At 36.3% G+C, this 72,089-nt stretch overlaps 2 protein-coding genes and 1 non-coding gene across 3 annotated transcripts; 2 read left to right on the top strand and 1 right to left on the bottom strand.

The window, feature by feature from the left end:
- Positions 1 to 19,472: 19,472 nt before the first annotated feature.
- LOC108486956 (uncharacterized) lies at positions 19,473 to 21,533 on the top strand. The gene is made up of 3 exons (XM_017791124.2): positions 19,473 to 20,283; positions 20,835 to 21,073; positions 21,172 to 21,533. The coding sequence occupies exons 1-3, from the start codon at positions 19,609 to 19,611 to the stop codon at positions 21,416 to 21,418; spliced, it is 1,161 nt and encodes a 386-aa protein (XP_017646613.1). The 5' UTR covers positions 19,473 to 19,608; the 3' UTR covers positions 21,419 to 21,533.
- Positions 21,534 to 35,142: 13,609 nt separating this feature from the next.
- On the top strand, positions 35,143 to 39,323 carry LOC128282113 (uncharacterized). The gene is made up of 4 exons (XM_053020299.1): positions 35,143 to 35,292; positions 35,377 to 35,577; positions 38,555 to 38,651; positions 38,740 to 39,323. The coding sequence occupies exons 1-4, from the start codon at positions 35,143 to 35,145 to the stop codon at positions 39,321 to 39,323; spliced, it is 1,032 nt and encodes a 343-aa protein (XP_052876259.1).
- Positions 39,324 to 59,875: 20,552 nt separating this feature from the next.
- Positions 59,876 to 59,982, bottom strand: LOC128283104 (small nucleolar RNA R71). Its single transcript, XR_008273446.1, has one exon. It is a non-coding gene; the product is annotated as a small nucleolar RNA R71 (small nucleolar RNA).
- Between the last annotated feature and the right edge of the window lie 12,107 nt (positions 59,983 to 72,089).

The following is a 72,089-nucleotide window of genomic DNA, read 5'->3' as shown; positions in this document are numbered from 1 at the left end:
CATTTGTGGCTGACGGGATTTAGCTTTGACGAGCAATCCTATTGACCTCATTTCTAAAAGGATTTAGCCCGGACGGGTCATCTTGATATAAGTCCTCTCGAGCATATGTTATGGATTGGATTTAGACAGGATAGGTAATCCATATCAAGCTCCTCAGAGCATATGACATAAAAGGATTTAGCCTGGACTGGTAATCCTATTGTATACATGTGTAACTCGAGAGTGTACTCTCTGATATAGTACCTTATGGGTACCATTGGACATGAATTGACAAATCTTGATTCGTACACCTCGAATGTATTACCTGTGTATCCATTGATATTCCAAATAAATTCAAGGGGTGACAATTTCATGTATGAGAATATATGAATAATAAAATGAGTTATTACACATATCTGTCTGAAATACAAGAAAATGATGATACTTGATAAATGATATATGAAAACATGAGATTATGATATTTTTACATAGACTTTATGTGATGAATATATGTTCATTCTTGATTATAGACTTGTACACCTTGAGTGTACTAACCGTGACCTTGATATTTCGAGTAGTATGAGTAAAGTTCTAATATGAAATGATATGAACTCGAAATGAACTATTATGAAATTATACTTGTAATAATGAGATGAATTATGCATGTTGAATGAACACATGTTGTGGAAAGCATATGTGCTTGGAAACTTGACTGTTGTTGAGCCTATATATGTTTTGATGTTATTATGGAATATATGACTAATAAGGGAAATGAGGATGTGTCTAAGGCTTGAGGTCAAATTGATTGAATATGCCTTACATAGTTACCTCAAAATAGAATGAATGGTAAGTTAAGTACCATGTTATACGAACTTACTAAGCATTTTATGCTTACTTAGTTTTATTTCCTTGTTCTAGAGTAAATCGGAAGCTCATTGGATTGAAAGCTTGGTGGAGATCACACACACTATACATTGGCCCATGTCGGTACAATATGGTAAATCAATTAAGGTTGTAATGGCATGTATGGGATATGTTGGCCATATTGGCATGTAAATGTAAATGATGCTTGTAATCTGGCCATTGAAATGGCTAGTAACAGTTTGTTTAAATATACTTGTAATGTCAAACTATGGTAGCTACATATATGTTAAGTAGTTGATCAAATCATGTTTAATACATGGATTAAACTAAGGTAAGATTGTAGACATGTATGCATGAAATGATATGCTATGATGAATTATAGAAATTGCTTAATTTGAATGCTTGAATTGGTTGGAATGTGTTTGATATGTTTTAATGCAGGAAAATGGTAAATTTTGGGTGAGAAATGAAGCTAGGAATGGCTTTATTTTGTCCACACGGGCATGTGTCTAGATCGTGTGTGACACACAGCCGGGTACATGGGCGTGTAGTTAGGTTGTTTGTCCCCTGTGCCTTAATTTTTGAGAAACACAATGATCGGAATTAAGCACACGGGTAGAGACATGGGCGCGTGTCTCAACCGTGTGTGCTACACTGCCTAGAACACGGGCGTGTATCTTGGCTGTGGGAAACCTGCACCTAAATTCGAAATGAATTAATTAACCACACGACCTAGCACACGGGTGTGTGGTACAGCCGTGTGCACAAGTCAGAGAGTTATAGGGGGTCGAACACGGTCTCCAACTCAGGCGTGTCCCTTGGACCACATGGGCGTGTGAGCCCTACACCTTGAAAAAATTTTATAATTTCGCGAAAAATTATTAGAGGTCCTGATTAAGTCCTGACTCGATTCTAATGCTCGTATTGGACGTCGAGGGTCCATTAAAGGAACGTTATGAATAAATCTTGGTTAATGAATAGAAATTTTACACGAATTATTTGAAAATGTTCTAAAAGTTTCGATAATGCTCCAAAAACTTGTTCTGACGACAGATAAGGATTAGGGGCGTTACAGTGTCAGCATGTACCTACGATGTCTAAATGTTAATAATTTTGTAGATTGATTGTACATAAGGTTATATGTAATAGCCCGATTTTGGTTCTAGTCGGAACAGTGGTTTTGGGACCACAAATCTGACGCAGAAAAATTTATTTTTCTTATATTTTTATGGTCTACAATTTTATGGAATGATTCTGTGAAAATTTCATTCGAAAATTTTGACGTTTGAGCACTCAATTTAGCAAAAATGACTAAATTATAAAACGTGCAAAACTTGAGTTCTATAAGCTAGAGGTGTCTAATTGCTATGGAATTTTAAAATAGAGATGGTAATTAGACCATTACTTAAGTTGGTGGAAAAAAATGGACATGAAGTAAGAGAGTTTTTATGTTTTAAGTTAGGGGCATTTTTTGTCATTTGGTTAATAAATGAATTAATAAGCAAAATAAAAGCCAATTTTTGCTCATCTTCTACCTCTTGGCCAAAATATACAAGAGAAAGGCATAGCTAGGGGCGTTCAAGCTTCCAAGCTCGATTGTAAGTCCGTTCTAGCCCCGTTTTTAATGATTTTCATGTTTTTGAGATCCTTGCAACCTAATCTAGCTTATTCAATGACTAATTTGAAAGAAAGATGAAGTTTAAAATTTTACCCATGTTAGATATTTGTGTATTTTGATGTCTAATAGTAGAAAATGCATATTCAGTGTTAGATAAACAACTTTTTCTAGGTGATTTTTAATGGAAATGTCAAAAATGACCTATTTGTAAAAGTTATAAAATAAGTAGTAAAAGTGTGATTAAGTGGAAAATATGGGCTAGTATAAGTATGAAAATGATTCGGTTAGGCTTGGGTTTTGAAGAAATTGAATACATTTCAATTTACGAGCCTAGGGACTAAATTTTTAACACCCTAAACCTGGCCTAGACGTTATGACCGGATCCGACGTGCCACATCAAAACGTTAAAACATTTTTTCATTCTAAGTCTAGGAAATCGTACTTGATGTTCAAAGGATTAATTTATTGAGGATTAAAGTGAATGGAAACTGCGCACCAGGTAGGAAACCGGAAAAAGGAGGTGAGTCCATCGGACTGCTTAAGTACCAATTTCTTTCGGATCCAATCCTAGACATGCACACCACCATTGCCACACTCTAACATCGTATATATTTTTAGGTTACCATTGAAATTATGTCTATTTTAGAATAAAACGTATTTAAGTTTGTAAAACGTTATCATAGCAGAAGCCTTGTTTGTAATCATGTTACTTCGAAATCAGTTTATGTTTTTGGAAAACGAACCCTAAATCTAGCCCATTTTGACAGTTAATATAATTTAAGATCATCATGATAAGTTATAAATCAAAACCCAAAAAAAAATAATTATAAGCGGCCTTATAACATAACAAAACCCAAATCATCAAAGTAAAGAAAATTGAAGTCCAAATCACCAGAAGAAATCCATATTGCAGAACGAGTGGTCACTCCGAATCCCTCGCAGCTCCAAGCCCACTATGGTCGGGATTACCGGATGGATGAAAATAGGGATGAGTTTGGGGAAACTCGGTGTGTAAAATTAACCCAACCATAGCCCATATCGGCTCAAACCACGTAAATGTAATAAATTGGCCTTAGCCTGAGCGAATCTGAAATTAAGCCCATAGGCCCATAACAGATCGATCGATATTTCATGTATATGTAGAACCCAACCCATAACCAACCACATACACCCCTTACCAACCTTTCACCATGTGGGAGACTACTCGACCCACCCAACCGCTACACGCCATAAATTATGCAAAGATGGTCGCAGAATGAATAATGTGACAGAGTCACCAGATCTGAGATAATCGTGGCGTAACCACCGAATAGATATATATGGCGAGCCATCGATCGATAATTGTGGCATAGCCACCAGGACGCTTCCTCCAAAATATAACCCATGTCCCCATGCAACAAATATTCATTCATGGCATACATCATACAGATTTAAATCAACATGCTTTTCAGACAAAATTAACCCTAGGAGCATATTGGTCATTTACACCTAGGGGTATTATGGTAATTTTCCATACATACGGGTATTGTAGTAATTTAGCTACTTTTAGGGTTTTCATGCACATCCTATCCGTTTACGTACTATCAGAATACTTACCGCGCATACTTACCAAATTGAGCCCGTTGGCCCATGAACCCGATTTTTGGCCCATTAAGCCCACATTATCAAAATGTACGAAATTGCACGTACTGCAGTTTATTACCTTCAGAATACCAAACATGCAAACCCAACTATCTTACGAGCATTTGCACACTCGCAAATTCCCAAAATACCAACTTTCCGGCATTTCTGCTTTTCGGCTTTTGCCGATCTAGTCTATGAGAGGGTGTCAGTTACACACCTGTTTTATGACGATTGGCTGACGAGATCCACGTACGAACTGCCTACAATTATAGTACTACAACGTTAATCTTACTATTGAAACGAACAACATATTAACTTCTTACCATATTCGGCCAACAACACCTTAGGCCTTAGCGTTCCTACCTTTGCCGAAAATAGTGTCTCAATCCAGATCCGTTCGCTCCACTTGTCCAAGCCCTTGATCAACAGCCTCTTAATCACACTATTACCAAAATAATACTATTATCACAACCCCTTAGGGTTACAAGTCCAAAAAAATGACAACCTCCCTAACCTTTTAGGGATTCCGGCTTTTCTTAAAATATGCAAGATAGACTAAGTTGGAAAGACTTACCACCGATTCTTCCACCAACGTTCCCCTTAGTTCCTACTTGATTCGATGCGTTCTAAGCCCTCAAACGGTAACAAAAGTCGAGCCCTCAGTGATCTCAGTATTCGGCTATGTCCCTAGGATAGTGTAGGAGTTTCGGCTTTTTGCAAAAGTGTAGAGAAAAATAAAATATGAGGGTTTTTACTTGTGGTATTGTCGACAGAAACCTGGGGTTTAGAGGTTGAGAGAATCGGCTAAAGATGATGAGAAAAATAAGAGATTTGGCTAGGGAAAATCGGTACAAAATGAGTCAAGTTTTCGGGATTTCGGGATTTGAGGCAATCGGCTATAGTCTTAAAAATAATGGAAGGAAGGTGGTATAGAGTAGGGTGGCTGAAGGATTCGGCTATGGGGAAAAGAAGAAGAAAAGAATAAGTGGATAGAGAGAAGAGAAAAAGAAAAGAAGAAGAGAATGGTCAGGAAATGGCACCATTTACCACTAATGTCGAATTTATACTGGCACTAACCCTAGCCGAAATTCCCATGCTAAAGTCCCTTGGCCAGCCACCTCTTGTTCCTTGATCAGCTCCTAGATTTCCTCCCTTATCTGTTCCTAAATCCTATCCTTTATCAACTCCTAAATCCTATCCTGACAGACTTTCACTTCAGTTCCACTGCTTACCTTTTCTGAACATAAAAATAATAATTCCCTTAATATGTTGTCATTGTGACTTTGCCACTTTGCGACTTGCTTCCTTATGTCTTATTTTACCCAAATAATATTTAAGACCCCTGTTAACCAGAACCCCTTTTTCTTATGGAATTAAAATTAATTAAAACTACCGGGTTTTACCTTAAGCTTGGGCCTTCTAGAGGCCCACTAACGTACTTAATCCTACGACAAACAAACAGGACACAAAATTTTCAAATTTTTCCAACATTTTTAAAATTCCCGAAAATTGGGGTGTTACAACTCTACCCTCCTTAAAGAAATTTCATCCTCGAAATTTACCTGGTCCGAACAGATGAGGGTATTGTTGCTGCATCGCCTCCTCCGGCTCCCAAGTAGCTTCCTCTCTACCATGATTACGCCAAAGCACCGTTACTAATGGGACAGATTTCCTTCTGAGGACCTTAACATCCCGAGCCAGTATCTGCACAAGCTCCTCCTCGAAGGTCAAATCAGTTTGAACGTCGATTTCTACGACTGGCACGATATGAGCAGGATCAAAACGATAACGCCTTAACATGGAGACATGAAAAACATCGTGAATCTTGTCTAGTTCTGGAGGCAATTCCAACTGATAAGCCACTGGCCCTACTCACTTCAAAACCCGATAAGGCCCAATGAACCGCGGACTCAACTTGCCTTTCTTACAAAACCTCAATATCTTCTTCCAAGGAGAAACCTTTAAAAAGACCATATCCCCTACTGAGTACTCAATCTCCTTACGCTTCAAATCTGCATACGATTTTTGCCTATTAGATGCTTCTTTCAAACGGTCCCTAATTATTCTGACCTTAGCCTCAGTATCAGCCACCAATTCCAGTCCAAGAACTTGTCGCTCCCCTAGCTCCGTCCAACAACTAGGTGTACGACACCTTCGACCATATAGTGCTTCATACGGTGCCATTCGAATACTCGCCTGATAATTGTTATTGTACACAAATTCTACCAACGGTAAGTAGTCCTCCCAACTACCTCGAAAGTCAATCACGCATCCCCTTAACATGTCCTCCAGAATCTGAATAACCCTTTCCGACTGACCATCAGTTTGGGGATGGAAAGCCGTACTGAAGTTCAACTGCGTCCCCAATGCCTCATGCAAATTTTACCAAAACCGAGATGTGAATCTGGGATCCCGGTCAGAGATAATCGAAACTGGGACTCCATGAAGTCACACAATCTCCGCCACATACAGTTTGGCTAACTTTTGAAGCGAAAAGTCGGTACGTACTGGTATGAAATGGGCCGATTTGGTCAACCTATCCACAATCACCCATACCGAGTCTTTCTTCGATAGTGTCAATGGCAACCCACTCACAAAGTCCATGGTTACCCTCTCCCACTTCCAAAGTGGTATCTTTACCGGCTGCAACAGTCCAGAAGGTAATTGATGCTCAGCTTTCACTTGTTGGCATGTCAAACATTTTCCTACAAACTCCATTACTTCCCGCTTAAGTCTAGGCCACCAGTACAATTCTCGCAAGTCGTGATACAACTTATTCCCTCCAGGATGCATGGCACATAGTCCCCCATGAGCTTCCTTCAATATTGTCTGCCTCAAGTCAGAGTCCTTCAGAACACAAATTCTTCCTCGGAAACACAGAACTCCATCACCATTTAAACTGAACTCCGAAGTTTCCCCTTCCTTAACTTGTTGAAAACGAGTGACCAAAGACTCATCTTCCAACTGCTTTTCCTTAATCTGGTCCACCCAAGTTGGCCTTACTTGTAATTCAGCCAATAAACTGCCATCATCATACAGACTCAAACGAGCAAACATTGCTCTCAGATCAGATAAGGTTCTACGACTCAAAGCATTAGCTACCACATTAGCCTTTCCTGGGTGATACTTGATTGAACAGTCATAATCCTCAGGCAACTCAATCCATCTCCTTTGCCTAAGGTTCAGCTCCTTCTGAGTCAACAAATACTTAAGACTCTTATGGTCGTGTATATAATACACCTTTCTCTGCATAAGTAATGTCTCCAAATCTTAAGTGTAAAACCATCTGCTAATTCCAAATCATGAGTAGGATAGTTCCCTCGTGAGGCTTAAGTCGCCGTGACATATGCAACCACCTTACCCTCCCGCATTAACACGCAGCCCAAACCTACATGTGATGCGTCATTGTACACAAGAAAATCCTTTCCGGACTCTACCGAATTAACACAGTGCTTGATCAAAACTTTCTTCAACTTTTCAAAAGCTACCTTGGGTCTCACCCATACAAATGGTACCCCTTTCCTTATGAGTTTAGTCAGAGGTGCAGCCAACACCGAAAAATCTTCCACAAACCTTCTGTAGTATCCTGCCAATCCCAGGAAACTCCGTATCTCCGATACTGACCTAGGCGGCTTCTACTCTAAAACTGCTTTAATTTTTCGAGGATCCACCTTAATCCCCTCAGCAGAGACCACATGTCCTAAGAAAGTTACCTCCCTCAACCAGAATTCACACTTGCTGAACTTTGCATAAAGTTCCTTCTCCCTTAACACTTGTAGCACTATACGGAGATGCTCATCATGCTTTGCTTCCATTTTAGAATATACCAGAATATCGTCAATAAAGACGACTACGAATTGACCCAGAAATGGTTGAAACACCCGATTCATCAGATCCATAAATACCACAGGAGCGTTCGTCAACCCAAATGGCATAACCAGAAATTCGTAATGACCATACCGAGTCCTGAATGCCGTCTTATGGATATCTGTCTCCTTGACCCTTAACTGATGATATCCAGATCTAAGGTCGATCTTAGAAAATACAGAAGCCCCCCTAAGCTGGTCAAAAAGATCGTCAATCCTTGGCAGTGGATACTTATTCTTAATTGTCAGTTTGTTCAACTGGCGATAATCAATGCACATCTGCATTATACCATCCTTCTTCTTCACGAATAACACCGGTGCTCCCCATGGAGACACGCTTGGCCTAATAAAGCCCCTATCCAACAACTCTTGAATTTGTGCCTTTAGCTCCACCAACTCCTTCGGTGCCATCCTATACGGTACGATAGACACTGGTGTCGTTCCAGGCAACAAGTCGATTCCAAACTCCACTTCTCGGTTTGGAGGTAATCCCGGAAACTCCTACAAAAAAAAATCTTGAAACTCCTTTACGGTCCTGACCTTATCCACTGTCAATCCCTTCTCTTCCAACTGGCTTACGAATGCCAAATAGGCCTCACAACCTTTTCGAATCCACTTTTCGGCCCTCAATGCCGACACCACATTAGACAAATAATCCCTTCGCTCACCTATCATCATAACCTCCTCACCCTCTGTGGTCCTTAACACCATTTGTTTTGCAGCACAATCCAAAGTCGCCCTATGCTTAACAAGCCAGTCCATTCCCAGAATGAGGTCAAACTCTCCGAACGGCAACTCCATCAGATCTCCAAGAAAAACCTTGCCTTGAGTTTCTAAGGGTACATTCCTATATAGTTTGTCTACCCTAACCGAGTGACCTAAAGGACTTAACACAGATACCCCACTCACAATCTTCTCAGAGTGCACACCCAACAACCCAGATATGGCACATGCAACATAGGAATGAGTAGATCCAATATCCACTAAAGCAGTGTATGGCATGCCAGAAACCAAAAACATACCAATTATGACGTCAGGTGCGTCGCCCTCCTCTCGACGACGAGCTGCATACACCAACGCTGGCTGTCGAGCCTCAGCATTTTCGGTACCCCTGCCAGGCGCCCCTCGACCTCGACCATTTCTATTTCCATTTTCGCCCCTACCTTGTCTACGTCCTCTCGGTGGTTGTGGTCCACCTCTCGCGGGTTGAACAACCCTCTGTACAGTAACCTGAGCCTGATCAGCTCTCTGTGGGCAGTCCTTAACTCTATGCTCCATAGATCCGCATCGGAAACAAGCACCGAAATGTTTCCTACACTCGCCCAAATGTACCTTACCACAGTCTCCACAGATTGGTGGTCTAACCACATTCATCGACACTGCTCGCACTGGTTCCTCTACTCTTGCTCTCTTAATATTCTTATTGGCACCACCCGAGGGTCCTGAATCCCTTCGAAAACGGTTTCGATCCTTCCCCTGATTCTGCTTTTCAGCCCGCTTAACCTCCTCTGCTATCTTTGCCTTCTCCATCAAGACAGCAAAATCTCGCTCCCTATGTGGAGCAATCAACACCCTCAGGTCATCCCTAAGACCATCCTCGAAGCGCACACTTCGCTCATATTCCGTAGTAACTATGCCCACGGCATACCGGCTCAACCTCAGAAACTCAGCCTCATACTCAGCAATAGTTTTACATCCTTGGACCAGATTCAGGAATTCCTTCCTGCGGGCATCCACATAACTTGCCCCGACGTACTTTCCTTTAAAGGCTGTCTTAAACAACTCCCAAGTAACCCTATCAGCTGAGGTTCCATCCCTCACGGTGAGCCACCACTGATAAGCCTCATCTCGCAGCAGCGATACGGCCTCCTTCAGCTTCTGCTCCACCGAGCAATCCAAGTCATCCATAATTCGTTCTGTGGCCTCCAACCAATATTCCGCCACATTCGGGGCTACACCAGATACGCCCCTAAAGATCTCCGCTCCGTTAGCTCGGAGTCGTTTAGAAATCGATCCTCAAATTCCGTTGCCCGAACTTGCCCTGGCAACCCTTTCCAGAACTCAAAGCATAGCCTGCGACAGGGCGTCATCCCTGGCACCACGATCATGAGACTCCACTTCTGTTGCCGATGGTACCGGTGTATCTACCGCTGGCATATGTCCTGAAGATAAAGATACCGCTCGAGCCCTTCCTCGGCCACGTCCACGGCCTCTTCCACGAGTGGCTTTTGTACTCATATCGTATTATCTGACTATGAATTTTATGCATTAATATCATTCCAATGTTTATTACAGATGTTTTATGATTCAAACAGTAATTCAGAGTTGGTTTTCGCAAAATCGATGTCTAGCTACAGTTTTAGTCTTTTAGCAAGCTTTTCTAGGATTTCAGTAGCATCCTATCTAGAGTATTCTAGTAAAGTTTTAGTACAGACAGATAATTCAGAATATATTCAGAATACTTACAGGCTTGGGCTGGAGATTTGGAATGCCACCTTCAGAAGTCCAGGTTTTAAAAATAGAATTTTTTTTTGAAATCTTCGTTTTTGTAAACCCACTCCACAGCCAAGTTGTTGCAACGTGGCTCTAATACCACAAAATGTAACACCCCAAACCCGGCCTAGACGTTATGACCGAATCCGACGTCAAAACGTTAAAACATTTTTTCATTCTAAGTCTAGGAAATCGTACTTGATGTTCAAAGGATTAATTCATTAAGGGTTAAAGTGAATGGAAGCTGCGCACCAGGTAGGAAATCGGAAAAAGGAGGTGAGTCCATCAGACTGCTTAAGTACCAAGCTCTTTCGGATCCAATCCTAGATATGTACACCGCCATTGCCACACTCTAACATCGCATATATTTTTAGGTTACCATTGAAATTATGTCTATTTTAGAATAAAACGTATTTAAGTTTGTAAAATGTTATCATAGCAGAAGCCTTGTTTGTAATCGTGCTACTTCGAAATCAGTTTATGTTTTTGGGAAACGAACCCTAGATCTAGCCCATTTTGACAGTTAATAAAATTTAAGATCATCATGATAAGTTATAAATCAAAACCCAAAAAAAAAAATTATAAGCGACCTTATTACATAACAAAACCCAAATCATCAAAGCAAAGAAAATTGAAGTCCAAATCACCAGAAGAAATCCATATTGCAGAACGAGTGGCCACTCCGAATCCCTCGCAGCTCCAAGCCCACTATGGCTGGGGATTACCAGACGGATGAAAATAGAGGATGAGTTTGGGAAACTCGGTGTAAAATTAACCCAACCATAGCCCATATCACTCAAACCACGAAAATGTAATAAATTGGCCTTAGCCTGAGCGAAATATAGAATTAAGCCCATATGCCCATAACAGATCAGATCAAATATTTCATGTATATGCAGAACCCAACCCATAACCAACCACATACACCCCGTTACCAACCTTTCACCATGTGGGGAGACTACTCGACCCACCCAACCGCTACATCCACGCGTAATTATGCGGCATGGTCGCCGAGCGAATAATTTGACAGAGTCACCAGATACAGATAATCGTGGCAAAACCACCAGAACAGATATATGTGGCAGAGCCACCAGATCAGATAATTGTGGCATAGCCGCCAGGACGCTTCCTCCAAAATATAACCCATGTCCCCATGCAACAAATATCCATTCATGGCATACATCATACAGATTTAAATCAACATGCTTTTCTGACAAAATTAACCCTAGGGGCATATTGGTCATTTACACCTAGGGGTATCATGGTAATTTTCCATACATAAGGGTATTGTAGTAATTTAGCTACTTTTAGGGTTTTCATGCACATCCTATCCGTTTACGTACTATCAGAATACTTACCGCGCATACTTACCAAATTGAGCCCGTTGGCCCATGAACCCGATTTTTGGCCCATTAAGCCTACATTATCAAAATGTACGAAATCGCACGTACTGCAGGTTATTACCTTCAGAATACCAAACATGCAAACCCAACTATCTTACGAGCATTCGCACACTCGCAAATTCCCAAAATACCAACTTTTCGGCATTTCGGCTTTTCGACTTTTGCCGATCTAGTCTATGAGAGGGTGTCAGTTACACACCTGTTTTATGATGATTCCCTGACGAGATCCACGCACGAACTGCCTACAATTATAATACTACAATGTTAATCTTACTACTGAAACGGACTACATATTAACTTCTTACCATATTCGGCCAACAACACCTTAGGCCTTAGCGTTCCTACCTTTGCCGAAAATAGTGTCTCGATCCAGATCCGTTCGCTCCACTTGTCCAAGCCCTTGATCAACAGCCTCTTAATCATACTATTACCAAAATAATACTATTATCACAACCCCTTAGGGTTATAAGTCCAAAAAAACGACAACCTCCCTAACCTTTTAGGGATCCCGACTTTTCTTAAAATATGCAAGATAGACTAAGTTGGAAAGACTTACCACCGATTCTTCCAGTCAACTTTCCTCCATAGTTCCTACTTGATTCTGATGCAGTTCTAAGCCCTCAAACGATAACAAAAGTCGAGCCCTCAGTGATCTCAATATTAGGCTATGTCCCTAGGATAGTGTGGGAGTTTTGGCTTTTTGCAAAAATATAGAGAAAGATAAAATATGAGGGTTTTTACTTGTGGTATTGTCGATAGAAACCTGGGGTTTAGAGGTTGAGAGAATCGGCCAAAGATGATGAGAAAAATAAGATTTGGCTAGGGAAAAATCGGTACAAAATGAGTCAAGTTTTCGGGATTTCGGGATTTGAGGCAATCGGCTATAGTCTTAAAAATAATGGAAGGAAGGTGGTATAGAGTAGGGTGGCTGAAAGATTTGGCTATGGGGAAAAGAAAAAGAAAAGAATAAGTGGATGGAGAGAAAAGAAAAAGAAAAGAAGAAGAGAATGGTCAGGAAACGACACCACTTACCACTAATGCCGAATTTATACTGGCACTAACCCTAGGCGAAATTCCCATGCTAAAGTCCCTTGGCCGACCACCTCTTGTTCCTTGATCAGCTCCTAGATTTCCTCCCTTATCTGCTCCTAAATCCTATCCCTTATCAACTCCTAAATCCTATCCTGACAGGCTTTCACTTCAGGTCCACTACTTACCTTTTCTGAACATAAAACTAATAATTCCCTTAATATGTTGTCATTGTGACTTGAACCTCAGCTCTCCCTAGCATCCACACGCCACTTTTATAGCCTTGCCAGTGGCGTCACATGCCACTTTGCCACTTGCTTCCTTATGTCTTATTTTACCCAAATAATATTTAAGACCCCTGTTAACCAGAACCCCTTTTTCTTATGGAATTAAAATTAATTAAAACTACCGGGTTTTACCTTAAGCTTGGGCCTTCTAGAGGCCCACTAACATACTGAATCCTACGACAAACAAACAGGACACAGAATTTTCAAATTTTTCCAACATTTTTAAAATTCCCGAAAATTGGGGCGTTACAAAATTGTAAAAATGTGAAATATTAGGGGCAAAAATTTAATTTTTCCATAATATGATTTTTGGACTGAATTGAACAATGTGTGTATTAAATAAGTTAAATTTGTTATTATAGATTAAGAAAAACGAGGTTCAGACCTAGATCGGGGGAAAAATAAAGTGTTTGACGATTAGGTCTAATTTTACTATTTTGTACCGAGGTAAGTTCGTATGTAAATAATGCATCGTTATATTTTATGTTTTAATTGCTTTAATATTGTATGAATTATGATTGACTCTTGGACGTATTCGACAAAGTTTTGATAAGTGAGAATTCTCGTTTGAGCCTTAGGAATAGAATAGGATATGAGTGACATGTTACTAAGAACCCATGTGTTTATGTGATCTGGGTGCTTCTCTCATACGTCCTACTAGTGGCTGGGTAGTCCGATATGAGTTGTGAATACCTGATAGCTTGTGTGAGTAGCACTGTGTAGCTACGTCCTGACTGACAGCTTGTGTGAGCAGGCCAGTGAATAGCTCGAAAATGAGCCTATAAGTATTATGAGATGCGAGGTAGCTATGGTTACATATATGGCACTTATGTGTAAGATTTTCAAGTATCCGTTAATATTCCAAGTGTTCAAGGAGAATGTCAAAGTTGTGAAGGACTATGGTTATAATGTGAGCTGATACAGGTATGTACGTAAAACTCTTATGTAATGAGATTGATATATGATGAACCCTTGGTAAGGCTGTGATTGAGTAAGTTATGACTAAAGGAATTTAATGACATTCATGTCATATTTCATCATGTTAATTGTATGTTTAATGTGTGGTTATGATGCTTATTATTTGCATAGGAACTTACTAAGCTTTATAGCTTACTCCCATTCCTTTGCCTTGTCTTATAGTGTCACCAAGCTTGCTCGAGGATCGGAGACTATTGAAGATCCGCTCACATTATCAATGATTATTTTGGTACCAATGATTTCAACATTTTGAGTTATGGCATGTATAGGGGACTTGGTCATTTTGTTATATGTCATAATTGATTTGGCCAAATGTGTTAGCTTATATTGGTTGAAAGTTCATTTTGTATAAGGCCATTTGAAACTGGCTACTATTGATTTAAATAATTTATATGATGATGCCTTTCATGGATGTCGAATTTTACTTGATTTGAATTGATAAGTATGTGACATTTGTGTATGATAGATGGTAGCATGTGAAGAATGTATTGATGTCTTGGTTGTGACTGATTTGGTTGTATGTAAATGCTTGAATTGGTGCTATGTTGTGTGGTGTAGGTGTGTGCATCAAAGGGTGGAAAATGGCTTAGTAAATAGCTTTATTTTTGTCGACACGGGTAGACACACGGGTGTGTGTCTAGGCGGTGTGTGGCACACGGCTTGCCCCACGGCATATGTTTAGCCCGTGTGTCCACTACACCTTAATTTTGAGAAACAGAATACTCAGAATTGAGCACACGAGCAGAGACACAAGCATATGTCTCAGCCGTGTGGATGACACAGCCTCAGGCATAGGTGTGTGAAGTCTGCACCTAATTTATGAAAAATCATGAATTTTAATTCGACCATAAGGGCTAGCACACGGGCATGTGACTCGGCCGTGTGTCTTCAATTTGTTCTTGGGTGACAAACAGAGAGTTACACAGGGTTGGGACACGGGCATGTGTGACCACACGGCCTGCCCACACAGAATGCCCCATATCCACACGGGCGTGTGACCCCTGTTTAGTGAAAAATTTTCTAAGCGTCGTGAAATTTTCAAAGGTTTTCGGTTTAGTCCAGAACCTCCTCCAAAGCATGTTTTGGGCATCATAGGCTCGTATTAGGGACTTTATGGTTAAATACAAAAAGATATAATTTGGACAAGAATTCATGGCTCGAAAATGTATGTTTGCTTGTGTTTAAGTCCGGTAATGCCTCATACCCTATTTCGGTATCGAATACGAGTAAAGGGTGTTTCATTATAAGTTAATAATGGTTGGTTATAAATATATATATATGAGTATATGTTTATGTTTAAGGTTATAGTATGGCAGGTTTAAGTTAATGTTTAAATGAAAATGATATAGGTAAATTAGATTGACTTTAGCATGTTTACAAATTGGATTTATATGATGTCTTATTGATGTGTTTCGATGATATAATTGTGGTACCTATAAGGGTACATTGGTTAGATACCTAGGTAGACTGTTCTGACATGTTTTGAATGTATTTGATCTAAAAAGTCTGGTAATGTTTCGTAACCCTATTCTGATGACAGATAAGGGTTAGGGATGTTACATGTCTTATTTGGCTGGGCATATACAGTGGCTTGTGTTGATAGGGGTCTAAAGTAATGAGAAACATCTAGGAAGCTTCTTCATTTCCATATCAAGCATGCTTAGGATAGGATGAAACAAGTGGCTGATCGAAGAAGTGATTGGACCTTTAACGTGGGAGAATTAGTCTATCTCAGATTGCAGCCATACAGACAACACTCATTTAGAAGGGTCCTTAACCAAAAATTAGCCCTAAAATTTTTGGGCCTTTTCTGGTGTTGGCTAAGATCAAGTCAATGGTTTATCGCCTCCAACTTCCACCAGGGTCAGGCATCCACCCTACCTTCCATGTCTTCTAACTCAATAAGCATGCTGGTAAGCAACTTGTACAGGCCATCTTACCCTTGGTTGGACCAGATGGAGCCATGACCAAAGAACCCAACCGTATTATTAATTGTCGAATGGTCCGTCAGGGTAATCATGCTGTCACTGAAGTGCTTGTAGAGTGGACCAACACTTTTCTTGAGGATGCTATGTGGGAAGTCTTCCAACATCTACAATAGCAATTTCCTTCCTTCGATCATTGAGGTAAGGATCTTTTTGCACAATGGAGTATTGATGTGGTAGTTATGTTAGTTAACCAGATGTTGTGTTTTGGTTCCAAATATGTAAATAAAGTGGTGCATTTTAGCTAAGTGATTTAGTAGCCCGTGTTTTAATGAAACGAAACATTTCACTTTAAATGAAATGGTGCATTTTTTAACCTTGGTTTACAGCTGTAGTAATAGTTGATAAATGAATTTAGGTGCAACAATCATACTTTTTCCATTTTTAGCGAAGGCTTGTAACAAGAGGAGGTTATGCAAATTGAAGAAATTGCCTTATCCCTTTTTCATTTTCTCTGTGTTTTCTCTTGCTTCTTCCTTCTTTTCTTCTCTTTTTCTATCACTTTCTGCAACAATTGTAACAGATCCCACCAATATTCTCGTTTCTCTTCCCCAAGTTTGCTTGATGACTCTCTGTTCCTCACTTCCTTAGATCTAGTTGAAGATATTAAATTTCTTTTGCCTTCATCATCATCATATATTCTATCAAGTATAGTTAAAGATATCAAGACATTGGTTTTCTTGAATCTTGAAAATGGTTAGTTTGAATTTTTTTATTTTACTTTTTGGGTGTGTAGTGAAGATTTTCAAACAATTTTTTTCCTCCAATTTTATTTTGGGATTGAAAGGAAGATGAAATCGCTTAGATCTAAAGTGGAAATAAATGTTGATGTGGTGTAAATTAATTGGATAGGCCTATTGCTGAGATAGTGGTAAGGGTTCATAGAATAATTTCTCGATCAAATGGTATATAAAGTTGTATTACATTTGAAGATTTTATTAGAGATACAATCTAATCCCAATAATTAATATTATTAGTATATTTTAATTAAATTTTTCAAAATTTTCAAAAATGATATGAATTTCAAATGTTAATATAATTGTTTGAAATGTTAATATAAATGTATAACAATCACTTCTCTAAAATTTTGATAGACAAATGAAACTAATATAGAAATAGTTAACTATATTTCAAAATGTAAAAATTAAAATTAATCAAAATACAATAAAAACTAAATTGACCAAAAACATTGACTTGCCCTATAATTTAACCTAATATATAATAGAGGGTTTCGTTTTCGAACTGTAAAGTAAGATTATATAAATCAAAATTAGCAGATAAAATCACAAAATGAATTTGTTTCTTTTCTTTGTAGAATGCAATTCACTTTGCTTCATGCTCTTTTCCGTTCTTTTTGACAATTTATTAGATATAAATTCCTTGCTTTGCTGTTGGTCTGTTCCTTTTACTGTTCTCTTTTCTAAAACCACAATTATTGGACCGTCCACTGCAGCTTTATACCCTTTACTTTTTAGTAGTTTGTGTATCACGACTTTGGGCATTTGCCATAATGTGTTTGTTTTATATATATAATTTCTCAAATTATTCATAATTTTTTAATTTAAAAGAGATAAATAACATGCTCAAAATTATTTTCTTTTATATTAATAATAATATTAATATTAATCAATTAAAACTCAATTAGGTTGTTCTTTCCAATACTCTTTCCTATGCTATAACATTATAATACATTCATAATTCAACAATGTGTAGAACATCCTAACATGTAAATAATGATACAAAATTTTTAATATGATTGATTAAAATAACATTCATTAAATTTATAAAAGAGAGATTCACTTGCACCAATATTTAATAGTAAAATTAAAGTTGTGTTATACTTTTTCATATTCTTTTATATGATTAATATTTTAAAATTTTAATCATTAAATTTATGTATATAATTATACTTGTTATGCATGTAAAATTTTAAATAAATTGATACCTATATCATATCAATTTAAAATATTATATATATTAATATGATATGTGCTCAAAGCCATCATTTAGAACTATTTAAATACAAATTATTATGAAATCTGTAAAAGAAAATGTTTCACAAGCAGAGGTAAAATGATAACATCTGCTTCATTTATTTTTTAAATTAAAATATATCTCAAGATACATATATCATCATTTTAATTTTTTAATTTTCTTTGAACAAAAAACTTTTCTATACCAACATTTGTGTATTGATATGATAAATTACACTCTTAATGAGAGAAAATATGTTAAAATCTTAAAAATTACATTATTAGAAGGGATATCATAAACACAAACTGTAAAACATATATGTAGAAAAAAAAAAAAGGATTATATTTCAAAATGTCCTTAAGAAAATGCAAAAAATCAATTAAATCCTTGTATTAAATTCACACCCAATCAAGCCTCTCTATTAACGGTTTCGTTATTGATCAAACAATTTGTTAAAATAAATTGAAGGACCAATCAAATGGTGACACGTTGCGACTTATGGTCTAATCTAATATTTTTCCATAAAAATATTAAAAATAAGAAAAAATATAGAAAATTAGAAAAATAAAAATATTAAAAATTAAAAATGAAAATTGATATAAAAATATAAAATTAACAAAACATTTTTAAAAATTATTAATATTCTATAAAAATCATAAAAATCTTAAAAATATAAAAAATTCAAAGTATTTAAATAGATATCAACTTATAAAATTATAAAAAATCATAAAAACTTGAATTGAACTGGATTAATCGATTAGATTGATTAGACCAGAATCAAAAAGGATATTGTCAGATTGGGTGGACCATTGGTCCAGTTTTGAACACCTTTGTCAGAATATTTCATTTTGATATGTGCTAATAGTTAGATAATAAAATTTTGATTTGATAAAAAAATATTAAAAATAAAAAAAAATGTTTCAACTGCGTGTTTCCCAAGTTAATTTGTCTAATGGATTTCTTCAGATTGACACCCTTGTCGATTTCGGACTAACTCGTTCAATTCAAATTTTTATGTTTTTTATACTTTTTATATGTTTATATAATTTTAATAATTTTAATATTCTTTATAAATTTTAATAATTTATTATTATTTTTAAGAATTATAATACATTTTCTAATTTTAAATATTTTAAATAAGTTTTATTAATTTTATAAATTCTTGTATAATTTATTAGATTTTTATATTTTATAATTTTAAATTTATATCAATTTTAATATTTTTATATTTTTAAAGTTTTTTTAAGAATTAATATTTTTATAAAAGAAATATTAAATTAAACTAAATGTTTTATAAATTACTATTTAATTCATCTGTGAATTTATTTTAACAGTTAATATGATGAATGAACTATAACTATAATAAAGAGGTCGCAATTTTGTTCTTTTCCATGGATAGTCAGTTTAAATACTGGCCCACAACAATAATATATCATCGCCTCTCCCAAGGCGTTAATTCGTGCTCCTCTACTACATACACCTAGGAATTCTCCTCTGTTGCTTTATAAGATGAGATTGATCCAGGGAATAGCTAATTTTAGGCGTCTTTACGCTAATTCTATAGACTTGAACACAAAATCCTACCTCTCCACGACAAAGCGTGCATTTTGCAGGCCAAGTGAACACGCAAAGGTCGTTAACACCACCATCACTTGTTCTCCATTTTATTGCAGCAATAACTTAGGATCGAGATCCCATTCAAGCAGACCCGAAATGGAGGGGATAGAGCATAGGGTAATCAAAGCCAATGGCATAAATATGCACGTCGCTGAGAAAGGGAAAGGCCCTGTAATCCTTTTCCTCCATGGATTCCCAGAGCTCTGGTATACATGGCGCCATCAGATCACTGCTTTTGCCTCGCTTGGGTACCGAGCTTTGGCTCCTGACCTGCGTGGATTTGGGGAAACGGAGGCACCCGATGATGCCTCCACCTATACCAGTTTAGACGTGGTGGGGGATCTCATTGCTCTCCTGGATGTTGTCGCCGCCGACCAGGACCAGGTTTTTGTCGTGGGACATGATTGGGGTGCCCTCATTGCCTGGTGGTTGTGCATGTTTAGACCAGACAGGGTTAAGGCTTTGGTTAACATGAGTGTTGCATTCAATCCTAGGAACCCTAATATGAAACCTCTTGAAGGTCTCAGAGCTTTGTATGGTGATGACTACTACATATGCAGATTTCAGGTTCTTGGTTCCGGTTCTCTTTTCCTTAATTTCCCTGTTTTTTTAAAGAAAATTTTAATTTTAATTATGACCCTTTGATCTAAGAAATGCAAAGAAGCTTGAAATTCTTGGTTTTTCAGATTTTTCTATAATCTCTTTATTTTAGAATCTCACATGAAGCAGTTCAATTGACATGAAATTAATTATATTTTATTCATACTTTTGTTGTTGATGTACCCTAGGTACAATCTTTTAGGTTTCTTTATGTTGGATCTACTGTTTGAAGTGTTATTTTAATCATTCTTTAGAACAATTGGAAGTGGTCTGCACTAATTTTTTATCCCATAGTTCCTATTTGAACATTATCTGCACCATGAGTCTCTGATACTCTTTCAATTGCAAAGTCTCAGAATTTTAATTTTTATTTTATTTTCCTTTTGGATGAACATTTCTGATCTATGTTACCGTACTTACGTTTAGATATGAATATATATCATATATGAATCATGTATCAAATACAAGTACTTGTAAAAAATGAATGACATAAAATCTGATGCTTGGAAATATTACAGGAGCCTGGAGTCATAGAGGCTGAGTTCAGGGAGATGGGATATGAGAGAGTTCTAAAGGGATTCTTTACATACCGTGATCCATGTCCTCTTCTTATACCAAAAGGCAAATATTTTGGACAACCAGACACTCCAATAAGCTTGCCCTCATGGTTTTCAGAGGAAGATTGCAAGTATTACCTCAGCCAATATGAGAAGAAAGGCTTCACCGGGGCATTGAACTATTACCGGAATATAAACTTGTATATATGTTTACCCTTCAACTTCCATCGATGAATGCCCAAGTTTTAAGGTATTGAGTTCTGAGTTGCTTATGTTGTTTGATATATCTTTGTTGCAGAAACTGGCAACTTACTGCACCTTGGACTGGAAGTAAAGTAAAAGTGCCGGTTAAGTTCATTGTTGGCGACCAGGATCTAACCTATAACGGTCCGGGAATCAAGGATTACCTACACAAGGGAGGTCTTAAGAAGAATGTTCCACTCTTGGAGCAAGTGGTTGTGATGGAGGGAGTGGCACACTTCCTCCAAGAAGAAAACCCTGATGAGGTCAATAAACATATACATGACTTCTTTAATAAGTTCTAATTCGCTATTTAAGATGTTTACCCCTGTTTTACTTGAAAAATGTTATTTCTGCCCATTTTAAGAACTTCAGTCAAGTATAAGATGCAAGTAAACATATCACTCTATGAAGGGTAAACGAACTTCCATTGTTTGAAATAGGCCTCCCATTGAAATAACGGGAGTAAGGAAAAACCCTCCAACAAGATACTTTGACACTCAACCACTAGATGATAGAACTTTGATATGATTTGTGACACTCCACATCCAACACGATTATCGAATTTGAATGCATAAAGTCATAATAATTATACATGCATGCAATAATTAATTATAAAATTTTCATTATGCGAAAGAAAATTGTACTAATTAATAGTCAAATTTGTCCACACATATTGGTTCAAGTTTCTATGGGGTCATATATGGATTTAGGATTCAAATTCAAATCCAAATTATCAAAATTCAACAATGTGTCTCGAGATAATAAAATCATATCTCGAGACATGCCTCCTTTGTTTTCTTATTTTTGCTTTGAAGTTAATTCATATCTCAAGACAATGACCTTTTTGCTTTGAGATAGGTCTCAAGACATAGTTTCCTTATTTTAGACCTTTAGCTTCCATATTTTGTTGTCTTGAGACATAATAGCCTGTCTCGAGACATGCTTAGTAAATTTTGAGGCCTACACTTGAAAATGCATAATTTGGTCATTTTTGTTTGTATTGTTTGGATACCAAACAATAATTTTGCCTATAATGCACCTTATATACCAATGAAGAGAACTCCTAAACAAGCCTAACTAGCCAACATATTATCATTCACCATGATACGAGATAGGGGAAGAAAATCATATTCAAGTTGTTTAACTTGAAAAAGAAATATTTAAATCTGACTTGAAAAGAAGAAACCAAACAAGTTTAGAAAAATAAAGAAAAGAAAAATAACTAAAATGAGAAATGTAAGAAAAAGAATAAATATTCAGAACAATAAAGAAATAAATAAACTGTGGGGTATGCATTGTATTTTCAACCGAATAGACGGGGACGTTGCGATGTGGCGACTTGTTCCCCACATAAATCGATTTTCTTCTCCCAGTTAAACTTTGATTACTCTAGGGACATTTTAGTATGATTAGACATCTAATTTTAAACTATTTAAAAGGGGTCTTGTATCCTTGTTTTGAGAGGTCTTACTTTTCTTTTGGGGGTGACAAGATGTAATTGTAAATGAATTTTGGTGAGAGTTTTCGTGGTAACAATGGATAGAATTTTGTTCCCGACTTAGGGTTTTGATTTTAGGGTTTGGGTTTGTATGTTTAATACATTTAAGTTTATTTTCTCCATATTGTACTATTATTTGTTAACTCATTTTGTAAAAAGTCGAAGCCTCCTTTGCCCGTAGTTTTTATCCTCTTTAGAAAAGTTTTTCTCACAAAATTTGTGTTCAATCTTCTCTGTATTTTCTATTTAGTTGTTTATACGGGTCAATTCTCAACAAAATAGTAAACTTCAAATGCACAAACAATATTATTATTGGTTATGTAATTTTAATATATATTTAAAAATATTGCATTTATTTTCACATTTTTATTTTGTAATAGTAAATTTTAAAATTTGTAACACATGATTACCATAACTCATTTTAATATGATATTACAAATATTAATGGAAATCATTGAAAATAAACAAAATAGTTATTATGTAAAGTTAAATCGGTAAAATACGTTAAATTTTTATAGTTTTATTTTAATGAAGAATTACATCTATTAGTTTTATTGAAATATTGATTTAAATATTATATTGTAGAGAAATAAAAGTTTTTTAATATTATAAAAGAAATAATTTAATATTATTATAAGTTTGTATAAAAGATATAACTTAAATTTGTATAAAAATTCGTAGAAAATTTAATTGTAAATTATATATATTTTATTTATACTATACTTAAAAATATAGTTCAAAATTTAAAATAGAACATAATACAAAAATTATTATAAATATAAATAATATTTATCTTAATTTTTCATTATTAAATTTTTAATTTAAGATAATTAGATAATTTTATTTATCTAAATTAAATTTAAATAGATAAATTTAATATATTTAAATATATACCATTAATATATGTCTATATATTTTAAAATTTATTTTAAATTATTTATTTAAATTTAAAATTATCATAAAATATATTATTTATCTTAACATTTTATTATTTAATTTAAGTAATTAATATTTTACTATAATTATTCAATACTTAAACTTTATTCATTTCAATTACTTAGTTAAAATAAATTTAAATTAATGATGGTAATTATATTAAAAAACATATTTATAAATAAATTATATTTTAATTAATACATACAACAACCCATCACGAGAAAGAAAACCAATTATTATATAAATGTTAGTGATTTCTTATTTTAGGAAAAATAAATCAACCTAATTATTAATAAAAGTACTTTTAAAATCAATAACTTTAAATAAATAAATAAATAAACTAGGTAACTTATAATTTTTTATGAAAAACCTATTTTGGCGTTGGAAGATTTTAACATGCCAATAATACCCTATTTACTTCTAATGACTTATGAGAAAAACCTATTTTGACCTTGAATTTTTAAAAATACCAATAGTATTCCGATATACTTCCAATGACGAGTTGGTTTTATCTTATATGTAGATGCATGACTTAAACATCTTTTTCAATAATACGGGACTTATATTAATGTCGTAGAAAATAATTATTTCATAATTATTATATTACATTATTTGTACTAACAAGTAGTTGAATGAAGATTTCTTTTCCAAGCATTTGGACAAAGTTCAAATTTTGAAGTCATTATTATTAAAAGTTTTATTTGAATACCACCCTTACTAAAATAGGATTAGTCTCAAATGTAAAATGGATAAAAACACTTTTTATTATAATAAAATTACATTACATCATTTTATTATTTATTGTCTTTTAAATATTTATTTATTTATTGAAGTTTGCATAAAAAATTAACTAATTTAAATTCTGTTTGAATCAATTTGACGATTAGCTTGGGCAACACAATTGTTGGAAAATAATGGATATTTTGAAACTTTGAGGCATATTATTTTATTGATAAAATTGAAAGTTTGAATAATAAATTATTGATTTATATTCTATATAATAATATGCTCAAAATTGTTGAGTGGTAGATGATAAATTGATGCTCAAATTAAATAATAGTTCTGTCACTTGATCAATAGTTGTATCTTTTGAACAATTGTATCTCTTGGTGAATAGAATCGTTGCTTTTGGTTTAATATTGCATCTTTTCATTCATTGTTTTTGTTTACTTATATCTATTAACTTTTCAACAAAACTCTTCATGAATCGGTCTAAATCTCTTAATTCATTTCCTCTCCTCTATAAAAAGCCAAGTTAGAAGACTTCCAAAACCCATCATCAAAAACTATTAATATAAAAAATTCCTTCTAAATTCATTCCTCCTGGTGATAGAGAAAGGCAAGATTATGTTTGATTGATCATTGTTGCTGTGCTACTACTGTGATTGTTTGTTGTTGTATATTGGAAACAAACATCCAACATTACACAAAACACTGAGGAAAGGTCGAATCTATCCTAAGGAAACTATTCATACAGACCTCAATAAAATTCTTCTTCTAATTTTCAACTCTGTCTAATTATAGGCATTTTGTTGTGTTACTGCTACTGCATTGTATTGCATTATTATTGTTACTGACATATTAATACTACATACGATATTATATTTTTCTTACATTCTAAAGAAAAATGATTTGTTGTAGTTTTAATCTAAGGCATACAAATTACCATCGTAACTTATTTAGGTTGGTTTGTACTTTTGTTTCATATTTTAATTTCATTACGGATTCTGGTTTTTTATTCTGGATACAAAAAAATGTCTCATACATCAAACAACTCATCCAATTCAAAAGCTGAGGCGATTGTCGCTATTTAGGCTCAAGCTGCGAGCCAAACGTTACTTGTAACTATGAGTCACAATGAAAAGCCTACGAAATTCACAAGAGATAATTTTAAAACATAGCAACAGAAAATGTTGTTCTATTTGACCATGTTGAATATGGCAAAATTTCTGAAGGATAATGCTCCTATTTTTAGAGAGGATGAGGAAGATGTTATTACTGCTTTCAACATTGCCAAATTATGGAACAACTCTAATTTCATATGTCGTAACTGCATTTTGAACGGTTTATCTGATGAAATTTATAAAGTATACAATATCAAGAAAACGACTAAGGAATTATGGGAATTGCTGGACCATAATACGAAACTGAAGATGCTAGTGTTAAGAAATTCTTAGTTGCTAAGTTCTTAAACTTTGTAATGGTTGATTCTAAAACTGTTGTAAATCACATAGAATTCCAACTGATCATTCATCGTATTCTCACAGAAGAGATGGTTATAAGTGAATCCTTTCAAGTGACAGCCATTATTGAATAACTTTCCCCTACTTGGAATGACTTCAAGAATTATCTTAAACATAAAAGGAAAGAAATGGCAGTGAAAGATCTAGTTAGCAAACTTCAAATTGAAGAAGACAATCGAGGTGCGACTAAAAGGATAAACAAAGCAACCAATCCTAACTTTGTCAAGGCAAATGTAGTGGAAGTCAATAAGGACTCCAAGAAAAGAAAACATTCTCAGACTGGGTCTAAACTAGGACCAAAAAGCAGTGTATTTAAGAAGCCAAAATTCCAAGGAAATTCTTTAATTGCAATAAGATGGGACACAAGTCATCCTATTGTAGGCTTCTAAAAAGGGCCAAAACAAACGAGGCCAACGCTGTGGAAAATATTTCTACGTAAGTATCTGATCCTAACCTCTGCGCTGTGATTTCTGAAGTCAACTTGGTTGATTCAAATCTAATAAAATGGTGGCTTTGATACTGGTGCCACACTTCATATTATCTTTGACAAAGACTCCTTTGTTGAGTTGGCTCCTTGTGAGAAAGAGGAGAAGTTTTATATGGGCAATACTGCAACTTCCAAGGTCAAGGAGAAATGCAATGTGATTTTGAAGATGACTTCTAACAAAGAGTTGAAACTTCAAAATGTGTTGTATATGCCTAACATACGTAAGAACTTTTTCTTTGGGACCCTTCTAAGCATGCATGGCTTTAAGATGATATTTAAATCCCAGAAGTTAGTTTTTTCAAAAGGGGGAACACTTGTGGGAAAGGGATATGTATTAAATGATATGTAGAAACTCAACGCTATATCTGTAGAAGCTAATACTATGAATAAGAATGATGTTTCTTTTTTTGCTTATATGCTTGAGTCATTTGATTTATGACATGGTCGGCTCGGACATGTTAATTCTGATACTTTACGTAGATTAATTAACTTAGAGCACATTTCTTCATTTCACATTAATTATAATCATAAATGTAAAACGTGTGTTGAGGCAAAACTAACAAGGTCTTCATTTCAATCTGTTGAAAGAAATATTGAACCACTTGATCTAATACATAGTGATATTTGTAACTTAAATTTTATTCAAACTAGAGGAGGGAATAAATATTTTATTACCTTCATTGATGATAGTACAAAATATTGCTATGTATATTTGCTTAAAAGCAAAGGTGACGCTAGAGGAGAAAATAAATATTTTATTACCTTCATTAATGTTAGTACAAAATATTGCTATATATATTTGCTTAAAGGAAATATGAAGCTACAGAGAAATTTGTTCTCTATGAGCAGGAAGTTGAAAGTCAACTTAATAAAAGAATTAAAAGGGTGAGAAGTGGCCGTAGTAGTGACTATGTTGAACCATTTGGTAAATTTTGTGCACAACATGATAATATTCATGAAGTGACACCACCATACTCTCCTCAATCCAATGGAGTAGCAGAGTGAAAAAATCAAACCCTAAAAGAAAAGATGAACACAATGCTAGGAAGTTTTGGGTTGTCACAGAACATGTGGGTGGAAGCTATTTTATCAATGAACTACCTTTTAAATAAGGTGCCTCATAAGAAAAAGAACAAGGCACCATATGAGTTATGGAAGGGCAGAAAACCTTCCTACAACTACTTGAAAGTTTAGAGGTGTCTTGCAAAGGTAACGGTTCCTTTACTAAAGCAAATGAAAATAGGTCCTAAAACGGTGGATTGTAATTTCATTGGTTATGCACACCACAACAATACATATCAATTTCTTGTGCATGAATAAAAGAATCTTGAAATTCACAAGAATATGATATTGGAATCTAAATATGCCTCATTTTTTGAAAATATATTCCCTTATAAAATAGGGAAGTTGGGTCAAATTCAACAAAACGTATTTCAGAGACTATTGATAGTTAAGACTTTCAACAAAAGGTTGAAGTCGGGCAGAGCTAAGAAGTAAAAAGGACAAGGGTGAAAAAGTCCTTTGGATAAAATTTTCTAACCTATATGCTAGAAATTAAACCTCAAACTTATAGTGAAGATACAATCAACTAAAAGCACATTTTGGAAAGATGCTATCAAGAGTGAAATTGATTCCATAATGAAAAATAATATGTGGGAATTAGTAGATCTACCTCAAGGAATTAAACCACTAAATTCTAAATGCATTTTCAAGCGAAAAATAAAAGCAGATGGAACAATTGATAAGTACAAGGCGATATTGGTTATAAAAGGTTATAGATAAAAGGAAAGCCTTGACTACTTTTATACATTTTCTCTTGTATCAAGAATAACTTCTATAAGGATGATACTTGCTATTGTTGCTTTGTGGAATCTAGAAGTTCATCAAATGGATATTAAGAAACTTTTCAAAATGGAGATTTCGATGAGGAGATTTACATGGAACAACCTGAGGGTCATGTAGCTCTAGGGTAAGAAAGAAAAGTCTGTAGATTGGTGAAGTCTTTGTATGGACTTAAGCAAGCACCAAAACAGTGGCATGAAAAGTTTGACAGTGTCATGATATCAAATAGATTTAAAATTAGTAAGTGTGACACATGTGTGTATGTCAAAACCACTGTTGATGGATATGAATTTCTATGTTTATATGTTGGCGACATACTCATTGTTGGAAGTAACAATGAAATGGTAAAACATACCAAAAACTTGTTAAATTCAAGATTTGACATGAAAGATACAGGACTTGTTTGACATGATTTTGGGCATCCAAATCAAAAGGTCATCTGAAGGTCTCGTATTGACTTAATCACACTACATAGACAAGATTCTTGAGAAATTTGGCAAGGATGATTTTGGTGTAGCAAGAACTTCGATCTATATAAGTCAACATCTGTCAAAAAACAAAGGTGAAAGTGTTGACCAAGTGGAATCTGCAAGAGTCATAGGCAATCTAATATACCTTATGAGTTGCACTAGACTTGATATTGCTTTCACTATAAGCAGTTTAAGCATATTCAAAAGAAATCCAGGGAAGAATCACTGGAAAACGATTGTTAGAGTACTAAGATATCTCAGATATACTCGAAACTACGGATTGCATTATTTTAGAGATCCTACTATGTTAGAAGGATTCTCCAATGCCAGTTGGATATCTGATATTCAAGATGCCAAGGCACAAGTGGTTATATTTTCATATTGGGAGGATGGGTTGTTTCATGGAAATCCTCAAGGCAAATGACTATATCAAGATCCACAATGGAATCTGAGTTGACTTCCCCCTATCACTTAAAGGCCGGAAGAAAGTTTGAATTTCCTACAGCGTATAGAATGACTACAAAACTTTTTAGAGGATATTCCTGAATGGTCAAAGCCTATGCCCACAATATGCATATATTGTGATGACCAAGCAACAATTGGTAGAACACAGAACGTAATGTATAATGGTAAGTCGAAACACATGCGTCATCAACATAATACCATTAGACAACTGATCTCAATTGAAGTTATCTCTATTGATTTTGTAAGATCAAAGATAACAATACGAATTCGCTAACCAAATGGTTAAACCGAGATCAAGTTGATAAAACATCGAAAGGAATGAGACCAAAGGCCATGAATATTTAAGGTGTTATGTGAAGGAAAACCCAACCTAGTTGACTAGAGATCCTAATATCCAGGTTCAATGGGACAACCTACTTGCATAGACCTTGTGAGGTCATTTTGGGAGTTTTTATCCCAATTCCATTCCTATGATGAAAATAGTGATTAAAATATGAAAAAGGTTAAGTAATGCTTTTAATGACCATTGTGTGTTTCAATAAAACAAACAACATAAATCACCTATGTGAGAGTGAAGTGGGGCCGCTTCAAGGAGATTATTAGGGCATAGTTTTCTAAGCTCTTGCAGAATCAGGAGGATGTTCACGGCCATATGAGCATACCCATGAGAACCAAAATCTTGCCAATGAGGTATTTGTTTGAGGTATATCATCGTTTACACAAATGATAGAATAGTTCAAGGACATCGCGTCTACTGGTCAACTAGTAAAGTAAATATACTTTCACAAGAGAAGGTTCAAGGGTTGATGCCTACCTACCTATCAAATACCGAACATAGAATCTATCACCTATTTGAGTCTTTGAGACTCTGATAATACTCTAGGATGACATATTTTTATGTATTAATTATATTTATTTTGAGTATGATCATGCTAATTTGAGCTATTTATGGTTTTTTATCTTATGGGTACTAAATTGGAGGAAAAATGAAATTTGGGGCTAAAAGCGTGAATTTAAAGTGAAATTGGGCCAGCATGCAAAGTAGGAAAGAAGTGGTGCCGAAAATGCAAAGTGTAAAAGATTTTGTGAGCAAAAAATGCAAAAGAAGAGATTTTATAGCACAAGACTCTATTTTAAATTCCAATTATATTAGGATAATTATTAAGGATTATTATTTAGATTTAATTTTAGTTTTTACTTTTATTTATCCTTATTTTTCTTTAATTATCTTTATTTAATTGTATTTATCTTTTAGAATTTAATTAGGAATAGACTATGTAATATCCTGAATTAGGGCTTAATCAGAATAGTGGTTTCGTGACCAAAAATTTGAGATAGAAATAATTATTTTACAATGATTTTGATGTTTATGATATGATTGCATGATTGTGTGAAAATTTCGTGATGAAATTCTATGCCTAAAGTGCTTAAATTGAAAGTAGGGACTAAATCGAATAAGTTGCAAAACTTGCATTCTAGAAGTTTTTAGTATGAAATTGTTTTGGAATATTAATGAGGAGGTCTTAAATAGAAATTTGACTAATTTTAAGTTCATGGACAAAATTAGGACATGGAAGGAATTTTTGGAAAGTTTAGTAGTAAGGGTATTTTGGTCATTTAGTTATTAAAATGAATTAAAAACAAAATTAAAAGCCAATTTTTGTCCATCTTCTTCATTAGGCCAAAATTTCAAGGGTTCTCCATAGCTAGGGTTTGTTTCAAGCTTCCAAGCTCCATAGTAAGTGATTCCAAGCCCCGTTTTTAATGTTCTTTACGTTTTTCGAATCCCGGAAGCTCGATTAAGCTTATGCTAGCAATAATTCAACCTAGGGTTTATATTTGGAAAAAATACCCATAGGTGAAATTTGTGTATTTTGATGTTTTATGATAGAATATGGGGTTTTAAATTATGTTAGACAACTTGTGCTACTCGGTTTTTAGTGAAAACGAGTAAAAGGGCTTAATCGGTAAAAATACCTAATAGTCACAAGTATATGTTAGAGAGAGAATTTGATGTTGCCATATAAGGGAAAAGTGATCAGCATGTTATAAAACATAAGAATAAGGAATAAAGTTTAATTCCGAGCCTAGGGGCAAAAGTGTAATTATGCAAAAGTTTAGGGCAAAAGTGTAATTTTTTAAAGTTAAGTATTAAATGCTGTTTTGATAAATGTATGTATTAAATAAGATTAATTTGGTATTATAGATCAAGAAAAACGAGATTCAAGTCGTGATCGAGGAAAAGAAAAGATTGTGGACTAAATTGTAAAATCTTTATATTTTGGTACCAAGGTAAGTTCATGTGTAAATAATGTAGCATAAATGTTATTTTTAAGTTATTAATGTTAATTATATGATATGCTGATTTGTAATCGTGAAATATTATGCTTTGTGGTTAATGTTGAGTAATATGCAAATTATGTTTACTACTTGATAAATATGAATTGCTACCGAGTATCGGTTCCGATATTCCATGGAAGATGGCAAATGTGAGATCGAGGGAAAAAGCCCGTTTGAACCTTAGGAATAGATTAGGATACAAGTGACATGTCACTAGGATGGTTGAGCATCCGAACTCGTTGAGTTGAGTCCGAGTTCACTTATGGATGCGAGCGTCCGAACTTGTTGAGTTGAGTCCGAGTTCGTGAGATGTAACTAGGCATCCGAACTCGTTGAGTTGAGTCCGAGTTCATTTATGGATGCGAACGCTCGAGCTCGTTGAGTTGATTCCAAGTTCACTTAGGGGCGGGTTACATGATTTCTTGATTACATATGTGGCACTTATGTGCAAATTATCCATGTATCCGAGTTATATTCCGATGTGTTCAACGGGTGAAATTTCTAGTTTAATGGAAGAGCACTTAAGATATAAGTGACGTTTTGGGTAAGTGTTGTGAAATGGACACTTTGGACAGGTATGTTCTTAACCCTCTGGTTGAAAATAGATACAACAACGATAAGGTGGTAAGATGATGAATGATGTTTAAAGATGTGATATATGTTTTGGTGGTACCATGCTAAAGTTGTTTGGTATATTTGTATTGTTATGTTACTTGTTATTTACATATGAACTTAATAAGCATTTATGCTTACTCCTTCCTTTTCATTCACTGTAGTTTTGAACAAGCCGGCTCAGGAATTGGGACAGGTCGAAAGTTTGATCACACTATCCAAAGGACTTTTATCTTGGTAAATCGCTTGTACAACTACTTAAGTATGGCATGTATAGCAATATACTTATTTTGTGTAAATAATTTTATGATATGGCCATGTTTGGTTGATAAAATGTTTGATATTGATAAGTCATGGTGATGGCTAATTTAGATCATGTTTGATATCATGGAAGTTTAATAGGTTATCTAGTTCATAAAAATTCATGGAAAGATGAAACTTGCCTTAAAAAATAATATTGCTGCAGCAATGACATGAATTTGAAAAATCACTAAAAATAGTATAAATGGAACTAAATGATGAGTAAGTTATGAAATTGAAGCTTAATGAGTCTATTTTCGTATAGATTGAACAAAACAGAATATAAATTATATTTTATGAGATATTTAAACTTTTGCAAAACAGGGCGAGTGATTTGGATCCCCTGTTCGACTTTAAAATTCATAATAAATTTTACTAAAATAATTAGAAGTTTTTATTTATATGTACAGATTCCTTGTTGAGTCTAGTTTTAATAGAAACAAACATTGAAATTTTGTGTATAGATATATCTGATTAAGTAATACACGAGTTCGAGTAGTCGAACCACAAAGCAGGGGATACTTTAATTAATAAACTGTACTAATTTTTCCAATAAAAAAATTCTAGAAAAAAATTAGTAAATAGATATATGAGTCTAGATTCAGGGAAAATTTACGGATCTTGATTTGAGTGTCGTAACTCGAGATATGATTTTTTCTTGTAACTGTGACGCGAGTAGCTAGAAAGCTGTGAATGTAGAAACAAATGATTTGAAGTTCTTAAATTGATAAATTATGTTCGGTAACCCCTCAAGCTCGACTCCGGTGATGGTCTCGGGTGTGGGGGCGTTACAGACTAGGTTTTCTAGTACTATAAATAGAGGATGGAGTGACACAATTTTCACTGATTTTTTTCTGTAAACATTCTTTCCCCATAAAATTTAGCCTTTTATTCTTTTCATATTTTTTTCAATAAAAATTTCATTTCCATTATATTTATTTCTTTTTCCCCAAAAAACATGAGCCACTAAATCTATCTAGCCGAAGGTTGTCAAAGTTCCCCAAAAAGGGTTCATGAGGCTTAGGATTCATACTTAGCCTTCTCGACGAGTATTCATTATTTCTCCGCATTACGGGGCTGACACTTTCGTCCATGTCCCTTAAAAGGTGATTTTTTCATTATATGCAAAGGCGACCGCTTTGTATATTTTGGGCAGTTCGTTAGCTTACTGTGTCAGAAGTTGGCGAGCCCAAGAGATAAAATGGCGTGGGATTCGCCATTGAGAAGTGATGATCTAGCATAAAATGATCCCAAAGAAGTGATTGTTGGCTAGAGTCAGATTCTGTTAAATCATAAGTCTAAATTCTTGGAGCTGATGGTTGTAGGCATCCTCTTCCACAATAACTGGCTTATTCTATTTGAGAAGGATCATTTAAAAGCCGAGGATTGAACCCAAGGCAGATCAAGGCAACCGGAGGCTAGAATCTCCCCATAAAAACTCATTTTTCCTCAACTCTACTTATTTCTACTATTTCAATTTTAATTTTCGTAATTTCAATTTAATCCAAACTTTTAATTCTATTTTTTTTATCTTTCCAGGTACGCAGGTTTTCTTGCGCACAATTCTATCTGGGATTTAGAGGAACAAACAATTGTGCAAATTCGGTCCCTGAGGATTTGACCCTACTTCCCTTATACTATTATTTTTATTATTTTATGGGGATAGGATATTTTTGGTGCTCTCAACGATCGCATCAAATTTTGGCACTGTTGCCGAGGACTAGTAACGTACTAATCTTGTTTCTTTGTTTCTTATGGCTAGGTTAACTCCAGGTATTCTTGTGTTTGATTCAAAAATAGAAAAGACTACAAGAGCTAATCGCAAAGAGACAAAGTTACGGAAAAAACGGTCAGGAGTGGTTGGGACTCAGATCAACTTACCACGAAAAATCAAAGTCGACGACGAAGTTAAGTCTAGGGTTAACAAAAACCCTACAGAAACACTTGAAAGTGAAAAAGTAGAAGTCGATTCACCAGAAGAAGTGCTTAAAGCTAGGGTTAACGAAAACCCGAATTTAACACATCAACCAATGACTCAAATAATTCGGGCCGAAGTTCCAGCAGAACAACCGCCATTGTACATCGTGTATCTTAATATGGATACTAATTATGAACTGAAGTCAAGTTTAATCCAGCTATTGCCAACTTTTCGTAGGTTGCAAAATGAAAACCCTCACAAACATCTAAAAGAGTTTCATATGGTTTGTCTTAGTATGAAACCTCAAGGGGTAACTGAGGATCAAATCAAATTGCGTGCTTTCCTTTTTTCCCTAGTAGATTCAGCTAGGGAATAACTATTTTATTTACCTCATGGATCTATTACAACTTGAGCTGATCTTTCTCATTTGTTTCTTAATAGGTTTTTTCCAACATCATGTGAAGCTGAGCTAAGAAGAGAGATCATTGGAATAGTGCAAAAAGAAGTAGAGTCTCTTTACGACTATTGAGAGCGATTTACGAAGTTGTGTGCGAGCTGTCCACAACACGGTATAACAAAACAATCTCTTATCCAATATTTTTATGAAGGCCTGAAACCCATAAAGATGAACATGGTAGACGTCACCAGTGGAGGAGTGTTTGTCAACATGACTCCTAACAAGCAAGGGACTTGATATCTATAATGGCTACAAATACTCAGTAGTTTTGAGCCAATCCTGAGCCCTCTAAAAGGGTTCACCAGCTAAGTAATTCAACTTTAGAAGATAAAGTTGATAGAATTACTAATATTGTGAATTCTCTTGTTGCAGAAAAAGCAAAACCAGCCTGATTATGCATAATATGTGCTACACCTAAACATACAACTGATGCATGTCCCAATTTGTATGACGATACTATGACTCATTTGGACGTTGTGGGAAATTTCCATGGGCCACCACAGAGGCGATATGACCCCTACGCTTATACTTACAACCCAGGATGGAGGGACCATCCCAATTTGAGTTATGGGGCCAATCCACGATATAACCAGCCATACCAAAATCGGGTTCCACAATGGCCATGAGATTCAAGTAATTCTCTAGAAACTTTGCTCAATAAATTAGCAGCTAATATGCTTGATTTTCAATAGAAAACCAAGGCATCTGTAAGAGAATTGACCACATCAATTGAGAAAATGAGTTCTCAAGGGAAGCTTCCGTCACAAACAGAACTGAACCCAAGACAAAACGTGAATGTAATGATGCTGCAAAGTGGAAAGATGCTGGAACCAAATCCTGGCAGAAATCTTGGCCAAGAAATTGACCAGGAAAAGCCCAAAAATGATGAACAGGTCCGGAAAAAACCACCATTTCCTAAAATTCAACCTCCATTTCCAAGACGATTGAATCAATGTCGAATAAGTAAAGAAGACAAAGAGATCTTCGAAACATTCAGAAATGTCGAGATTAACATACCACTATTGGATGCCATCAGACAAATTCCATGTTATGCCAAATTCCTTAAAGAACTTTGCACCAACAAACAAAAATTAACAAGTAATGAAAATGTAAGTGTTGGTGTAACACCCCTAACCCATAACCGTCGCCAAAATAGGTTAAGAGGCATTACCAGACCTGTAACTCAAATCAAGACATTTATTTAACAAATTTCTTCACATTTCAATAACCATCAATCATTCACATTCAAAATGTACTTAAATCAATCATGCAAAATCTTAATCATGCATTTGGGACTAAATTGATATCAGATAAAAATTTCAGAAGCTTAGGAAATTTTTAACATTTCAAATACCACACGTCCGTGTGAACAGGCCGTGTGCTTCACACGGCATTAAACACGCCCGTATGTCTAAGCCGTGGCAAAGCAGGGCATACATACTGACTTGTCCACAAGACATGCCCATGTACCAGGCCGTGTGAAAATTCGGGAGGCTACTGACTTGGGTCACACAGCCGACCACACGCCTGTGTGCCACACACGACCGATAGACACGTCCGTGTGTCTAGGTCGTGTCAAAACTATAGGGTATACTGACTTTAATTCGTAAGGTACCCCAGGGGACAGACAGCCGTGTAACATGATCGTGTGTCACACACGGTTGAGACACACACCTGTGTCTCTGCCCGTGTGGACAAAAATAGGCCATTTGAAAATCCAAATTTGCCACCCTAAAACATAAGCATTTACATTCATAATTGACCACATTAATGCAACTTAATTGGTAACCAAATTGACCAATTCAATACAAATAAACTCTATCCAAACTCACCATTTATAAAACCAAATATCTATATAACCACATATATAACTCATTCATTTAACATCTATTTATCAAGACTTCATTTGCATAATTTCATTCAAATATTACCATACCAAAAGATACTATCATTAAGCACATATAAATACAACCAAAACATGATACCAAATAAGCCAAATCACATAGCTTATCTTATACACAAAAACATACCAAAATCATGTTGTCAAGTATCGTAACTAACATCATTTAAACTAGCCTATACATGCCATATTTACAATTATTCACAAGTTCAAAATGCCACTCGAACATTTAGTAGTGTGACGTGCAACTCCGACTTGTCCAGAACGAGAGAGGTAACGAACCTCTATAAGACATAGAAACAAAAACAGAGTAAGCTTATAGCTTAGTAAGCCCATATAATTTAGAATTTAAACTTACCATTTATAAACTATCAAGCAATAATAAAAATGCCAACAATTTAATTTAACCATCACCTAATCACAAGTATTCATCACATGTTAGTCATTTAACACATGCATAAAGCTATCTATTAGTACTTTACTTTGCATCAATTCTAAAGTCACACATGAAATATTTAACACTTATAACCTGTAACTTATCCGAATAACCAATATTTAAGCCTGTTGAACCTATTAGAACTTCAAAAGATAATCAAGTGAACAATGCCAGTAATCCGTCAATTCATCATCGTACATGCTCTTTCGAGTCATGGTTGGTAAGCTCCTTTGAACTGAACGGTAAGCTATATTGAGCTAAACGATAACCTTCAATGAGCAGAAACAGTAAGGTCTTATGAGCTACGGTGAATCCATAACAAATGTAGGAGCTCGACCAATACGGTGATCTCAGTAACACGTCACTCGTATCCAATAAATTCACATAGTTCAAACAAAGCTCGGTAATGAATACAATATATCATCTAGGCATTTATATTTCAAGTATTTCAATAAAATACATTCAATTCAATAATTACAAGTATAGAAAATTTTGATTCTAATTATACGAACTTACCTCGTATTTGCTCGGTTAACATTCGTTTACCCGTCTACCTTTTGCTTCCTTCGATCAAGTTTCGATATTTGTTTGTCTTGATCTATATTTATCAAATTCAATATTTTAAGTAATTATTCATTTCAATTTAGTCCCTAATTCACATATATGGCAATTTACATATTTTCTCCCATAATTTTAACTATTTTACAATTTAGTCCTTTATACATAAAATGGCAAATTACACATTTTTAACCACAATCCACCTTAGCCGAATTCTATATGGTATTATAATAGCCCATATTTTCACTTATTTCACATTTCTAACCACAATATTTCTATCTTTTTCAATTTAATCCCATATGCTCATTTTTGTCAAAATTCATTTAATAAAACTTACATATCTTTCAATATCCATCAATAATCTAGCATAATACTTCAAAATGTACTAGTATTCAACAATGACATATTTCAAAATCATCAAAAATTTCAAAAATTGAGGTACGGGCATGATAGAACACAAAGCAACGATCTCAAAAACGTAAAAATTATCAAAAACCGAAGCAAAATATAGCTTAATCTAGCCAAATTTCTAGCCGAACCCTAACTTGGTATTTTTCTTTTCTTCATTTGATAAAATCGGCCAACAAAGATGATAATGGCCTTTATTTTATGTTTGTTTTACTTATTAATTCATTTAAAATCAATTTACCATTTTATCCATACTTAATAAACATATAAAACATATATAACAAGGCCATTAATGCCCACTAACATTTAAAATGGTCTAATTACCATTTAAGGCTATTATATTCAAAATCCAAAGAAATTTAACACATCTAACATATAGAATGCTACTTTTATCTTTTATGCGATTTAATCCTTTTCATCGAATTAACCATTTAAATGGTAAAATTTCTTTACGAAATTTTCACACGGTAAATCTATCATGCTATAAAAATTAATAAAATAATAAAATAAATAATTTGACTTGGTTAAGTGGTCCTGAAACCACTGCTTCGATTTGACCTAAAAATAGGCTGTCACAGTTGGTGAGAATGTATCCGTAGTGTTACAGCGGAAAATGCCAGGGAAATGCAAAGATAGGGGAATGTTTGCAATACCATACAAAATAGGTCATTTGGGAATTAAAAAGGCTATGTGTGATTTAAGAGCCTCCATAAATGTAATGCCTTTTTTCTGTTTATGAATCACTTAACGCAGGTTTTTTGATGAAAACAGGTGTTATCATTCAGTTGGCAGACAGGTCTATTGTGCATCCCGAAGGAGTCCCTGAGGACGTATTGGTAAAAGTTAACAAAATTATTTTCCCTACAGATTTTTATGTGATAGAGATGGAGGAGGATAGCACTCTTGGATCTTCAGACCTCTTGTTGGGCAAACCTTTTCTTAGTACCGCTAGCATTAAAATCGACGTTCGAAGTGGAACACTCACGATGGAATTTGATGGGGAGATCGTGAATTTTAATGTTTACGATGCTATTAGTCATCCAAGAGAAATCTTGAGTGTATACCGTGTTGACATAATTGACTCATTATTAGAGGAGACTTTTGAGTCAATTTATGAAGATAAATCTGAATTTATATTTGATGATCAAGAATCTGTTAATGAATTATTGTCTCCATCAAACACTAAAATTTTACCTTCTGTTGTGCAGGCTCCATATTTGGAATTGAAACCACTTCCCAAACATCTTAAATATGCGTTTTTGGGGAAAGGTAATACCCTACTGATCATAGTTTCGAATAAACTTTCTAAGCTCGAAGAAGAAAGATCCAGTTACTAAAAAAACATAAGAAGGTGATTGGCTGGACCATTGCCGACTTAAAAGGGATAAGCCCCTTGACATGCACACACAGAATCTACATGGAGGAAAACATGAAACCAAGGCGAGAGGTGCAAAGACGGTTGAACCCGGATATGATGGAGGTGGTAAAAAAAGAGATAATCAAGATGTTGGATGCTAACATAATCTACCCCATTTTTTATAGCAGATGAGTAAGTCCGATGCAAGTCGTTCCCAAGAAAATGGGCATGACGGTAAAGAAAAATGCTGAAAGTGACTTGGTACCAACCCGAGTGCAAAATGGGTAACGTGTCTACATTGATTACAGGGAGTTGAATTCTTACACTAGAAAAGATCATTTCCCTCTTTCTTTTATAGATCAAATGCTTGAGCGTTTAGTTGGTAAAACTCACTTTTGTTGTCTTGATGGATACTAAGGTTTCTTCCAAATCCCAATTGCACCAGAGGATTAGGAAAAAAACCACTTTTACATGCCCATTCGGCACATTTGCGTACAGAAGGATCCATTTGGGCTTTGCAATACATCAACCACCTTCTAGAGATGCATGATGAGTATATTTTTTGAATATGTGGAAAAAATTATCGAAGTTTTTATGGATGATTTTATTGTGTATGGAAATTATTTTGATGAATGCCTTAAAAATCTCACGATAATTTTAAATAGGTGCATAGAATTTAATCTTGTCTTAAATTATGAAAAGTGTCATTTTATGGTAGACAAAGGTTTGATTCTAGGTCATATAGTTTCAGCTAAGGGAATTGAGGTCGATAAGGCCAAAACTGACATCATAAATTCTTTTCCATATCCCTCTACCGTAAGGGAGATACGTTCTTTCCTTGGCCATGCAGGATTTTACAGGCGTTTTATAAAGAACTTCTCAAAAGTAGCTGAACCATTGTGCGAGTTATTACAGAAAGATAAGAAATTTGAGTTCGACCCAAAATGCAAGAGGCTTTTGATACACTCAAGCAAAAGTTAGTTTTCGCTCCTATAGTTCAACCACCAGATTGAAACAATTATGTGCAATGTAAGTGAACGCAGTGTGGGGGGCGTGTTAGGGAAAAAGATAGACAAAGAGCGTCATGTCATTTGCTATGCCTCAAAAACCCTAGATGCTGCACAAAGTAACTATACCACCACAGAAAAAGAACTCTTAGCTATTGTATTTGCTTTGGATAAATTTCGGTCATATTTATTGGGATCTAAAGCAATTATTTTTTTTGACCATGCAGCTCTCAGGTACTTGATCGCGAAAAAGGAAGCAAAACCAAGGCTCATTAGATGGATTTTGCTACTCCAAGATTTGACATCGAGATTCGAGACAAAAAGGGGTGCGAAAACTTGGTAGCCGACCACTTGAGTAGGTTAAAAATACTTGATAATGACATTCCTATAAAGGACAAGTTCCCTGATGAAAGCCTATTTTTAACCGAGGCACGTTTCCCATGGTATGCAGATATGGTAAATTTCCTAGCCACAGGTTCATTGCCATCAGGGTTAACACACTCTGTGAAAGACAAGCTTAGACGAGAGGCTCGATATTACATCTGTAATAACCCATACTTAAGGAAACACTATTTAGATCAGATAATAAGACGATGTGTTCCAAAAACCGAGGTAACCTCTATCCTTACTTTTTTTCATACAAAAGCTTGTGGAGGTCACTTTGGCCCTAAACTGACCACTCACAAGGTATTGGAGTGTGGGCTATATTAGCCTACAATTTTTTGAGACGCATACAATTTCTGTAAGTCTTGCAATAAATGCCAACATACAGGTAACATCACTAAACAGAATTAAATGCCCTTATCCCCGATTCATGTATGTGAGATTTTTTATGTATGGGGCATTGATTTCATTGGCCTATTTATTTCCTCATTTAGAAACATATATATAATTCTTGCAGTCCAAGTGGATAGAAGTAAAGGCTACTCGTAATGATAATGCTAAAACTGTTGTGGAGTTTCTAAAACAAACTATTTTTTCTAGGTTTGGCACACCTCGAGCTCTGATCAGTGATTGTGGCACCCACTTTTGCAATAAAGTCATGGAGGCACTATTGACAAAATACTGAGTTCACCACCGTATAGCTACAACTTACCATCCCCAAACGAACGACCAAGCAGAAGTCTCAAACAGGGAAATCAAGACTATTTTAGAGAAAATAGTTCGACCCAACCGAAAGGATTGGAGTCTTCGGCTAAATGACGCACTTTGGGCCTATCAGACGACGTATAAGGGACCAATTGGCATGGCCCCGTATCGACTTGTTTTTGGGAAAGCTTGCCATCTTCTGGTAGAATTTGAACATAAAGCTTATTGGGTTGTTCGAAAATGTAACATGGAGTTAGAACCCACAAGAAAGGCAAGGAAATTAAACATCCAATAATTGATAGAAATTCGTAATTACACCTACGAAAATGCTCGCATTTATAAAGACAAGACAAAGTTGTTACATGATAAGAAAATATCTCAGAAGCATTTTTCAGTAGGACAAAAGGTGTTACTTTACAACTCCGTGTTAAAATTATTCCCAGGTAAGCTTCAGTATCGATGGCAAGGACCTTTTATTGTGACTGAAGTATTCACACATGGTGCGGTTAACATAGAGAGTGAAGAATCAGGAAAGCGATTCATATTTAATGGCCAAGGTTGAAGCCATTTTATGAGAATTTTCAAGCCCACACGGTTGAAAAAACTCATCTGGAACCACCATAAAACTATTCACGATGTCGAGCTAACGACGTTAAATAAGCGCTTGTTGGAAGGCAACCCAACCTTTATTTTTATTTATTTTTCTTATTTTATATTTTATTTTACTATTTTATTATTTTATTATTTTATTTTATTTTATTATTTATTTTTGGATATTGATAAAATTCTCTTCTTCAGTCTAGGTAAACTGAAGCAAAAATAAAGAAAAAAAGGAGAAAAATTTTTTTGCATGCAAACATCCCTTATCCTATCCCTATTCCAACCAGGAATAACATATCCTTGATCTGTGACTCCCCTAATCTTGCAGCCAAATACCCATCTTTCAACCACATATAACCCCCAAACCTTAAAATTTTTTTTACCATTTTTCCCCAAACCCCCTAGCCTATGAACCCTCTTCTCATCCCTCCCATCGTCGATTTGCAGCAAACATGATGCAAACTCGTAGCCACGCCACCACCGAGCCAACTTTTATCATCAACCTAGGCCGACGCCCATCCTCCTCTACGCTGCACGACCCACCATCAACATCCTCCTCTCTGTCGCACACGTCAACCACACCATCTTCTTCATCTCCATCGCACGAATCGCCTCCCTCTTCACCCTCCTTCGCATCTTCTCTGGCACGCTCGATGCCCGCGTACTTTCTCTCTCCACGACTCGCCAAAGCCGACCGCTCATCCTCTCCTCTGTGCCGCTCGTGAGCTGCTCCATCTTCCCCATCACACGGCCTTGTTCTTTACGTTCCACCACCGCTGCCGCCAAGATATTCAGTCCCTGGCCTATCGTGCCACCAATCTCAACAGTGGCCACCACGCCCTTCGGCGCAACCTACATCATCGGTCGTCGGTTCCTCCATCGACTCTGACTCTGATAGTGCCAAACATCCCATTCATGCCGGCCCCTCTGAGAGTCCCGACGAGCACCGCCCAATACCTACACGTAGCCGAACCTACCAATCTCACATCAATATCCTACCACTAGAATGCCATTTACTCGGTAATCTCACATTTAATTTCGCTACCGATCGGGACAGGTATGATCGTCTCAGACATAAATAGATAGTCGCTTGCAAATGTTTATAAATATATGTTTTGGTTGTTTTGAATATTGAAAATGCTGTTACAGATTATTTTCACAATATTAGTTGGGTTGAAAATTTTGATCTTACTCACTGTGCTTATTACGAACTAGTTTTGGAATTCTATCCTACCTTTCATTTTCAGCGACACGGACACGTTTCATTAGACACACCGGGTATTATAAAAATTCGGTTGCTTGGTACAATACGTAGTCTATCCATTACTGATTTTAATATTGCATTAGCTTTTGTGCCAAAAGATTATGCTATGTCCACCGATTATGAGAACAGCCTATGTACTTTTTTTGTAGATTTTAAGGCAGTTGAGGCTGTCGAAACCTTCTCTTTTTTTTTTGAAAAAATGGTCTACTTTTATTTTGAAAATGAAAACAAATAGGGGAGTCGCCACCAATCTTTTTTTTATAAGGTGTGATCGAGTCACCTTATGTTTGATCATTTTAATAAAACGTTTTGATTTACTAAAACAACAATTTTGGTCTACGAAATTCAAGAAAACGGGTCCGGGAGTCGGTTACGTACGAGGATGGATTAACACCCTCGTAACGCCCAAAATTGGTACCTAATTGATTAATTAATGTCTTATCGTCGAAAATTAGAAACTCGAAAAGAATTTAAAATACAATCCCCTTTTTATTGATGTTGATTTTTACGAAGAATTTGCTTGAACAAATCGAAACGGATGCTAAAGACCTTCTTGTCCCGAAGTAATAAAATGCCACATCTGTACGTTAGGACACAACATTTTAAACCTTCAAAAGTAAGCTTGTCTTTTGATTTTTAAAACTCATGCGTTTTAATTTTAAAAGGATATTTGGTCATTTGGGTCAAACGAGAAAAATCGAAACCCAATACGTTAGGGCACGATCTCTCAAATTTCCAAACACGGAATATTGCCTTTATTAGAGAATTTTCTTTTTATGAAATAATAGCAAATATGAAATTTAAAACGATGTTATTTATTTTGTTTGGAGTAAAAATAAAACAATCGATATCGGGTAAACACATTGGATCTTAATACGATATGATTTAAATGAAATAAAATAAAAGGCAATATGGAGTATAGAATAATAATACATGAATTAGATGCTATGTTAATGAAAATCAACAATATGAAGATATTAATAAATAATTTCTAGAGCATATAATGGCAATATTCACATAATAAAGCATTTTAATACCAATATTAACAAACGAAGAAAAGCGAAACAAAATAATATGTAAAGCAATTTAAAGTAAATAAGATAAAATAATTTAAGATAAATAATAAGTAAAAAATTAAAATAAATAATATACAATGCAATTTAAAATAAATAATATATATAATACTTTAAAATAACATATAAAAGAGTTTAAAATAAATAATATGTAAAAATAAATTTAAAATAAATAATATACAAAACAAAATAAAAGATATACATAAAAAATAATTGAAATAAATAATATATAATAGTTTAAAATAAACTATATATATAAAATTGGATAATAGTTTAAAATACATAATATATGAAAAACTTAAAATAAATAATAATGAAACAATTTAAAATAAATAATATGAGGAAAAAGGTTTAAAATGAATAAATAACAAATTTGCGAAAATAAACTGAAATCAAATAGATTTAGGACTAAATTAGGACAAAAATGAAATTAAAAGTAAAAACTATAATAAAATAAATAAAGAGGGACCAAAGTGAAAGGGCGCGAAAGGCCAAAGGACCAAATGAATGAAAAAACCCATCCCCCATAGGATCAGCGAGCCAGGGACCTATTTGAGAAGTGCAGTGAATTTTAGGGTCAAATTTATAAAATAAATTAAAACCAAAAGGACTAAATTTGGATAAATCAAAAATGTAGAAGGACTAAGGGCATAAATAGCCCATTTATCGAAAATGCGCGAGTCACCTTAAACGGTGCCGTTTTGGCGCTGGTGACCTTGGTGCAAAACGACACCGTTTCATTCCTGTTTATAAACCAATTTTTTCTTAAAAATTTCATTCTGCTACACCTTTTTTTAAAAAAAAAACCTTTAAAACCTTCCTTCTTTCTCTACTAGGGTTTCAAACCCAGCTTCGGCCCTGTCGCCGGTCCGCCACTCCTCCACCATGGTCCCGGTGTGGCCGAAGGCCGAAGTCGCGCAAAAATGGAGGTTTTAACCCTCATTTTCTTTTTGTATTTGAAGGTCAATCCTTCTCGACCCAAAAGCCGAAAGACAAGAACCCTGACCCCTTTTAGATTCGACCTTGACGACAGAGAAGGGATCTCCGACGAAGAAACCACGAGGTAATTCCAGGTGAGTCTTCCTTTCCTTTTATTTTTCGCCCCCTTTTTTTATTTTAAAATAGATTTTCAAAAAAGAAAAAAAAAAGAAACCAGAAAGCAAAAAGAAACCAAAGAAAAGATAATAAAAAAAACTTTTTTCTTCTATTCTCTTTCTTTGATTTACTAGTGTGTGTAAAAATACATTTGTGTTTTATAGGGCTTTTATAGCCGATTCATTCCAAACTTTATTCCTCTTTTGCTTTCGTCTTTCTTTGCTATCTGTTATCTTGTTGTGCTATCCCTTTGGCTTTTGTTTTTGGTTTACAGGTATAGAAGTACGGAGGTATGTGGCGGTACGAAGCGTGGAGCGTACAAAGGCATGAGCGGCGCATGGTTGCGGGGCTAGGGTTAGGTTTTCACTTTCTGTTAAACATTTTTGGGTTACGGGCTTATAATATTTTGGGCTAGGGTTTAATATTTTTGGACTTTTATTTAATTATTTGGGTTTGATTGTTTTCTGGTTTGTGTTTGGGCTAATTAGTTTGGGCCCTTTTATTCGAGCCCGGGCTGAATTGGCCTATTACAGCTACCCCTCTTTGCTCGTTGTCGTGTAACGAGAATGAAGCAAAGACTTCATAAAAAGGCCAATTTTGCCCGGTCTTGCCGAATCTCAACTTCTTTGGTGTTCCTCTTCTTCAAGTAGCCTTGTTCTAATCCACTACAACTTTAGGGAGATGAGACTTGTAGCTTCGATTTACTCCAATGTAATTTCAAGGAGAAGAGATTTGTAGCTTCGATCTACTCCGCTAGAACTTAAAGGAGATAAGAATTGTGTATTTCAACCTACTCCACTGCAAATTCAGGGAGATTGTGGCTTCCTGCTCCACTGCAACTTCACAGAGATAAAGATTGTGGCTTCAATCTGCTTCACTGTAACTTCAGGTAGATAAGATCCGCCATGATTTGTAGCTTCTATCTATTCCACTGTAACTTCAAGGAAATGAGATTTGCTATCTTCAGTTTGCTCCACTGCAACTTCAGGGAGATAAGACTGGTAGCTTCAATCTGCTCCACTGTAACTTTAGAGAGATAAGGTTCGCCATAATTTGTAGCTTTAATCTGTTCTACTGCAACGTCAGGGAAATAAGATCTTCTATTTTTAGTTTGCTCCGCTGCAACTTCAGGGAGATAAGACTGGTGGCTTCAATCTGCTCCACTGCAACTTCAGGGAGATAAGATTCGCCATTATAACCTCAATCCATCCCACTGCAACTTCAAGGGTATGGGATTTGTGGATTCACTGATCTTGTTACACCGTCCTCTAGCGAACATGACCCGTAGAATTGATTTCATGGGCCTATGCTTATGCCAAATGATTAGGATGCTATGATCAGAATGAATCGAATGCTCCTAACTAGATATGTACGAATGATATTTGCATGAATGTAGAATGTCATTAGAATGATCCCTTTTTAATATTTGGGATGTCATTGCTTGTTGTTCATCAAGGTTCTGTCACTAATATGTTTGACAGAATATTCGAAGAAATAATCACCATTTGCTCAGTTAGTTTGCTCCACTACATCTTTATGGAGATAAAATTTGTGGTTCCTTTTATCCATCCCACTGTAACTCAGGGGTATAGGATTTATACCATCTTCAATCTATCCCACTACAACTCAGGGGTATAGGATTTGTGGCTTCTTTAATCAATTAATCTGGGTAACATGACGAGACATGTATGCAGGAATGTAGAATGCCATTTTTTTTTAGAATGATCCCATTTTAATGCTTGGGTTGCTCATTATTCGTCGAGGTTGTATCACCGATGCAATATCTTGTCTCTTCGTTTAACTGATATCTTTGACAAAAAAATCCGAAGAGATAGTCATAATTTAGACTCATCTTTCTCCAACATTTCCAACCCTTAGGTTTGGTGAGTTCTAAACAACAGTCTTGTTTCAGGTTCTTGTACTATTTAGAAACTTTTCAAAGTAATATGCATAACTTCTTTTGTGAAAGTTTTATTAGTCCATTAATAATTATTTCAATGCAAAATGCTTGAAAAAGACCATAACAATGGACAAGAAAGAAAATAATTGGAGCATAGCTCGAAACAAATAAGTTAATCCAAGATAGCAAATGCAATAAGAAGGAAATTTATTGGGAGTGTATCTTGAAATGAATAAATTAATAAAAAAAATTGTAAATTCAATATGGGTAAGATGAAGACTAGGCGCCCCAGATATCGCAGCTTGAGCTTCCCTATACGAACTTTTTGAGGACCATTTTGAGCTAAATATGTCTTTAGGAGATCTAGAGCACTTTGTCGATGTCCCAAGATGTGGCATACCCCCTCCTTGTTAATTCAGAAAGGACAAAACTACCACATGCCCCATTTTTGAAATTTGAGCCGCTCGTTTTTAGGTTTCAGCTTAAAATCGCTTTAGTCTCAGAGCACCCTTTGCGAGTTTTCGCCTTGACCTCTCCATTTTCTTCTTCTTTTCTTTTCTCTCCCCTTTTTTTTTATAAGGTCTCAAAGAACCCTTTGCGGGTTTTCACCTTGGCCTCTCCCTTTTCAAGTGAAATACTTCTTGACAAAATTTGAGTTCACAGGATTGGACAAGTTTTTACTATCCATCTCGGCTTGAATCAATGCTTTTCTAGAAAAGACCTTCTCTATCATATAAGGTCCTTCCTAATCCTGCATCTATTTTCCTTTGATGATCTTTTTCAAAACTAAGTACTTCTAATGGAATTCTCTAAGGCAAGCCTTCTTTCCATAAACTCGCCTCATTCGTTTTTGATACATTTGACTATGGTAGATACTTTCAAACTTTTTTCTTCAATCAGGTTCATTTGATCATATTGAAACTAGACCCATTCTGCTTCATCCAATTCTTGACCCAATCGAAGCTTGGAGAGAAGGAATCTCGACTTCAATGGGTAAAACCACTTACATTACATAAACCAATAAGAAAGGTATTACCCCGTTGAAGGTATTGGCCGACGTTCGATAAGCATAAAGGGTAAATGGTGACTTCTTATGCCAATATTTACAAGTCTCGGTCATTTTCCTCACTATTTTATATATATATATATATTTTTTTTTTGCTGCCTCTACTGCACCATTCATTTTGGGGTGATATGGCATCTGATCTTGAACAGACTGCAAACTTTTGATATCGTGCTGCTGTGCGTTTGTAGATATGATTCTTTCTAGCATTCCTTGTCGGCACATGATCTCTCTTTTTTTTTATTTTTTTTTTTGGGGATTTGATGACTGTCGACTTTGTAACATTGGCATATGAAGTGACTTTCACCCATTCAGTGAAGTAATCGATGACCACAAAGATGACGGTGTTTGCTAAAAGCTTTTGATAAGATCGGCCTAATAATATCCATGCCCCACATAGAGAAATCTATGAAGAAATAAAGAAGGTACATGAATCTTGTCTTCATAAATTTGGGATTTAGGACACAACTGATGCGATCCCTTCCATGGTGGACCAGCAGTACCCGAACCTCATGATTTTCCTGGCCATTGTAAAACCATTAGCATGTGTTCTTCAGACACTCTTACGGACCTCTTCTAAGATTTTTTGGCTTTAACATCATCCACACGTCTTAGTAGCCCAGGCATATCTTGATACGATCGTGTGAAAACATCTTTGAATCCTCGCAATAACTCAATAACATCTCGCTTTGTTTCTATAGTGATATAGGCTCCGATCTTCACCTCTTTCTCTTCTCCTAGGCTCACGATGTCCATTGACCCTTTGTAAGGTAGGATCTATTTCTCATCTTGTTCTACAACCCTTAACAGATCAGGAGATAGGCTACAATCTTTATCATCTTCAAAGTTCTGAGATCCCTCTAGGCACATATCTTGCTCAAAAGGAGATTCTAGGTCAGTAGCAGTGTCGCTCATGTCATTAATATCTGGAGACTTATTGTAGGTACGAAGGAATATTCCAAATAAAAAATAAATCTAAGAATAATTATTTGTATGGTATGATCATGAATGAAGAATAAAAGGATATTTGAAAGAAAGTCCAGAGAACAAAAGAATCTAAAAATAACTATTTGAATAAAAGAATATTTGCTTGCAATGATAGCAAAGATACATTTTATTGAATTAAAGATTTTGAACATAAGCCTAATTCATAAAAGGATTCTTATTGCTTCTAGGCTTAAAGTAACAAGCGTGTTTTGAATATTACTCTAAATTGGCTCTAAGAAATACAGGGATCTCTTCCACAATCCCATTGTTCAAAACACCCCCAGTACGTAAGGGTAGACGTTTGGAAAATTCTATTCCCCGGTTCCCTCTTCGGATATGTTGTTAATGTTTAGATTCCTCAACATTTCCACCGGGCCTTCGATATCTTCATAAAGTTTGATTTCTTTATTGTCCATCATGTCCTGCACCAGGACCCCAAACTCTATGCATTCTTGGATTTCATTCCCCTCTTCATTGTGGAACTCCTACTACATTGGGCACAGATGTGTCGTCAAACTTCACAATCCCCATTTTAATAAATCTTTCAATTAGCTTTTGAACACGGTGCAATTTTCAATTGAATGCCCAATGATTCCAGCATGGTATTCACACTGAGCATTTGCGTCGCACCATTTGGGAAATGGAGGTTGCATCGGTTCTAGGTAGAAAGGGGAGACCATGTGTGCATCAAATAAGTTCTGACACAACTCTCCAAATGTCATAGGTATAGTTGTGAACTGTAACTTTTCTGCTTGCCTCAGAGGGCCTAATGGTTGGTGGTTACTATCTTCGACTGGCTCACAGTAATCAACTTTGAATGACCCTTTTTGTATGTGCTCATGTTATTCACCTCATTCTCCCTCTTTATTGGGGCTAATCTCTTAGTGCTTTCATCTGCTTTTATTTTTCTGCACCTTATCGCATGTTTTTATCATTTCACCGGACATTACTATGTCTGAGAAAATCTTGGTTGTGCTCCCCAGTATGTGATTAATAAATGGAGCCTTTAGGGTATTAATAAAGAGCATGACTGTTTCCTTTTCTAGCAGAGGTGGTTGGACTTGTGTGACAACTTTTCTCCATCTTTGTGCATAATGCCTAAAGCTCTCGTTTGTTTTTTTCTCCATATTTTGCAAGGTGATTCTATCAAGGGTCATGTTTGTAACGTAACTATGCTGCTTCATGAAAACCTGTGCCAGATCTTTCCATGAATTGATCTGGGTACCGCTCAATTGGTTGTACCATTTGGATGCTGCCCCAACCAGACTTTCTTGGAAACAATGAATTAATAATTGGTCATTATTGACATAGCTTGCCATTCCTCTGCAGAACATGGTGATGTGAGCTTCAGGACATCTAGTCTCATTGTACTTCTGAAACTCTGAAGTTTTAAACTTTGGGGGAAGCACTAAGTCTGGAACTAAGCTCAAATCCTTAGCATCGACTCCACAGTGATAGTCAACACTTTCCATTGCTTTGAACTTTTCCTCTAACCACTTGCATCGGTCTTCCAATTGTTTCGAGAGCTCCACCCTTGTATTTTCTGTTTCTACCACACCATTGAGATCGGGGACAATAGGATTAATTGGGTTATCCCCTGGATTATACCTTAAGCCGGCTTGGTAATTCATCAGTACTGAATCACCAGCCTGAAACTGTTGGGGCCTGATTGTAACAGATGGTCTTCGTGTGTACACCTCAAGTTGTGTCTGAACATTTGTCGGAGTAAAACCCGGGGGTAGAGAGGATCTTCATTGTCATCCCGAATATTGAGCATAGGACCCTTTTCTTTATCTGGCCCACTGGTCAGCAGTTGTGTTAGCTGGTTCATCACGTTTCTTTGTGATTCCAGCATTTGGTCCCTCATATCCTATTGGATTTTAGCCAATTGCTCTTGCATTTGTGCTTGCATTTATTCTTGCATCTCCTTCTGTATTTGTTCCAACCTTTCCAATCTTTTATCCATTGCTTTAGTTTTTTTCCAAGTTCTGTAACGATGCGTACTTGGTAGGTTTTTGTCGGTTTCCAGATTAACTGAAATAGTTTTTTAACAAATTAGGGCCCTTTTGTGACATTCAATGCATATGATGAAATGCAATGCAGATGCATGAAATGAGTGCAAAAAGAGAAATTGATTCTGATTAAATTCTATTAGAACAACTTTTCTAGAAAATAGATTTCTTTACATAAAGCGAATTACATATGTAGCCTTGCCCACATGCTTTAGGCGAATACATCGGTCCCTTTCTTCATATCCGGATGTTAAGATCAAACCTCACGAAACTTCCCAATGGATGCCTCTACTAGCTCCTTTTTGCTTGATCCGGGCTGTGACCCGTTACTCACTCATCCCGGTGAGGTTTGTTAGCTTCTTTAAGAAAGTTGACGGCTCCCGAATAATGTTTGTTGGCTTGAATCCTCGAAGCATAGTCGTATATTCCTTCACGAACTGTTAGTCTACTTTCGTTGTGTTTACTCAAACCATATTTGGACGGCCGTATTATATTCCACTTTATCAAGAAATTCATTTTCCATAACAAGCTCTCTGTTTAGCAACTAAACATCAATCAACACCTCTTTTCTATGATGATGAAATGTGATGTAATCGTAAACAAAACAAAATAAAACACGTCAGTACAGAAGAAATAAACAAAAAATAAAGCACCTATTCAGGGAACCACTAGGGTTTAGAGTGGCTCTGCCTAGTGTGGGCTCTTAAGGCTCACTATATGTGGCTTCGTTCTAAAGAAAAGGGTGCCCGAACCAGCAGATTCCTTGATCCTCACCCATCATAGGCTCAGGGGAATACATTTCCCTATGGCTATACGGAGATGAAAATCTCATGAAGACATAGGTACGGATGTATCCCGGAAGCGATCCACTATCCTATACAAAGGTGAAAACCTCATGAAGGACTAGTTTCTCACTACCACTTAAAGGGTAGGACCGAGCAGTCATGCAATGTAATGTGCAAAAATATTTAAAAACTCGAACCCACAAAACAAGTATTATGACGAAGATAACAGATGAGATGCAATGAAAGGATCATATTTTAAATCGAATTTTCAATTTTTAATGAAAAGACATAAATTAATCAATTTATGGCTTGATTCTCTCAATGTTCCCTAGTGGAGTCGCTAAGCTGTCCAAACCATTTTTTTTTGAAAAAACGATCAACTTTTATTTTAAAAATGAAAATGAACAGGGGAGTCACCACCAATATTTTTTTTATAAGGTGTGATCGGGTCACCTTATGTTTGATCATTTTAATAAAACACTTTTATTTACTAAAATTACAAAATTTGAGAAAACGAGTTCGGGAGCCGGTTACGTACGAGGAAGGATTAGCACCCTCGTAACGCCCAATATTGGTACCTAATTGATTAATTAATGTCTTATTGTCAAAAATTGAAAACTTGAAAAGAATTTAAAATACGATCCCTTCTTTATTGATGTTTATTTTTACGAAAAATTTGCTTGAACAAAACCTTGTCCCAAAGTAATAAAATGCCAAATCCCATACGTTAGGACACAACCTTTTAAACCTTTGAAAGTAAGCCTATCTTTTGATTTTCAAAACTCATGCGTTTTAATTTTAAAAGGATATTTAGTCATTTGGGTCAAACGAGAAATATAACAGCCTAATTTTGGGGCTAGTCAGAATAGTGGTCTCGGGACCAAAAATCTGAAGTTATAAAAATTATTTTATTATTATTTTGGAGCCATAGCATGTTTATATTAGTGCATGAAAAATTTGGTGAGCTAATTTTGACGTTTGTGAGCCCAATTGTCAAAAAAGACTAAATCGCATAAAGTGCAAAAGTCCTAATTTGGAAGCTAAGGGTTTTATTTTATTAGAGAATCAAAATTTTGGGATTTTAAAGGGCAATTAAACCCTTAGAAATAGAGTGGCCAACCATAGGAGACATATGTGGTCAAAATTTTCAAAATTTGTTGGATTAGGTGACCAATTTTGACTAAAATAGAAATAAATAAAAGAAGATGATATCATCCCTTTTTCCATCATATTTCTCCACCAATTCTCAACTATTTTTGGGGGTTTTTGAACTTCAAAATTTTCAGCAACTTGAAGCACTCACAAGTAAGTGATTTCCATGTCCTTTGTTGAAGATTTTTACATTTTTGGGACCCTTGAAGCATCTTTCAAATGAGGGGTCTATTTTGAAAAATGATTAAGAGTTTAGGGTTTTTCCATGAATGTATTTGTGATGGTTTTCAATTTTTTATGGGAGAATATGAGCTAGGGTTGTATAATAAACAACTTTTGTGGAAGGTGTTAGCATGAAAACACCTAAAAGGACTGTTGTGCATAAGCTGCAAAATAAGTGATAAGTGTGTGAAATAGTGAGAATTTCAGGTTGCTATAAGAGTAAAAAGAGTTCAAATAGGCTTAAGATGCGAAGAAATTCAATAAAAATTAATTTTTGAGCATAGGGGTAAATTGGTCATTTTGTCAAAGTTTAGGGGCAAAATGGTCATTTATCGAAGATGTGAATTTTAGATTGCCAAATTGTATTTAGTGACTAAATGAGTGCATTTTGCTATTATAGATCAAGAATTGCCAAATCCGACCCTAGACCGAGGGAAGACCAAGCAAGTAGATTAATTGACGAGTTGTCTACATTTTGTAATCCTAGGTAAGTTGTATGTAGATAATACAACTACATTGCTAATACATGTGCTTGAATTATTATAGCATGAAATTTTTGACTGTGAAATTGAGAATGTTTAATGACAATCGAGATAGTAGAATTCCTGTTAGAACCATAGGAAGTACATCAGTTATTCATGCCCTAACATTTGGGGTCATTTGTGTGTGAGCCAGTGTAAGACATGTCTGGGACATGCATAAATCACATTATGAGAGCCAGTGTAAGACCATGTCTGGGACATGGCATCGACATTGAGACGAGTGCCAGTGTAAGACATGTCTGGGACATGCATCGACTATGAGATGTGTCAGTGTAAGACCATGTCTGGGACATGGCATAGGCCTCGAAGATGATAGGCAGTTAAGACCATATCTAGGACATGGCATCGGCACCTTACCCTATTTTTGAGGATTATGGAATGTCCGATAGCATTTCGAATGGTTCAATGGTGAGAGTCATGATTTTAAGTTAATGAATAAAAGTATAACTTTTTGGTGAGTGGTATAAGTACCTATTTGGTACTTATGAGATATGAGCTCAATATATATTGTGTGACTTGTATGGATGGTAATGAGTAAGTTGTACTTATGCCTACCTTTGTGTTATGAGCATATTGATTATTGATAATTTGTTGTTGTATATCTATTTATATGCAACTTACTAAGCTTTTATGCTTACTCCATTTCCTTTCCATTTTTCCTATAGTGCCACCAAGCTAGTTCAAGAATCACTGAAGTGAGAGATATCGATCACACTATCAACTGAAACATTCGGTATAGTTGGATTTATATTTTTGAATATGGCATGTATAAGATTTAGACTTTATTATTTTGTATCATTGAGATTTGGCCATATGTATTGCCTTGGGTTGGAAACCCTTCAAATTGTATTTAGCCTTGAATGATGGCTAACATTCATTTTGAGTTTATGAAAGATACATTTCCATGGTTGAATGAATGCCTAATGTGGCTGATTTGGTTATATGAATTGTGTTTGATTTGGTATTGGCTGGCATTTGTATGACACTAGGTATGTAAGGGTGGCAATGAGGCTTGGTAAATAGCCTTATATTGTCAACACGGGTAGACACACGGGCATGTGTCTAGGCCATGTGTGACAGTCGGTCTGCCCTATGATGTGTAGTCCAACCGTGTGTCTTCTGCATGTAAAAATTTTAAGTCAGTATGCATGGTAGTAAACACCCGGACTGAGACACGGCCATGTGTCTCAGCCATGTGAAGGACACGACCTAGATACGGGCATGTGCCTTGGCCGTATGACATTTTGAGCATGCTGATGTCAGAAATAGAATGTCCATATTTTCGCACACGGGCTAGGACACGGGCGTGTCGTGGCCGTGTGAAGGACACGGGCCATTGACACGGGCATGTGTCTGGCCGTGTGAAAACCCCTGTAGGTGTAAATTAAAAATTAATTCTACACGAGTGTGGGACTCGGGCGTGTCCCAGAATGTTTAGGCAGTGTGAGCCTCACGGGCCATCAACACGACCGTATTGAAATGATCACACGAGCATGTGCCCTGTTTTAAAGGCAAATTTCCTAAGATTGGTTTAAGGACCCAGAATAGTTCTGAATAGTTATCAATGATCGAATTGGGACTCGTAGGCCAATAATAAGAAGATTAATGTAGAAATTGAAAAAGTTTTAATTTGGAGTGAGTCTCGGTGGGTTGAGTTTGGTTGTATGCATGAGATCAAGTGAGGTAATATCTTGTACCCCCAACGTGGGTTACGAGTATAGGGTGTTACATTTAGTGGTATTAGAGTTATGGTTTAGTCGATTCTAGGACTAACCTAGCAAGAGTACGAGTCTAGCCATACATGCCATAATTATATATTGATAGTATGACGATTTCTGATGATTATAAATTATTTTTGATATTGGAAATGGATCCTGAGAGAGCCACGATGGATGACGTGGAAAGTAATGCACCAGCTCCCGCTGAAGGGACCGCACCAATTGAGAGCGAACCCGTGACATGGGCCAAGACGGAAGGGCTAGAGAAGCCTACCTCCAAATGATGGATGCTTTGTACACGGAGTTCGTTCGTGCGAACCCGAACACTCTACCTTTCCCACTCCCTCTGATTCCTCAGTATGCCCCGGTAGCTCTATAAGGTGTGGACATGTTTAGAAGAGAGAAACCTCCGGTAGATAAGATCTAGAAACAAGGAGCCGAAGAATTTCGAGCTAGCATAGATAATGACCTGTAGAGAGCAGAGTTTTGGCTAGAAAATACTATTTGGGTATTTGGTGAACTATCATGCACACCTGAAGAGTACGTAAAATGAGCAATGTCGCTTCTATGGGATTCGACTTATCAGTGGTGCAACACTCTCGTGTCCGTCGTACCGAGAGAGAGGATTACATGGGAATTCTTCCAGGAGGAATTTTAGAAAAATTATATTAGCCAAAGATTCATAGATCAAAAGAGGAACGAATTCCTAGAGCTAAAGCAAAGCCAAATGTCAATGACGGAATATGAATGTGTGTTTGTAAGGTTAGCAAGAATGCGTAGAAGTGCGTATCTACAGAAGCCACTATGTGTAAGAGGTTTGAGGAAGGCCTCAATGAAGATATTCGAGTGTTTGTTGGCATCCTAGAGTTGCGAAAATTTGTAGCACTCGTTGAAAGAGCCTGTAAGGTCGAAAAGTTGATTAAAGAAATGAGGAAAGTAATTTTTGAGTCGTGGGATTTAAAGAAGAGATAGATAGGGAAATCACATCAGTCCTCATCTAAAATATCGAGAGAGTTCACTACCTGATCGAATGCTTCGGTGGGGTATTCGAATAGGAACAAGAACTGGCAGAACACAACTTCAAAAGCCCAGACCACTTCGGTCACAAGTGTTGGTAGCACTTGGTTAAATAGGCCAGAATGCTTGCAATATGGTAGACGTCATTTTGGAGAGTGCCGAGGGAATGAAAGGGGTTGTTTCAAGTGCGAATCATTGGAACACTTCATCCGTGATTGTCTCGAGTTGGATGAAAAAGGATGTGAAAGCAAGTAGTGCTCTTTTGAGGGGTAGATCACAAAAGAACCCCAGAAGTGGGGCTAGCATTAGAAGCATGCCAAGAGATACTGCAGTGAGGTCTGAGGGCAGAGCACCTGCAAGAACTTATGCTATTCGAGGAGGCAGAGTCTCCCAACGTGATCACGGGTACCTTTTCTATCCATGAAATATCTATTATTGCTTTAATTGACCCGAGATCTACTCACTCTTATATTTGTATGGATTTGTTACCTCGTATGATTATACTAGTAGAGTTCACTGAGTTTGTAATAAAAGTGTCCAATCCTTTAGGCAGACATGTACTAGTAGACCAAGTATGTAGAAATTGTCCTTTGAAAATTAGAGGTCATAGTTTTTCGACTAACTTGATGTTACTGCTGTTTAATGAGTTTAATGTAATCCTTGGGATGGATTGGTTGACTGCTCATAGTGTTGTAGTGGACTGCGGGAAAAAGATAATTGAGTTGACATGTGAAGACAAGAACATTCTTCGGGTTGGACTAGATGGTTCAGATAATCTATTTGTAGTAATATCGTCTTTAACTACCGAGAGATACTTACGGAAAGAATATGAGGCTTATCTAGCTTTCGTGTTGAATACTCAAGTGTCTGAGTTAAAGATTGAATCGGTACCAATGGTTTGTGAGTTTATAGATGTATTTCAGAAAGAATTACCCAAATTGCGTCAGATGAGGGAAGTTGAGTTTGGAATTGAGTTGTGATAAACTGTAAATTATACATATTTTTACCCCATGTTTAATGCATTTTATGGATGATTTCTCATTAGGATTGGTGAATTCGATGCTTCTAATGCTTTAATTTCATGTTTTATACTTAGAAGAGCATAGGAGAGCGAAAGGAATGAGAATGGGCCAAAAATAGAGAAAATTGGAAGAATCGAAGCACGATTCACACGAGCAGACCACACGGCCGTGTCTATTTGGCAGGCTCAAACGCGGCCTGAAGTAATCGAACACGGGCGTGTGCCACGAGCGTGTCCCTGCATAGCCCAAGTTGGGTCCAATTCGAAAAACACTAATTTTGAGGGCTTCTAGGCATCCCAAAGCCTATAAATACACCCTAGAGGAGGAAGAAAAAGGAGACGAAGAAGGGGGAGTAACAAGGAACCCGATTGATCCATCTCGGAAGCCGGATTCATCATCAAGGTTGAAGATCTCTCCTCAATTTCCCTTCAGGAGTTTTAGGTTTTCTTTATGTTTTGTATTCTTTATTCTTCTGAGATGTCTTCTTATTTAGTTATGAACTAAAACCCCTAGATACCTAAAGGGAATGAAACCTAAGACGAATCTTGTTATTATTTTCTGAATCGTATGATAAATATTTAACTTGCTCTTAATTATGTGTTCTTAAATTCTTGTTTTGATATCCCAGGATACTGATTCAAGATAAGCTCTTATTCAGAGGAGGAATAGACCCTGGCTAAGAGTACATCTATCATAATTAAGCGGAGTTGATTGCGCACCTAGAAATAGGGTGACAAGATTTTGCCGGATTAGGGTGAAACCTAATAAGGGGATCCATAGATCGAGTTAATGCAACCCTAGAGTGTTAATTAGAGAAAAGTCTCGGTTATTTAATCTAGGGATTAGACGTTATTAGTCTTGAATAGGGATAATAACATAACTTAAGGATCTCTACGGAACAAGTTCAATGAATAAATCGCCCGATTCGGAGCCAGAATAACAAGTAAAGTCTAGGTGGATTTTTCCTTACGTATTGTCTTAAGTCAATCGATTTTCCCCAAAAGCAATTCCCCAATTCTTTTCTCTGTGCGTTCTTAGTTTAGATAATTAATTAATTAAAACAAAACCTCTTTATTCTTAGGCTAGATAATAAAAAGACAGTCATTACTAATACTTTTAGTTCCTATGGGTTCGACAATCCAGTCTTGCTAAAACTATACTACTGTTCGATAGGTACACTTGCCTACATCGCGATAATAGTTAGTTCAAGAACGAGTGATTATAAATATTTAAAACCTATCACGAAATTGCGCGATCAAGTTTTTGGCGCCGTTGCCGGGGAACTAAGATATTAGGAACGCTTAATTTTTATTACTTTAGCCATTTATTTTTCTTGAAATTTAATTTAATTTTATTATTATTATTACTAATTAATTTACTTTTTCTTTCTCTTGGTAGGTTTTTATAGTTTATGACTAGAAGAAACTCGTTGGGACCATTATTTTTTGACGAAGAAATTGATCGTACAGTTCGCAGAAATCATAGAGAAATAAGGCGCAACTTAAGATACACGGAGAACGAGCAAGAAGACGATACTCAACCCCCAGCCAAAGAGATGGCTAAAAACCAAGGCAATTAGCTACCTCCTGCAATTGCGGTTAATCAAAATCCTGCTCCATGCACTATGTATGACTATGCTAAACCTTCTTTAATAGGAACTGAATCAAGCATAGTTAGACCTGCTGTAGCTGCAAATACCTTTGAATAATAACCTAACACTATTCAAATGATACAACAATTTGTTCAGTTTGATGGTTTGCAGGATGAGGATCCCAATGCTCATTTAGCCAACTTTTTAGAACTATACGATACATTTAAAATCAATGGCATTTCTGATGATGCCATTCATCTTCGTTTGTTTCCCTTTTCGTTGAGGAACAAAGCTAAACAGTGGTTGAACTCGTTACCACGAGGGTCAATTACTACTTAGGAACAAATAACCGAAAAATTTTTACTAAAATATTTTTCACCGGCTAAAACGGCTAAATTACGTAATGATATCTCTTCTTTTGTACAGATGGATTTAGAAACACTCTACGATGCATGGGAGAGATACAAAGACCTTCTGAGAAGGTGCCCTCATCATGGGTTACCACTTTGGCTCCAAGTACAAACATTCCACAATGGTCTAAATCCTTTGACTAAGCAAATGGTTGATGCAGCTGCTAGCTAAACCATCAACAATAAAACACCGGAAGATGCCTATAAGTTTATAGAGGAGATGTCACTGAATAACTATCAGTGGCAAGTCATAAGGACAAAGCCAACGAAAACAGCCGACATTTATAACGTCAATTCGGTCACCATGCTCTCTAATCAGGTAGAACTCTTCAATAAAAAGATTGATGTTTTTCTTAATTCTTCACAGGTTCACCCAGTAATGCAGTCCAAAGCAAGTAGCGATGGAACAAACCATTCGGAATACCAACCTTATGGCCACAACATGGATAACGAGCAATTAAATTACATGGGTAATAATCCTCGACCTCAAAACAATCCATATAGTAACACTTATAATGCAGGCTGGAGGAACCACCCCAATTTTTCGTGGGGCGATCAAGGAAATCAAAGACCACAACATCCTCCGGGCTACCAACAACCACCCTACCAATAGGAAAAGAAGCCAAATCTTGAAGAGATTCTCTCAAAGTTCATATTAGTGTTAGAAACCCGTTTTCAGAACACCGAGATAGCACTTAAGAATCAACAAGCGTCAATCCAAGGGCTCGAGACTCAGATAGGCCAGCTTTCCAAACTAATCTTTGAACGACCACAAGGTAGTTTGCCAAGTAATACCAAACCTAACCCAAGGCAATAGCTCAATGCAATTAATATTCAAGATGACGAAGGAGTCATTGAGCCTGAACCAGAATCGAGGCACGAAACTATGGTAAGCAAAGGTCAAGGTGAGATAGATTATAATAAAAACAAACCAGTTACTGTCGAATATAAACCTCGTGTGTCATACCCTAACGCGACAAGGAAAGACCGCTCAGATGAAAAATTTGGTAAATTCCTTAAACTCCTAAAAAAAATTACACATTAACGTACCGTTTATTGAAGCTCTATCGCAGACTACGAAATTTTTAAAGGAGCTTTTAGCAAATAAGTGAAAGTTGGAGGAGGCGTCGCATGTGGAGTTGAACGCAGTTTGCTCGGCCATTCTCCAAAATAAACTACCCAAAAAACTAAAAGATCTAGGGAGTTTTACGATTCCTTGCTTAATTGGTAGTTTAGAAGCTAATTATGCATTGGTTGATCTAGGGGCTAGTATCAACGTCATGCCTTACAAAATGTTTAAGCAACTAGGTCTCGGGAAACCCAAATAGACTAGGATGAGCATTCAATTAGCAGATAAAACTATAAGATTCCCTAGGGGTATTATTGAATATGTACTAGTTAAAATCAATAAATTTATATTTCCCGTTGACTTTATTGTACTAGACATAGAAAAGGATAGCAACACTCCCTTAATTCTACGAAGGCCCTTTTTAGCAACTGCTAAAACCATCATTGATGTTGGCACAGATGAACTCACACTCTGGGTGGGAGACGAAACAATCACCCTTCAAACTCGCAATTCTGGCAACACATCAGGAATTGAAGGTGATCATCTAAACCATTCTATTAAAACTAACAATATGGTGCCACCTACTATGTAGAAAATGAGTCTGAAGGAAACACACGAGTCGTTCTTAAGCAATAGTAGAGAACAGTTCATGAAGATCGGAGATTACAAATCGAGGAACTCGATGAATGGCGGATGCACAAACCAAGAACACCCAACAAACTGAAACTACGCCAAAACAAGCCCGATACCTCTCCAAATCAACTTAAGGTTGGTGATAAGATCTTATTAGATGCTGCAGATCCCCACATTGTCACTACCACACTGAATATGGAAATCCCTTTTACAGTACTCAGTATTTTTCCATTCGGTACGGTGGAGGTGAGTCATCCCAAGTTCGACACTTTTAAGGTAAACAACACCCTGTTAAAACCTTATTTTGATGAGATTGATAGCAGGAATGAGGAGAATAAACTCTTCAAACCACCATGATTACTCAACAGAGAGGTAAGTCGAGCTTAGACTATAAATAAGCGCTTCTCGGGAGGCAACCCAAGTACTAACAATATTAATTTCTTTAAATTTTGGTATTTAACTCCTAACCTACTAACAGAAATCTTGAATACAGGTGGTTCCACAAAGACACTGCCAAGCACACAGGCATGCTTAAGGCCGTGTGAAAACAGGGCAAAAGATTTCCCCAACACGGGCTACGATAAAACGCCACGGCTGTGCGATATGGCCGTGGTCGAGCCTGCCAAAACAACACGGGTGTGCGACACGCTCGTGTGGAAGAACCATGGATGAACCTGTTAAAATAGCACGAGCGTGTGACACGCCCGTGTCTAACACCCGTGGTTGAACCTGTCAAATTAACACGGGCGTGGGAGAAGTAAACAAAGCTAGACACGGCTATGCGACACGACCGTGTTCACCAATATGCCCGAGGCACATGGTCGTGTGTCGAATTTTAGACATGCCAAAATAGGAAAAACACGAAACACATGGGCTGAAATTAGGGCACACGGGAGTGGCCCATGGCCGTGTATCCCAAAATCTATAAATAGGCTGCACTATTCATTGTCTTCCCCACTTAAAAACCCTAACTCTAACCGTTGTAAGTCCACACAGCCTCCTTGCCACGCCCGTACGCTGTTTCTGACTCTATTTTTGACACCCAATCTCTCTCCCTTAGTGTATACGATGTCATCTTCACAAGGAAAGAAATCCGCTGCCCCTGCTTCAAAGAAAAGGAAGAGAGCATCATCTTCCTCGTGTCCTACCGCAAAAATTCATCACCCTTTCCTCCACTTCTCCAACAGGCCCCAAGAAGAACTGTTTCAAATACTACAGGCCTGACCTTTAGCAGCGGGCCGCTGCATCAACTAAGCTGCCATTGAACAAGTTCAGATGGCTGACGCGATTCGGGCTCTCCTAACCATCGACCCTTTGGAGCTGTTCTTCGGGATTATCGAGCTACATACCTCGAGCTCACGATGGAACTATGCTCAACGTTCCAAATTTAGACCGTAATGACAAGGTCTGATGATCCTAGCATGGTTCAATTTCGGCTAGGCGGATTAATCTGCCAGCTAAGCGTCTCAGAGTTTGGTGCTACACTAGGCTTATATATAGAGGAGTTTAGGGAGGAGAATGAACTACATACTCTTAGTCACCACCTACATTTCTCTCCCTCGAAGTACTGGCACACTTTGGCCCCTAGCATGGCCTCGTACAATCCTAGCCGCTTCAAGGCATCAGTTCTCCCACCATCCCTGAGGTACTTACACGCTATTTTAGCTCACACGATTACAGGGAGGTGAGAGAGCACTGGCGTCGTTAACACCCATGACGTCTACTTCTTATGGTGCATGTCACAAAGGCACGTCATCGACCTTGCCTATTTCATCGCCCTTGCAATTCAGCACCAGACGGAGCGGCATCGGAAGAGGGTCATCTCCATTGGCCCCTACGTGACTAGGCTGGCACGACACTTCGGGCTCCTCAACACCGCGGCCCAAGAATCATCCCTCACCCTCATCGGCCAGATGTCTCCACAAGGCATCTCAAGCATGCTTAGCATGAGGATGATCGAGAGGCCCCGAGGAACCTACCCTCCCCAGTATCGTCTCGCCCAATCTACAGAAGAGGAGGCCTACGAGGACATTCCTGATGATGTCCCCCCACAGCAAGAGGACCCACCGACTCAGCCACCACCACCCTCTCGTCCAGTTTGTAACACCCCGTACCCGCGACCGTGGCCGGAGTCGAATACGAGGTGCTAACAGACTTAACTTAATTATTTCCACAGTCCCTTTAAAAATTTCCAGACTAACTGGTTACTGCATCACTGTCTCCTTAAAATTCATATCTTGAGTTTCAAAACTTGGAAATCAGTTTTGTAAATTTTTCCTGAAACTAGACTCATATTTCCATCTACATATTTTTTTCTAGAATTTTTGGTCAGGCCAATTAGTATAGTTTATTAGTTAAATTCTCCCATGTTATAGGGATCGACTGCACTGACCTTCGCACATTACAACTTGGATATCTCCTTGTGCAGGGCTTCAATACTGATGCCGTTTGTTTTTATAGAAACTAGACTCAAAGAGAAATCTATACATATATGGAATGACTCCTATTTGTCTCTGGTTAATTTAAAATGAATTTCTAAAGTCGGAACAGGGAATCCAGAAACCGTTCTGGCCCTGTTTCACGAAAACCTAAATATCTCTTAACATACAACTCATATGACCGTTTCGTTTCTTCCATATGAAAGTAGATTCATCAAGGTTCATTTACATAATTTATTCACTATTTAATTCCATTTCTGATATTTTTAGTGATTTTTCACATAAACACCACTTCTTCTTTGTCAAGATCTGTTTTCGAGTAAACTTTACCTATTTCGTGGTTTCCATGGACCAACTAGAGTTTTGTCATACATAGGTCCACCTATGATCATATTTAGCCATTCAAGGGCTGATCATTGCCCAACACTTCCATTCCAGTCCATAGTCACATCATGAAACCATATATACATACATAAACACAAATGGTCTAATGCCATACTCCACTTCTACGAGCCATTTTCGCATGGCTGTACACACATACATCACAAAAAGTATTTGAAAAACAACAAAGGGTAGTCCTATACATGCCATATCCAGAGTTCAACTAAAAGAGTACCAAAGGGCTTTGATAGTGTGGATGACTTGACTTGATGATCCCGAATCCGATAGCTAACGAACAAAATCTAGAAAACAAAGAGCCAAAGCAAAGGGGTAAGCAATTTAATGCTTAGTAAGTTTCAAGCAATGAAATCGGCTTTGACTAAAGTATTACATTCACATAGCTAAATGAATCACTTTATTAATACACATTCTCATAATCATACTTACTTCACACTTCATCAACATATACACACACAAGGTATCAACCTATCTAAGAGCCGAAAGTTCGTTAGTCGATTGAACGAGCACTATTTCAAACGAATCGAATTTTTCGATGCACATGTCAACATACCTTATCATATGGGTTTTTCGAGTGTATTAATTGAATTTATTACAGCACCAAAACGCTCACCTTCAAACCGAGTTTCTTGAAATTTAGCGGATATAACCACAAGCACAATTGCCTTGGTCTTAACCCGGATTTGGTAACTTGCACAAATGCCTTGGTCTTAGCCGGATATAACAACTTCATACGAATGCCTTGGTCTTAGCCGGATATAACAACTCACACGAATGCCTTGGTCTTAGCGGATATAATCATTAGCATAAATGCCTTCGGGACTTAGCCCGGTATCATTCAAATGCTCATGTACACATATATCAATAATCACGACACATCCATATTTCATTTTCGTTACTAAGGCTCAACCACAAAACATTTATCAAACCTTTCCAATTTCGGCTCAAAAGCCACACACAAAGAGCATGATTTCAATTGACATTACAGCGTAGTCCCTACGCACATTCGCTATCCGCCATAATATGACAAATCATTTCAATATAATTCAAGTAGGGTCGTTACTCAAGACTTACCTCGGATGTTGTCGAGCGATTTCGACGACTATTCGCTCATTTTTCCTTCCCTTATCGGATTTAGTCCCTTTTGCTCTTGAGCTTAATTTAACAAATAAATTGATTTAATCATTTGAGCATCGACAAGAGGAATTCAAGGTACTTAGCCCACATATATTCATTAGACATTAAAGTCACATATGTACGAAATTCATGAATTAAACTCAATACATTTGTTAGTACTCTCCTTAGCCGAATTTTCTAAGTCAAGATAAAGCCTTCAACATGCTTACTCATGGCCGAACAACACATCAACCTAGGTACTCATTCATGTGGCCGATTATGCATGTTGGTGTTGAGGCCAATTACATGTTTAATACCACACATGAATGGCATACATTTTACTAACTAATGCATTACATATTGTAGCTCAATACACATCTATAATTTACTTCATAACCGAAACATCATCACAAGTAAATATATACCTTGAGATAGTATATATGTCATACCAATACATCATGTGCAAACATATATACATATAGGTGCAAGGGCCGAATCTCAAGTTGATTATAACCAAATACAAACATATATCCAAAACACAAATCTTACCTACCATGCAATAAGCATAAATCATTCTTATGGATATACCATGGTCGAATACATCACAACACCATATCATTTCGATTTTGGTCATGGTTAAACAAAGAACTTAATGTCTCACTCCAAAAATGCTAAAAAGAAGGTCCGAGAGCCATCAATCCACCATCACATGTATCATTAGCAAGCTTCATATTTAACATGCAATGGAATCAACACAAAATCCACCTTGGCCGAATATCATCCCCATGACATAGCAAAGTTTTGAACCATGGACTAATTAGAACTTAAGCTAGCAACTAAAAACATGCATGAATCTCATGGAACACCATCAAACATACCTTAACTTAGATGCAAATATGGTCGAATATCTTCAACCTTTCTCCTTTCAAACCGGCCAAGAAGAACCAAAGGATGAAGCTTTTCTTTTCTCTTTTTTTCTTTTTCTTTCTAGTTTTGGCTCAAAGAAAGGATGAACAAATTTTTTTTTCTTTTTTCTTCAACTCACGGCAATGGGGGGGATCACACACCTTCTTTCCCTTTTTTTTTTCATTTCTTTATTCCTCACCTTAGTTTAATGTTTCCTCCCATATTGCACCAACAAAACATGTCTATGACATGTTTTGCCCATCCTCCTTTGCCATGGCCGGCCACCACTTATAAAAAAGAGGGGTATTTGACATGCAAAACCATTGTTTTGCATGCATGCTTCAATTAGTCATCACACATTTCCCTATCCTACTTTCAAAGTTTACTACTAGGTCCTTTTTAGTGAAATTTACATTTATAACCCTAAATCAAATCATCAAAAATGTCACACACGAATTAACACATATCATAGGCATCAAAATGAATATTAAATTATTTTTATGCCTCGGTTTTGTGGTCCCGAAACCACATTCCGACTAGGGTCGTTTTAAGGCTGTCACACAGTTCATGCAGCGACTTCATATGCTGACATCTCTGAGCGCCTCAACCGATTTGAGCAGCAGTGTTTTCAACGATTTGACAACATTGATGCTACTCTATAGCAGATTTGTCAGCACCTCCGCATCTCATCGCCAGTCCCACCTCGCGAACCATCCAGCGATAAAGATGTTTAGAAATATTTATTTATTATTTTATTTTTTTAATTTTTATTGAAACTACCTTTTATTTTTGTTAGATTTTAGAATTTTATTTTTAATTATAAATTTTGGTTATTTCTTTTCAAGTAATTTCTTTTCCTATATCCCTTAAAAAGTTCCTGATTTTATCACAGTTATATAGAACTCTTAAGCTCATCATCACATAGGAACAAAAACTTCATCGGGAAAGGTTCTCCACGACTGCTATGTCCTGATCGACCATGACCATAACTACCACTAGATATAATATTCTTTTGGCATAGGAATTATGGACTAATGAACCTCTACGACTGCCGGAGTATCCTCCTCCACTCTCGAACTGATTACTCTCCAAAACTCCAATTCGAGGAATTCATCATACAGGAAGTTTCACTTCTCTCCCTATCTTATTTTTATTTTATAATACCTATCTTTGTACATTGAGGGTAATGTACATCTTAAGTGTGGGGGGAGGCATTTATTTCATTATCAGAAAAATCCCTGAATAATTACCTTGTTCTCTTGAAAAGCTCTCATATCATATTTAGAATAAATTTTAATTGATTTATGATTTTGATTGATATATCTTGAATTAAAACATAGGCATTTATGCATTTATTGTTTAAACTTTAAGACATTAGAAAATCAAGCATGATAAGTTGATTTTTAAGAATTTAAAATTATAGGTTGTTTCCCCAAAGTTTAGGTATTACTTTGAATTGGAATTCACAAGTTTTTAACATCAAAAACCCATAATTTTTGTGAGATTTTTGAGCCTTTTGAGCATCTATTAACTCTTTCATGCTCACTTTTATTATTGCTTTGAGTGCGTCAGCATTGAACTGTTATTCTAGAACTTGCTTGATTATGCATGTCGAGACCACACTATTTGATTTGATATGTGAAAATGATTAAGGCACTTAGGATTAACCCACTCATGCCATGAAAAGCCTACCTTCACGATTAACCCCTAGTAAACCCCCTTGAGCCTAACAAGCCATTTCTTGTATTACCCTTAATATTAAACTTTAACCCATTATTGTTGAAATCCCCTAAATTAATCCCTATTTTTTGTCGAGATTTGAGTTGAATGGATTGTTTAGCTATGTTTTGTTCTTCATAGTTAGTCTATATTATTTAACTTGTTCTTTAAAAAAAACTATGTATACATATCTGTAATTTCATATTCTGAGAGAAGCTCTGTTGTATGCAAGTGAAGATTAACTCTTTTTCTAGTTAGGCAATTTTTCAATTCAATCTCGATTCCAACCCTTTCTTTCAGCTTGTGACCACACCCCCCTAACTAAGCCTCAATACAACCCTCTAAAGTTCTTTTGATTGATGTATCATATTAAATTATAGTGGTGGAGATTTGATTTTTATGCAAGCCTATGGTAATGACTTTTCATTATTGACTATTGAGTGCTTCATTTATTATCCTTAAACACCTCGAGTGATTTGAGTGAATCTTTAGTGAGGATGTGAAACTCTATGATATTCTGAATCAAAGGTAATTACTTAGATACGGAGAGACACCTATGTTTGCATGATTAAATACTCAACTTGGAATGTTTGAAACTTTTATGTTCTTTTAGTTGAATTCTCAACGTATGATTACTTATGGATTAATGTGAGATATTATCGATAGAAATTATACGTTGAGAAGAATTTATTTTGATTATGAGTTGAGAATTTTGCTTGAAGACAAGCAAATGCTTAAGTGTGGGGGTATTTGATAAACCGTAAATTATACATATTTTACCCCATGTTTAATGCATTTTATGGATGACTTCTCACTAGAATTGGTGAATTCGATACTCCTAATGCTTTAATTTCATGTTTTATACTTAGGAGAGCATAGGAAAACGAAAGGAATGAGAAACGGGCCAAAAATAGAGAAAATGGGCCAAAGTATGAACTCAACATGGCCTGGACTTCCTCACACGAGCAGCCCACATGGCTGTGTCAATTTGGCAGAATTGAAACACGATTCACACGGGCAGACCACACGGCCGTGTCAATTTGGTAGGCTCGAACACGGCCTAAAGTAATCGAACACGGGCGTGTCCCTGCTGAGCCCAAGTTGGGTCCAATTCGAAAAAAGCTAATTTTGAGGGATTCTAGGCATCCCAAAGCCTATAAATACACCCTAGAGGAGGAAGAAAAAGGAGACGAAAAAGAGGGAGTAACAAGGAAGCCGATTGATCCATCTCGAAAGCCGGATTCATCATCAAGACTGAAGATTTCTCCTCAATTTCCCTTCAAGAGTTTTGGGTTTTCTTTATGTTTTGTATTCTTTATTCTTTTGAGATGTCTTCTCATTTAGTTATGAACTAAAACCCCTAGATACCTAAGGGGAATGAAACCTAAGACGAATCTTGTTATTATTTTCTAAATCGTATGATAAATATTTAACTTGTTCTTAATTATCCATTCTTAAATTCTTGTTTTGATATCCCAGGATACTGATTCAAGATAAGCTATTATTCAGAGGAGGAATAGACCCTGGCTAAGAGTACATCTATCATAATTAAGTGGAGTTGATTGCGCGCCTAGAAATAGGGTGACAAGATTTTGCTGAATTAGGGTGAAACCTAATAAGGGGATCCATAGATCGAGTTAATACAACCCTAGAGTGTTAATTAGAGAAAAGTCTCGGTTATTCAATCTAGGGATTAGACGTTATTAGTCTTGAATAGGGATAATAACATAACTTAGGGATCTCTACGGAACAAGTTGAATGAATAAAACATCCGATTCGGAGCCAGAATAACAAGTAAAGTCTAGGTGGATTTTTCCTCAGGTATTGTCTTAAGTCAATCGATTTTCCCTAAAAGCGATTCCCCAATTCTTTTCTCTGTGTGTTCTTAGTTTAGATAATTAGTTAATTAAAACAAAACCTCTTTATTCTTAGGCTAGATAGTAAAAAGACAGTCATTACTAGTACTTTTAGTTCCTTTGGGTTCAACAATCCGGTCTTGCTAAAACTATACTACTGTTCGATAGGTACACTTGCCTACATCGCGATAATAGTTAGTTCAAGAACGAGTAATTATAAATATTTAAAACCTATTACGAAATTGCGCGATCAAGTTGGACCCAAGTACGACACCCATCTCGATTGCTCCGTATAGGATGGCTCCAACAGAGTTAAAGGAGTTGAAAACATAGTTGCAAGAGATAACGGACAAGGACTTTGCAAGATTGAGTTTTTCGCCATGGGGTGTTTCGGTACTTTTCGTGAAGAAGAAAGATCAGTCGATGAGATTATGTATCGACTATAGATAGCTCAATAAAGTAACAGTGAAGAACAAGTATCCTTTGCCAAGGATCGATGACCTTTTTGATCAATTAAGGGAGCCATGGTATTTTTCAAGATGGATACTACTAGTTAAGAGTAAAAGAGCAAGATGTGCCAAAGACTGCTTTTCGGACGAGATATGGGCATTATGAGTTCCTCGTCATGCCCTTTGGTTTGACTAATGCCCTAGCGGTGTTTATGGATTTAATGAACTGCATTTTCCAACCGTATCTAGATAAGTTCATATTCAGCTTTATCGATGACATATTGGTTTATTGGCATGATGAGAGCGAGCACGCGGAACATCTGACAGTTTGTGTTGCAAACTTTGAGAGGTAAGCAGCTTTATGTTAAGTTCAGTAAGAGTGAATTTTGGCTTAAAGAGGTCAGATTTTGAGGACAGATTATGTCGGGTGATGGGATTAGAGTTGACCCGAGCAAGATCTCGGCTATTATTGAGTGGAAACTGCGGAAGAATGTGACTGAGGTTCGAAGCTTCTTGGGATTGGCTGGATACTATAGAAGGTTTGTTCAAGGGTTTTCTATGATAGCTACTCCAATGACAAGGTTACTACAAAAGGATTTCAAGTTTGAATAGACAGAAGAGTGTCAACGGAGTTTCAAGAAATTAAAGGCTTTGTTGACCGAAGCCCCAGTGTTAGTGGAACCGGAGTCGGGCAAGGAATTTGTGGTATATAATGATGCCTCCTTGAATGGTTTAGGGTGTGTGCTTATGCAAGAAGGTAAGGTTATAGCTTACGCTTTAAGACAACTGAAGCTACATGAGAAGAATTACCCGACGCATGATTTAGAGTTGGCTGCCATTGTGTTCGCGTTGAAAAGTTGGAGACATCATCTGTACGACTAGAAGTGTTGAGTGCTCACTGATCACAAGAGCCTTAAGTACTTGATGACTCAAAAGGAGTTGAATTCGAAGCAACACCGATGGTTAGAGCTATTAAAGGATTATGAGTTGGTAATAGATTACCATCCGGGAAAAGCGAACATCATCGCTGATATATTGAGTAGAAAATCGTTATTCGTACTGAGAGAAATGAATGCCAATATGGCTTTGCATGATGGTGGTTCAGTTCTAATAGAGATGAGAGCTAGACCGACGTTTCTTCAAGAGATCCAAGAAGCTCAGAAAGGTGATGAGAAATTGTAAGCCAAGAGAACTTAGTATAAATCAAGAATTGAATCAGATTTTCATATTGGTACCGATGGATGTATAATGTTCAAAGACGAAATTTATGTACCCAAGGACAATGAGCTTATTCAGAATATTCTGAGAGAGGCACATAGTGATTGTTTATCCGTCCACCTAGGCAGTGTGAAAATGTATAACGACCTTAAGAAAATGTATTGGTGGTTAGGTATGAAAAGAGACATTTTAGAGTTTGTGTCTAAGTGCCTAGTGTGTCAGCAAGTGAAGGCTAAACACCAAGTACCTTTGGGTCTACTTCAGCCTATCATGGTCCCTGAGTGGAAGTAGGATCGGATTACTATAGACTTTGTAACAGGTTTACCAATAACTCTGAAGAAAAAGGATGTTGTTTGGATTATTATAGATAGGCTAACAAAGTCGGCACACTTCA

The sequence above is a fragment of the Gossypium arboreum genome, chromosome 10, assembly GCF_025698485.1.
Source record: "Gossypium arboreum isolate Shixiya-1 chromosome 10, ASM2569848v2, whole genome shotgun sequence".
Lineage (NCBI taxonomy): Eukaryota > Viridiplantae > Streptophyta > Magnoliopsida > Malvales > Malvaceae > Gossypium > Gossypium arboreum.
The sequence above is the reverse complement of the archived record's forward strand: the minus strand, read 5'-3'. Positions and strand labels throughout refer to the sequence as shown.

Bases quoted from the DNA above. Each gene is read 5' to 3' on its own strand.
- LOC108486956 (XM_017791124.2), top strand. From the start codon at position 19,609: ATGAGATTGATCCAGGGAATAGCTAATTTTAGGCGTCTTTACGCTAAT. The intron at 20,284-20,834 runs GTTCTTGGTTCC...GAAATATTACAG, and splicing joins ACTACATATGCAGATTTCAG to GAGCCTGGAGTCATAGAGGC. The intron at 21,074-21,171 runs GTATATATGTTT...TCTTTGTTGCAG, and splicing joins TATTACCGGAATATAAACTT to AAACTGGCAACTTACTGCAC.
- LOC128282113 (XM_053020299.1), top strand. From the start codon at position 35,143: ATGACTCATTTGGACGTTGTGGGAAATTTCCATGGGCCACCACAGAGG. The intron at 35,293-35,376 runs GTTCCACAATGG...GATTTTCAATAG, and splicing joins ACCAGCCATACCAAAATCGG to AAAACCAAGGCATCTGTAAG. The intron at 38,652-38,739 runs GTCATTTGGGAA...CACTTAACGCAG, and splicing joins TGCAATACCATACAAAATAG to GTTTTTTGATGAAAACAGGT.